A 71069-nucleotide genomic window follows, 5' to 3' on the forward strand; every position below is an offset into this window, starting at 1 on the left:
ACTAACAAAATATTTTACACTTCGAGTTGATTCAACCATGTAATTAAAGCAGTTAATATAAACAAATACGAAGTAACAGTTACAAGTAAATCGCCAAACATGGCCTAAATAATTAGGTGTTGTTAATTGTTACCTATTTTATGCAAGAGTAGATCCAGTCATGGATAAAATAAAATAAAATAAACACTATATGGCCACCTTGCAAGTTGCAAATTAGGCACAACTCATGTTAACATCGCTCTTTGTCCTGACTCTAATTGTGTGGTGCAAAGTCTTCTTTTCCTATCAAAATAATCCACTATACAATACAATACAATACAATACTAGTACGTCTCTATTACAACCAATTCAAAAAACAACTCAAAACAGTCTAAAAACTATGGTAGCAACTTCAGACATTTGTGATGCAAACTCAAGCCTCCTCTCAACAGGAGAACTAAAAGTGTTACTCCCTCTGTTCAAACCTTACGGCCGACGACAGGCCTTTAGCGGGCCTGTCGTTACGGTGAAGGTTTTCGAGGACAACGTTTTGGTCCGGGCTTTATTGGAGTCCAAAGACCACCAAGGAAAGGTCTTGGTGGTGGATGGTGGAGGAAGCATAAGGTGTGCTCTTTTGGGTGGGAATTTGGGCCAGATAGCCCATGATAATGGTTGGGCTGGAATAGTTGTGAATGGATGTGTAAGAGATGTGGATGAGATTAATGGTTGTGATATTGGAGTTTGGGCTTTAGGGACTAATCCAGTTAAGTCTAAAAAGAAGGGTTTAGGAGATAAACATGTTTCTGTTAATTTTGCTGGATCTTTGATTAATGATGGTGATTGGTTGTGGGCTGATAATGATGGTATTTTGATCTCCAAGCATCAACTCTCTGCCACTTCTTAAGCGTTTTTTAGTTACTTCTGATAACTTAGTGCAACTGTTGTATAAGAAATCTATCTCGCCGGAGTTGTTTTGTGTTGCTTTTGCAATAAATTCCTATTTTCCGAATTTGTTATTTTAAATGGTTCTTCTGCGGCCCTTAGCTAATTTTTAGTCATTAGTGTCAAGTTACTAAACAGTTAACACATTGTAATTGACAATGTGACAGAAACAACTAATAAAATAGATGCCAAATTAGACCATCATATATTTCTGAAAATATATAAGTTTTAAGTTCTTGACAATATAGGAAATTTTGGTAATATTAATTCAACCTTTAGCCGATTTTCTTTTATTAAGCCCACCTACGACATATTTTTTAATAATCTCACTTTTACTACCAAACGACTTTTATGGGGCCCAATAGATCATAAACCTGTTGTAGGTGGTAATATGTCCTTACGTGGCAGTACTCTCTCTCGATATATTCACTCATCATCTCGTTGACTTTAATTTCATCATCATCTCGTTGACTTTTTAACCTGTTACCGGTCACTTAAGCCCAATAAAAGTTGTCGGTAGTAAAGGTGGAATTATTAAAAAATATGTTGTAGGTGGGATCAATAAAAGAAAATCGACCAAAGGTTGGATTAATATTACCAAATGCTCCGACAATATATGATCGTTGGGGGAGTCGAACCAACGCCCTAGTAGGCTACAGCACGGTGAAGTAGCTAGGGATAGCAATACTAAATGGAACCGATCCACCTAAAATTATTAAATGGATGAAAAATTATGGAGGATTTGTTTTAGCTTATTTGTAGTATTACTATTTATGTTGTTAAAAAAAAAAAAAAATTGGAGATAGCATTTCAAATGTTCTGCAAATGATCTGGAACAAGGACGAAACCAGTGACCCTGAAAATGATATAAGAAGCTAATACACTAGTACTTGTGTCAAAAATTGATCAATTTTTCATCTTGTTCTTGATTCCTGTACAAAAATTTAAGCCACTAATAGACAGATATAAGAAATCCACCCTTTCTGCTTCAGCCATCGTGGTATCCATGATTGCAGTCTGCAGCACGCGTCTTCAAAATCCATCATCAGAATGGTAAAATCTTCATAACTGATAAATTGGAGATCCATCAAAAAGCAATCTTGCTATGGGAAATGCTTGATTCACGAGTTCACCACTTCCCCCAAATTAGATAATATTTTATCCATTTTAGTATAGTATGGCCAACTTTTCTGGCTCTTCTCATCACTTTTGCTTTCCTGCAACAGGAAAATCAGTAACCACAATCATTCAGTGATAACATACATTATAACATCTGATAAGTAAAGAAAGGGTCCTTAATTCCTTGTTTTCACATTAACAAACTCATGGTAATGTTTATCATTTACTTAATGACAAAGTCTTGATGGATAGATGTGGAAGAAGTAAGAAGTAACCTCGTATTTTTGGACCAGAGAAGCCCACAAGGATTTGCATTGTCCAGGTGTCCGATTGAAGCCATCAGCCACAAGACTTGATGATATCTCTTCCCAAAGTGCCATACGTCCTTTTACAACCTGGAATCTTTCATGCAAATCTCCGCGCAGCATTATCAACTTTTTAACCTCTTCAGGCTTCCATTTATTCCGTATTGTTGCCTTTGAACGCTTTGAGGATCGATTTACTGTCTCATCAGGTTCCTCTTCGTTAATTTCCACAGGTCCGCTTCTGTCTATAGATTCCTCCACCAAACTAGAAACTTCACCATTTTTTTCTAGCAAACCATCGGAATCTTCAGATTCGGTAGTAGAGCCTGCTTCTACATTAGAACTAGAAGTAGAAGTAGCATCATCAACCTTGCTAAGGAGTCTATCGAATTCACTACCATCTGCATCCAATAAGATTAAAAAGGGTAAGGAAATCGATAGAGCTTTTGACAAAGGCCTTAATCCATGTCATTTCAGTTCAGAAATTTAGAAAGCTTGAATTCTGCTAACAGCTTAAAACTTGCATGTCCCTCTACCTCAAATTAATGGACCACGTTAACTTTTACGATAAAAGCTAGTCAACTTTAACTATTATGTCTATTGCATTAAGTAAGCAGTAATTTAACAACATACTTCTGTGAAAGTACAGTTAAACAGAGAGGTAGAAAGAAAATTTCACATTGCAACTCAATATATCTTGACAAATCAGTTGTCAAAGTTGGTAATGTTTGACCACCGAGACTAAATGTAGCCTAATGTCCAGCATAATTTTCTGTCAAGTTCATGCAAGTATTAGTCCTTAACATACAGGTGCAGACAAAACTGAGATTTCTGTTATGCAGAGGACACATCATAGAAACTTTAGAAACGACGGGGAACACAGAAAACCAGCTCAACTAAGTCCAGGAGTTTACAACATCAGAACAACTGTTAAGGTATGCATGTGTGACAGAGATACAAAAGGGAAGAGGACAAACCTTCAGACTCCAGATGTGAGGTGCTACTGCTAGCTACAGAGACAGGACGTTCGTCTTCCACGTCTTGTACTCTTCCAGAATTTTTCTTTTGCTGCTGTCCATCAAATGCCTTTTGCAATCCCGATAGACTGAAGCCAGTCTTTGACTTTCCAGATAGCCGTTCATTGACTTCATCAGAAAGAACTGCTACTGGATTTTCTGTGGCAACTGCAATTACTTCAGGTCTTTTTCCACTGTACTTTCTCACCACTTTTCTTAACACCTCAGAAACTGTCCGCTCTATATGTGACAGAGGACACTTTACAGGACAGCTAGACAATGCAGCATGTGCAGCTTTGTACAGTGCATCTAAAAGCTTTCCTTTATCTAGCCATAAGCACCGTGTTGTTATTCTTATTTTCCCTTTCAAACAATTCTCTGTAGAACCCTCTGCAGCATGAGGACGTAAAACTTCCATACTTCACCATATAGATAAATGAATATAGTTAGGTGGTGTTATTGTATAAACTTATAAAAGCACGATAAAGTAGTACTAGTCTCTTTTATCTTGTTTCCATCCTACCTGATCACTATTATGCCATCTGTAGCAATTTTAATTCTTTCATCAACACAAAGTTCAGCAGATGTGCCAAATGCTTTGTCACCATCATTATACATCAACTGTGATTACAAAACACCCTGTAAGTTTCAAAAAACAAAAACTAGCAATGGCAAGCTGGTTACACAGGCGAACCTAATCAACATTCTCCCTCTGGACCCTCACTAACACATGACAGCTGGCACAAGAAATCAAACCTTAATACCTAAAACTGGACACTTCACCAGACTACACATGAAGTTGATGAGAGAATACAATAAGTCGATCCTCCAACTGGACCTAAGAACAATCCCTACAGGCTACAGAATCGGTTACCTGTAAATTTTCTTTGCCAAGAGAAACAAACCCATTTGATAAAACTCTCCTATTCCTCAGATGAGACACTCCAAGCATCTCTCCGTTCTTTATCACCTGCAAAATATGTCGGGTAAAATCTAGGATATTGACAAATGATGAATTGACTGTCTGACACAAGTCATTAAAGCTAATGCACTGTAGTATGGTATAATGATAATCATGTCAGAGAGATCCAAAACTTACAGTAGTGTGTTGAACGCCAGTTGATCTTCCAAGCAGTTCGTGTTCTTTAAGGAACAACAGCTCTCCATGAATCGGAAGAAAATGTTGTGGCTTGACAATCTTCAGTGCTTCCTCCTAGAAAAGCAGTATTTAACTTCTTTAAACATAGTAGGCGCTAAATCGGAATATGACAAAAACAGGGAAAACAGTATCTTATAGCAAAATAGCTTTTTCTGGAACTAGATCGCGCAATGCATTCACTGACGTCGTTAAATTTTGACAAACCAAAAAATAAGCCACCTAAATACCATCTCTAAGCTTTCTAATCCGATTAAACTTACAACAGTACTCAGAAGTTGGGATTTCAATAGTTCACGCATAGATAAATGCAATTTTGCAATATACTCCTACCACCCCCTTCAGTTTGTCCCCAAAAGATTGCCCATACTAAAAATGACCACGGGGAACCAACACTTGATCTCAAACTCACTACATTTGGTCCCACGCTTTCATCAATTCCACCAAACCAAAATTTAAAAAATGTAACCGAACTCCAATCAGAGAAACAAACGGGGACAAAGGGAGTAGAATCGATTAGCCAAAAGATCAAATTACTACCATTCATGTTTCCCAATTATAAAGTGCCAAAATCTCAAGTTATTTGTAAAGGCATTGAGATTCTTACGGAAGTTGAAAACAAAATATGGAGATCCATAGAATATTACCAATTCCTCACGATATGCATGACCAGAAGTGTGTAGCATCTCGTTTTTACCCATGACTAAATTCGATCCAAGTTCTGAAATGCGATTGAACATTTTCATCACCCGACTTTCATTTCCAGGTATGACCTGTATGTCATAGGAATAGAGTAAGCTGACTTACACATAATACTAAAACCTCAATTATTTTCTAATCAATTTATTAGTGTTCTTTAAGAAAAATGCTTCAAATTAGAAATAATGAAGACGAACACACGATTATATGGATAGCTTTTACAAGATAACCTGAAATGCATTGTCATCCTCACCAAATATTTTCCCAATAATTACCTTGGCAGAGTATAATATAACATCTTCTTTATTCAACTTGAGGGAATGACTGCTCCCAAACGATGCAAGATTAAGGGCAGCACGTGGCTCTGCCTGACACAACAATATACTTTGTCATAAGCTAGAAGAATGAATGATGAACTACAATGGAACTGCCAAGATGCATAATGGCAGAAGCTGGAAAAAATGTATAACTTACTTGAGAGCCTGTTGTTACAATCAACAAATCTTTTGGAGCATAGCCATCAATATCTTCCACCTTAACCTGATAAGAATTAGAGCACAAGGCATAAACAACTTGGTAGGCATTATCTCTAAAAGATTCAGTGACAGATAAAAGAGCCTATCAAGAGAAAAAGTATATTTGCATATGACAACACTACATTAGCTATAAAGCAATAGTATTTAACCACCACTATGGAAAAGTTCCAATCCTAATTCAATGGAATGATGGATCCAGTGCAAGCTACCAGCTATACTTAGGTCATGCAGCATAATTAACATTCATTTCCTATGTGTGCGTGTCTGGTACTGTGGTGGTGGATAGGGTTTAAACTTTGAAGAGCACTGAGCTTCTCAGTTATTGTTAAATTTAGTTAAAAACATTAATAAAATCATATAATAAAATAACTTTTATGCATTTTACCAGAGTAGAGGGATCAATAGGTGCCTTCCCATCCTTCCAAGCAGCGTCCAAATATGTTCTCAAGGACATCCCGACAAAAACCTAGCAGGACATCAAATAATGTTATAGGCCCGTTACATGTATGACTTGAAAGTTTTTTAGGTTGCTAACTATACAAAAGAGACCATCAAGTGTACCATAAGAACTATGAAAGATGCATACCAACTTTCGACCTGTGGCATCTGCTGCTGCTTTAACACTTCCAAGGCGATGTATATTAGATGCAAATTGAGTAGTAATAACTCTTCCTTTCGCAGTTGAGATATGCCTTAGCAGTGAGTCTGCCACAACACTTTCACTTATAGTCCTCCCAGGTGACATAATGTTGGTTGAATCGCTCATCATCTACAATGGAAAATTGATTTGTTGATACTTCCAGTTTGAACAAACTATATTGATAAACACAAATATAAAGAGAGATCCCATAACTGATCATATACATAAACATAAATAAGAAAAACTCCCAGTGTTCCCCCTCCAAAACATTTGGAACAACTGCTATTATGTTAACACATTATATACAACAAAATTCTGCAAACAGCTGATGAGCAGACTACCAGTCTACCACAACATCAGTATGACAAACAGTAGCCAAAAAGTTACTTCGTATAACAATTCAATCAAATCACTGCCAGCCTTTCACTGTCTAGGACCTAGATCACTACATCAACTTACTCCACATATAAACAGCGGAAAATTACATCACAACTACGTCACGACCAATACTTTCATCTTGCATTGGACATGCTAAGTCATAATACACAAACCATGACAGTGCACACACAATAAGGTGGTTAAAACAGATCTTATAATGGGATTATTAATCTGCTTGAGTGGAGTCTTAAGATCTGCGTATTAGAAGCTTTCGGTTAGGAAAGAGAAATGCCTATAGAAATACAAAAATTTATTTGCCCGGCCTTTGGAGGAGCATAATTGTTACAAATTATTTTCTTCCAGCACTTCTATGCTCATCACTAAGCACTGGACCATTCTCCCTTTGGGCCAGAAAAATAACAGACAAAGCGGTCCATAAAATCAAAGGCAAAAAGGACAAGTACAATTAGTGCCCACATCTCCTGTTGTCCGTGTAGACTCCACCTTTAAGAGGACCTCTTATTACGTTGGTAATGGTAGAAAACTTTGCTAGAGCTAAAGGAACATAGTCGAAGAAGCCAAGCTACCTAGGAACTCGCTTATTATAAGATTTTGGAAGTTGACTCACTAAAGCTCTTGGAGCTTTTGGAACGAGAAAAAAGCTCTGGCAAATGAAGAGGAAATCGGGCAAGCAAGCTACAGACCCTATTCAGCCTTAGTAGTTAGTACACATCAGATCCTTATTTAAACAGAACTGAAGACTTGACAGTTGCAACTTGCAATTTGCAAGTAGCAATGTGCAATCTCTGTAACAAAGCTAGAATGCCGACCTCATTATCCAAAATCAAAGAAACGTGTCACATGGATGCACATTAAATCCCACATAAGAAGCCGCATATAGCCATTATCTTTGTTGGCTCACTCTCTGAAATTAAATCTTATTCAGCCAACTGGAACAAAGTAACTAACAAGCAATAAATTGGAAGGCTAGTCATGTATTGTAGAAACTTACTAATGTAACTCCTTCCTTTGCAAGCTCCTCCAATGCAACACGATCAAAAACTTTACCATCCACGGGTTTCTCATCAATCTGCACAGTAAACCGTTCTTATGAAGCTTAGAGTACATATCATTACCCTTTGAAACAATTAGTACAGCTGACATATCCATTAGAGCACGATACCTTCCAATCACCAGTGTGGAAAATTGTACCATCACTACAGCGCATAACTAATCCACAGCAATCAGGTATTGAATGAGTAACCCTGATGGGTTCTATTTCAAATGGCCCTGCTGTAAACCTCCTTTTGGTTTTAAACATCTTTAGTCTAGATGGGACAAAGATTCCAAACTCTTTCAGACGCTTCTTTATGAGCTGCTCAAGAATAGATAAGGAAGTGAGTTTGTAGAATTCTTTAAATTATATAGTCTGCACAAATTCAATATCTAAATGTAAAGCTGTCTTCACAGTACAAATCTTCATCGTTGACAGGAAAACTCTGAAACAAATAGAAAATGTAGACTAGAAGGAGCTTCAGAAAAATATAGACTAAAATAAGGGGAAAGGCACTTTAAGCAATACTTCTTAAGGTAGAAATTTGTAACATCAAATACCTCCATGGTGAAAGAGGATGCAAATATTGGTGTGTTTGGATCCAGGGCAGGGATGACCTGTGAACAAGAAATTATCTGGTCAGTATACAACAAAATAATACTCCGTCCTAGAATTGTAGAGTTTGACCTTATTTTACCGACTTTGACTAAAACTTGTAAAAATATATACACTCCCTCTTTTTTTTTAAGGTACCCATTTACTGTAGACTCTTGTTTCTAGGAGAAGTGGGTGGGTGTAAGAAAAATGTGGATAAAGAAAGAGAAAGATAGTAATATGGTGGGTGGGTGTAAGAAAAAAGTGGATAAAGTAGGAAACTGATAATGGAAAGGTATAAATATTGTGGGTAAAAGGAGTATGATGGTAAAATGTGTTTGCCAAAGGTGGAATTAAGTAGAAGCGGGTAGAACAAAAATAAAAACACCCCTTTTTGGAAAGTGGGTACATAAAAAATAAAAATAAAAAACAGAGGGAGTATTACCATAGGTTCATACTGATTATTTTAATTATTTTAATTATCAACTTTCCTTGTGTATAGAATAAATTTCTCAACTTAGGCTTTGTTCTCTTCACCTTGTTTTAGGAATTATTTACTTATTCTTGTCAGAATTGACCAGATCACCATACCACAAAAATACAGACCAAATCAGAACTTATTACAGAGTACCATTTACTGATTACCAAATACTTTTAGTTTCGATAATTAGATATTGGAAAATTACATCGAGACGAATCTAACAACATCCCACGTGATAGAAGATCCTTCTTTTTCTCTGTGAATGTAGGATGTGCATTGCATGTCAAGTGCGAAACAAAATTGGAACACTATATTATAAAATCTTTCAAAATATCTCTCATAGCCTTCCAATATACATAACTATAAAATCACACTCAAAGTTAATCAGAAAGACTCAAACTTGCAAATTTCAGCGTGAACTAGCATTTCACGAATAAAAAAAGCCAAATAACTGCATAAATGAAAGTATGAAACTGCATAGCACTAAGAGGAGCAGAAGCCAGTGTAATAACAACTCTTTGGTATGCGACTTGATGGTCCAAGCTTCCAGGCCATTACTTAATTTGACAGCAAAATATAAGTATAATCAACTTCAAGCAACAGAAAGAAAGAAAATTTACCCAAGGCAACGCACCAATGTGATCTTCATGCCCATGTGTAATAATTACAGCTTCAATTTTGTGGCTCCATCTTTTTATGAAAGTGGTATCCGGTATAATCTTTTGAACACCAAACTCATCAAAGCTGCATTAAGAAAATAAGGTCAGGGACACTAAATTATCCCTTTAATTAGTTCCCTTATTTACAAGGGCAGAAGGAATTGGTCTGTAAAAGTGGTGCATAGAGACTTACTCTGGAAACATAATTCCTGCATCAATCAGAATATAACGATCATAATTGCCGACAAGCATGCAGTTCATCCCAATTTCACCCAAACCACCAATTGGCAGAACACGTAGAGGTGGACCAGTGGGACCTTCAAAGAATTGCTCCATTTTTCGCTTTACGGAATCTTCCATACTTTTTCTAGGACCTTCAAGTCTTACATGTCTTTTACGCGGTACTGTTGTCGCATTTGAACCTGAAATTAGAGCAACAAAAATAAATACTTTGGCGGAAATGATGTTGGCAAATGGCCAATGTCTAACGTAGAAACTAAAATTTCAAGAACCTGACAGGTGCAACAAGAAACTCAGTAGGTGACAGATCAAACATGGATTTACATACTCCTCCGGGATTTTTAGTTGCAACATTTTGACCTTTGCACTATTCACATACTCTACTTTGACCATCTTTGGCGATTTATACTTAAGGAAAAATATAGTCATGTGGGATCATGTTATATTCGTCTCAATGTGTACTTTCAAGATATCAACTTCTTATAACTTTTACTTATTGACGATTAAAGATATTAATGATTGAAATTATGCATTGGCAATCGTGAAAAGAGAAACGTTGCAACTAAAAAGATGGAGGGTACTATGCTTCTTGTAACGGTAGAGGCGTAGAGCAACATGGCTATTTACTGAAAACAGTAGATCAACTAATAAATGCACACTCATGGTAACAACTAAATGGCATGAATCAAATCCAATACATTTAACAGATTAACACCAGAAAGTCGAATATGCAGTATAATGTGAAGAAGCCCAACTGCATAAAATAAAAGATAGCTGAAACATGGAAAGCCTGTCATCTTCATAAGTCACATAAATTCCCTGTCGCTCAAACAAATGTGTACATGTTTGTAGAACCTCTTTTATCAAGATGTTCCGATATAAGTGAAATGCTTGACACTCCATTGTGTTGGCAGCTTAATAGTTAGTTATTGTATCTATGTTTAATGCAGCAGTGCCACAGATTCTTGACAAATGTATATTAGGTAGAAAAAAAACTTATTTTTCTTTAAACTACAACTAATAGGTGCAAGGTAATAGTTCCACTGGAAATTCGAGGGTAACCTAACATAGCAGAAATTGAGTATCTCTATACATTAATATCTTCTATTCTTGTGATAGAATCCTTTTCTACTACCTCCAGTTTTAGAAGTTAGAAAATCCTTGAGGCAAATGTTGACCAACTTCATTTTTGTCCCACATATGCATATAAATCCCTCGGGGCCTTTTGAAATTATACAATACATGCAGCACAAGAACAAAACACATCCCTAGAGTCTCACACTCAGAAGGTCCTGAGGCAAAGCCTCAGTGGTGGCTGATCTTGGTCTCTTGAATTGTCTGCCAGTTGCCCTTAACATACCACTCAAGCAACCCAAGTCACTACAGTAGTTTGGTTATATTCCTTTCTTCATCTTCACAGAGCAAACGACTTATAGGCTTGGACACAGCTAGCACCAACTTATATGACACGAAAATACAAGATGATTGCAGTTTCATGCCTATAAAGCCCCATTATCACAAGCAGCCAAGCTCACAAGTGCCTCCACTTATGAAATAATAAGTGGATTCACTTTTTGTAGAAGCCAGGGACTGCACGGATCCACTCATCCTTGAGGAAAGCGTAGTGTATGCGGGGAATGGAATTAAAGGATGCAGTCCTTTAGCTTTTGTACTCAATATCATTCTGCTAAATACTTGGGACCAACCCAAGTCCTATCTTCTATGTGGAATAGTTAAATGGGTACAACACTAGCCATAAGATAACACCTACGCTTTTGTATACAGCTCTAAAAATCAGACACTTAACCTGCACCCTGGAAGCAAGTACCTGCAAAGTTCCCAAACTTTTCTGCTTGTGCTTTATTTTAATATCTTTGAGAATCAAGCATTTAGTCTCAACTAGGAAAAGCAATCTAAAATGCAAGGGAATATGCCTGCTGTAAGTTTATAGACCACTCCATAAATCTTGAGGGTAAGTGAAGTTCCCTCTGTTCATCATTCTAGCCTACAAGTTCCCATCCAAACTTCCAAAAAACACGTTTCAACTTAGTGTACACCAACATTATTCGAATACTGCATCGATGACAGGGTTCAGCAACAATCTCCAAGGAAACTTCTGACCTCAACAATCACCTCTTAGGACACCCTCTATCTTACATCCTCGCTATACCAACCTCCTCTAAAGAATTTTGCATATCACTGAAAGCCCATTTGGGAGATGGTAATAAACAAGTGGTAGTGGTAATGGTAATGAGTTTATATGCACTTTGTAACAAAAAATCACACACAGTTGTCCATTGTAAAGCAATAACACCCAAAACTTGTGTTCTCTTCATAAATTTTCATTACCGTATATTACCACTCTAAAGTATGTATGTTATGTGGTAACAAAAAATCATGAATATAAATAGATATTTGAGGGTGGACAAACATTACCATGTTCATCAACATGGGAATAACCTTAATAAACTACATATAAACTCACAACCACTAGCAGCCTGTCTATTACCATCTACCAAACGAGCCGTGAAGTTGTTAGCAACCTAAACTTAACACTCTATATAGAAATTAAGTTTAAATGAGCACTCCACATACAAATCCAAAATCCCTAACATACGACACCAGTTCCTCAGTTACACAACAAGCAAATGCAACACAAATTGCCCCAAAATATACAAGAAGAGCTAACAAAAGAAACCAAATTCAACCCATTTGCACAAATTCCCAAACAAGAATACCCAAATCCCAAATAGTTAAATTGAATTCGAAACAAAATGAGCATTATGAAAGCAACCAACACCAAACAAAGCATTATAAATTAATAATTTGATAATATAGTAAAGAAAACATACTTAAATTACGAGGGGGGACAACAGAGCAGGAAACGTAGCGGTTTTTCAAATGGTTAGGACGATAAGAGGGACTACAAGGACAAATAGACACGGCAGTAAAAGCCGCCATTGTTAATAAACTAAGCTCTGGGATTAGAGGTTTATCTTCAATGGAAGACCATGGAAGACCTTAAAAATGGAAGTTATGTAGTGAGAATGAGGGCTTGGAGGAGAGAGAAAAAGGAGTTGAAGAATGAAGGAAGGAGGCGTTTGGGAAAGGATGATATTTCAAAGAGGGGTGAAAATATCTCTCTTATCGTTTAAGGCTTCAAGCTATTGTTTCATTTTGAAGTTGAGTTTAGACAGAGATGGTGGACAAAGGCCAAGAGTTTAGAGTATGAGTTAGCTAATACTTCTCCGTTCAATAATGTTTAATCATGTTTCTCAATTTTTTTCTGTCATATGCGCGGTCTCTAATACACTAACCAGTTTCAATTTTACATTAGTAAATTTACAAAAAAAAATTGATATTTAGGTAACACAATTTTTTGTTTAGAGTTATTGTATAATAAATATTGTAAAAATAAAAGTTAATTCAAAATGTGTAAAAGTTAAACCGATATATGTAAAATTTATCTAAAATTTAACTCAAAATGCTTAAAAGTTTAGAGTATGTATAGTGATAAAAAATAATCATTTTTTGCTTCAAAATTTCTTGCACATATCCGGTTGTACAAACAACATGAATATAAAAAAAATTCCGCCGCAAACCTTTTTCTTAAAAAAAATCTCTACTATATTTTAATACTTTATTTTTATCCTTTTTTATATATTGTTTATATATTGAAAAAATATGTGTTTATAGATTATGAGAAAATATATGCTGCATAATAATAACTAGTTTTAAGCCCGTGCGATACAAGATTTTGTACTAATATATTGTATCTCTATTATATAAGCCAACAGCTGAGGGGCTTTTTCGTAACATAACTTTTCGTGTCCCTCATGTAAAATACAAAAATACCCTCAAACCATTTACTTTCAACCCTTCGGGTAAAACACTGGATTCCCTAAAATCCTTACCTCCGCCGCTTCACTCTCACACAATCACACACAGGCACACAGCTCTCTTTCTCTCTCCTAGGTAAATCACTCTCATCTTTCTCTCTCCTCCCTTCCCTCAAAGATCTCAAATATTCAATTCTCTCTCATCTTCGATCTAATTTTCTGGTAATTTATACAATCAATTCTTCTTTTCTAATTTCTTTTGCAGCAATTTTGTTACATGTCGACGGCGTAAACGGAACAAAGGGCGGCGATTATGGCGACGAGGTGTCGGCGGCTTAGGAGAGAGTGAAAGAGGAGGACCTCTGTAACACATCCTGTCATCTGGGTACCATTCAAATTATTCTTTCCAATTTTTTCTTATTGCGATTTTTGCTATCTGGGGTTTTTGTTTTGTTTTTATTGTTTATTGTTTAGCTGTGTTATTTCTTCCATATGATTTTCCCAGCAATTGTTTTTGATGGGTATTTCGCATTTGGCTCCATTTCGAATCTGATTAGGGAAAGGTGCGACAGAATTTGTATAAATAGCAATTATGTTGGTTCCATTTCAACATTTGTACGAAATAACAATGTTTTCGTTCCCTTTTGAATTTGAATTTGATTGGGAATTCGTTCCCTTTTTAAATCAATCTCAATAATATTTTTATTGGGAATTAATTTTTGATATTTTCCCAACAAGAGATATATAAGTCAATCTCAATAATATATGACGTTTCAATCATTAATTCCCTACTAATGCAATCTCAATAATAATATATGACGTTTCAATTTTTTTCAAGGTCTTTGGCTTATCCTTAATTTGACTAGTCTTATATGCACGCGATGCGTGCGAGATAATATCAGAACTTTATTTTATTGTAACTAATCACCAAAAATAATATGCCACAAAATTTGTTAACAAAATAAAAAAAAAAATTATACATAATTCCTATTTTTTTGGGTAAAATATATATCATTCCTATTATTACGTTGTACAAAGTAGAGAAAGAAAGCCTTTCAGAAAAGAAAAAAAAAGTAGAGAAAGAAAGCACTAATAACATGTTGGTCCATTTGAAGGTAAGCATCCTCCAAAGTCTTGTCTGATGGAATTAATATACATTGCTTCCTCTCATTGAAGTAGTCCCATACTTGGAACTGTTCACATTAAAAATATGAGAAATCAGACAATAGAAGAAAAACTTCTATGTTTAGAAAAGGCAAACAATCCCATAAAGCAATCCACACCTTCTCTTGTGGCAGCCCTTTAAGTGCACGCACTTTCTCATAAAGCTCAAGTATAGAAGCCTGAACACAAAGATAAATTCTTAAAATCAGAAGTAGATAATAGTTGCAAAATAAAAACAAAAAAGATATATTATGTTTTAACTGGTTAATACTTGATAGATCCAAAGAAAAGTAGAACTTATCAGAATGCAAGCAAGCAAACAGGACAAAGACATAAAGTTGCATGAAGCAGTCAAAGAAGTCCAAGATAACATCAAATGAAACATGGCAATTTAAATTTGTGAAACTGAAATTTAAGCAACATAGTCAAGTAATAACTTCCAATTACCAAATACTCCATAAGGGCCATCAATCATGTAACCGATAATTGGGGTAAATCAATACTGAAAAGCATACCAACATTCTGAGACCACTGCAAAATGGAAATATACACCAAAATAATTATCAGTGCCAAATCCAGTTACTCCCCAAAAAGAATCAAATTCTTTTACCAATTTAAGCTACTCCTGCAGTTCTACTTCTTTGCATTTTCATCAAAGGCCATTACTCAAAACTCAAAAGATTTCCAATTATAGCATCCAGATCAGTAAAAATAATGAAAATAATAACCATAATCAGCACTACATCAAACCCCGGTTTATTGCAATGTTAAACTTGCATCCCTCGCATGTATTCACCAGCATATGAATATATTAATAAAATTAGCATGATAACACCCAAAAAATTGCAAAAATAAAACAGCACAATCAATACATATATATAGTTAATGATTTAGTACCTTCTTATTGACACTTCAGATTGACGATTGTCCCTGGAATCTGTTAGCTTTAGGGATAGAGGATAAACTTCAACGTTGAACTTTTTGTTAATAGCAACCCTAAGAAATCAGCTTCCTAGGCAGTGGAGGTCCTCCATTGTACCTAAGAAAATTTATCGTTAATCAAAGGTATTGTAGACGATGTTTCCTATTTATTTTTGGTATGAGGAAGGGAGAAAAATTTATCGTTAATCAAAGGTATTATAGACAATTAATTAACCCACAACAACCAAAATGTGGTTAAGTCATGTCAATTTCATCAATATTTAGTAACAAAATAACATTAAAAAAAATTCAGAAAAGACCTTGAACACACATAAAAAGAAAGTAGTAAACCATATTTATAAAAACCCAAAAATTCAAAAACAAATTATTTGAAAAACCCAGGAAAAAAACACCCAGAACATCCCTTAAAAATACTGGGAAAAACCCTTTTCTATGCTGGTTCAAATAGATTGGGAATTAATGATTGAAGTCATATATTATATAAATTGAAACGTTATAATTTGATTGATTTAGCATCAATATAATGATTGAATATATAAATCAATCTATATTATTTTATCACTCTGGAAAGCAAACAATATATTGAGATTTAACATATATGACTTATTAGGGATTAAAGCCCCACAATCAAATTAAGGATAAGCCGGCCAAAGACCTTGAAAAAAAATTGAAACGTCATATATTATTATTGAGATTGCATTAGTAGGGAATTAATGATTGAAACGTCATATATTATTGAGATTGACTTATATATCTCTTGTTGGGAAAATATCAAAAATTAATTCCCAATAAAAATATTATTGAGATTGATTTAAAAAGGGAACGAATTCCCAATCAAATTCAAATTCAAAAGGGAACGAAAACATTGTTATTTCGTACAAATGTTGAAATGGAACCAACATAATTGCTATTTATACAAATTCTGTCGCACCTTTCCCTAATCAAATTCGAAATGGAGCCAAATGCGAAATACCCATCAAAAACAATTGCTGGGAAAATCATATTGAAGAAATAACACAGCTAAACAATAAACAATAAAAACAAAACAAAAACCCCAGATAGCAAAAATCGCAATAAGAAAAAATTGGAAAGAATAATTTGAATGGTACCCAGATGACAGGATGTGTTACAGAGGTCCTCCTCTTTCACTCTCTCCTAAGCCGCCGACACCTCGTCGCCATAATCGCCGCCCTTTGTTCCGTTTACGCCGTCGACATGTAACAAAATTGCTGCAAAAGAAATTAGAAAAGAAGAATTGATTGTATAAATTACCAGAAAATTAGATCGAAGATGAGAGAGAATTGAATATTTGAGATCTTTGAGGGAAGGGAGGAGAGAGAAAGATGAGAGTGATTTACCTAGGAGAGAGAAAGAGAGCTGTGTGCCTGTGTGTGATTGTGTGAGAGTGAAGCGGCGGAGGTAAGGATTTTAGGGAATCCAGTGTTTTACCCGAAGGGTTGAAAGTAAATGGTTTGAGGGTATTTTTGTATTTTACATGAGGGACACGAAAAGTTATGTTACGAAAAAGCCCCTCAGCTGTTGGCTTATATAATAGAGATTGTGGGGCTTTAATCCCTAATAAGTCATATATGTTAAATCTCAATATATTGTTTGCTTTCCAGAGTGATAAAATAATATAGATTGATTTATATATTCAATCATTATATTGATGCTAAATCAATCAAATTATAACGTTTCAATTTATATAATATATGACTTCAATCATTAATTCCCAATCTATTTGAACCAGCATAGAAAAGGGTTTTTCCCAGTATTTTTAAGGGATGTTCTGGGTGTTTTTTTCCTGGGTTTTTCAAATAATTTATTTTTGAATTTTTGGGTTTTTATAAATATGGTTTACTACTTTCTTTTTATGTGTGTTCAAGGTCTTTTCTGAATTTTTTTTAATGTTATTTTGTTACTAAATATTGATGAAATTGACATGACTTAACCACATTTTGGTTGTTGTGGGTTAATTAATTGTCTATAATACCTTTGATTAACGATAAATTTTTCTCCCTTCCTCATACCAAAAATAAATAGGAAACATTGTCTACAATACCTTTGATTAACGATAAATTTTCTTAGGTACAATGGAGGACCTCCACTGCCTAGGAAGCTGATTTCTTAGGGTTGCTATTAACAAAAAGTTCAACGTTGAAGTTTATCCTCTATCCCTAAAGCTAACAGATTCCAGGGACAATCGTCAATCTGAAGTGTCAATAAGAAGGTACTAAATCATTAACTATATATATGTATTGATTGTGCTGTTTTATTTTTGCAATTTTTTGGGTGTTATCATGCTAATTTTATTAATATATTCATATGCTGGTGAATACATGCGAGGGATGCAAGTTTAACATTGCAATAAACCGGGGTTTGATGTAGTGCTGATTATGGTTATTATTTTCATTATTTTTACTGATCTGGATGCTATAATTGGAAATCTTTTGAGTTTTGAGTAATGGCCTTTGATGAAAATGCAAAGAAGTAGAACTGCAGGAGTAGCTTAAATTGGTAAAAGAATTTGATTCTTTTTGGGGAGTAACTGGATTTGGCACTGATAATTATTTTGGTGTATATTTCCATTTTGCAGTGGTCTCAGAATGTTGGTATGCTTTTCAGTATTGATTTACCCCAATTATCGGTTACATGATTGATGGCCCTTATGGAGTATTTGGTAATTGGAAGTTATTACTTGACTATGTTGCTTAAATTTCAGTTTCACAAATTTAAACTGCCATGTTTCATTTGATGTTATCTTGGACTTCTTTGACTGCTTCATGCAACTTTATGTCTTTGTCCTGTTTGCTTGCTTGCATTCTGATAAGTTCTACTTTTCTTTGGATCTATCAAGTATTAACCAGTTAAAACATAATATATCTTTTTTGTTTTTATTTTGCAACTATTATCTACTTCTGATTTTAAGAATTTATCTTTGTGTTCAGGCTTCTATACTTGAGCTTTATGAGAAAGTGCGTGCACTTAAAGGGCTGCCACAAGAGAAGGTGTGGATTGCTTTATGGGATTGTTTGCCTTTTCTAAACATAGAAGTTTTTCTTCTATTGTCTGATTTCTCATATTTTTAATGTGAACAGTTCCAAGTATGGGACTACTTCAATGAGAGGAAGCAATGTATATTAATTCCATCAGACAAGACTTTGGAGGATGCTTACCTTCAAATGGACCAACATGTTATTAGTGCTTTCTTTCTCTACTTTTTTTTTTTTCTGAAAGGCTTTCTTTCTCTACTTTGTACAACGTAATAATAGGAATGATATATATTTTACCCAAAAAAATAGGAATTATGTATAATTTTTTTTTATTATTTTGTTAACAAATTTTGTGGCATATTATTTTTGGTGATTAGTTACAATAAAATAAAGTTCTGATATTATCTCGCACGCATCGCGTGCATATAAGACTAGTAACTTATACTCCAGCATAAATATATTCTAAACTGTTGATGAACATATTTCTATTTTTTTTATTTTTGAAACTGAAATCAATTCATTAATAAAAAATCATACGACATCTACAAGAGAGATCTGAATCTATCAATTACATAACATATCGAATCAATTAAATAAAACTCGTTTTCTTCAAACTACGATCATCGCACGTCGAACATCTTGTATACCTTCTAACACATCGTTGTTTGATACAGCCTTCAACGAGGGGGTCTTTTGATCTGTTATAGTTTTGATAATGAATTAAATCAGATTCAATTGATGGTAGACGTAGAACTGGCCTATGTTTTGACACCGCACAAATCTTCATCGCTAAATCAATTTCTCCTGCGAAATTAAATAATATTCTTCCCTCGTACACCAGAAGTTTAAGATCCTCTAACCAAACAAAAATTCTCTCTAAAAGGAGAAGAAAAACTCTGCCTTTCGAGGGAGAACAGTTACTCGCATAAGGAGGAGGTATTATTAAAACCCTAAAAAACAAACAAAATTAAAGAAAAGAACAACAAAATAAACAGATTGGGGCTTTCCACCGATAAAAATCGATGGAATTGAAGCCCCTTCAAAATTCACTAATGGAGGCTAGTGTTTGAGAGAGAAAAATGAACATATTTCTATTAATCTTATGCTAATTGCAGACTTGCAGTATCCTAATGGTAAAAAAAAACATCTGTAAAATAAGTTTGTTTTTAACAAACAAATACATTCTATTAGTATAGTTTGTGCTTTTCTATTACCACAATTATTACTTTTATTTAAATTTTAGGATTGTTAGGAACTTTATTCGACGAAATTGAGTAGTACTCGACTAATACTTTATACAAGGTACCATTCTTTGGGGTGGTAACTCACTTTTCAAATATTGTGGATATTTTTCTTCAATTTATATCAAAACTTCGCAATTAAATTGGCAAATATAGAGATGATGGGTTATAATAAATTGGAAACAATGGAACATAATAAATTGTATAGTATAAAAAAATTCTCTTGTACTTTTTCTAAAGTTAAGACACGAGATCGGAGCTATAAGGAGGAAAAAAATTCGCATTTCAGGTCAGTTTAGTTCAGTTAATTCAGCTCTAAAGAACAGAGTCTTAGTTTCTGCCATAGGGATCTTTCGCCTATTTTCTTGATGCTTCCAAAAAGTACATCATCCTTCCAATTGGCTTGTAAGGGAAACAAAAGTGACAAAGGGTTGCTACAAGAAATAGTTTTTACAAGATGGCTAATTTGGTACAGAAGTTCTGAAACCTATCCTGCTTGTACAACTTATCTTCTGCTGGATCGACACCAGGAGTTGTCCATGATAATAATCTCAAGCTGAGATTACATGCTCTGCAAACCAAGGCAACCCAGGTTGAGCACACTGTTTTTCCTCAGGAAGTGGAACTATTGGTCCCAAGAAAATGCGCCACAAATCTAGTATTATCGTTACAAGCATTGCAGCACCCAGTGCATCAACAGCAACCCTTGCTAAGTCCCATTTATCGCTTGGTTTTTCATCGATTCTGAAATAGTAAATTGGCACAGTAAGAATGTATATATTTTTCAGCATACAGGTAGATAAGATAATTTTACTTCAGAAGGTCAAATATTCAGAGCCGAACTTGGACCACACTCACCTCAGAAACATCGGAAAGCTTACAATGAAGTAAATTGCATAAAACAAGCATCCAACTTTGTACATGGCCTCTCGGTCTACGAATTCATAATATGGAAACTGCACACGTTAAAAAACATTTAGAGATCAGTCAGTAAATCACACATACATCATGTGTTATCAACATGTACACAATTCAGAAAATATATGTGGCTATCCCAGGAAATTATGATGATTAATAAGTATGATTTGGAGATAAATCAGATATACTTAGAGCAGAAGGCAGTCTTTAAGATCGTGATGCTGGTAATCTCACCAAGCAATCACTAACCAGTCATCTAATAAGAAACAATCTAAGGAATGGCGGGTGTCCTTGCAAAACCCCCATTAAAATTTGAAGAAATTTGGGCTTACTGCTAAGTGTTACGTTACGCCCACCAGACCTCACAAAACACAAAAATGGGAACACTCTAGCAGCCCTTGTATTGGTATTGATGAAAAGAAAACTGACAGTTTCAGAGAAATGAACCACCACCACCTCCCGGCAAATGTCCCGTTGTTAAACAAGGTTTAGAGAGGTCAAATTACTGTCTTACGCCTAACTACATCAAAGGGGTATAAGTATGCATGTTGGCTTAATAGATCACCTAAACAATATAAAGAGATCACATAAGATAGATGACTAAAATCAAACATGTAAAAATGATGATGGTGTCAAAAGGGATAGTTGGTTCAGAAAGTGTCAACATACATTTGCAATTGCTATAGTCTCCAAGTATGCAATAAAATATGAGAGTGCCAGTATCCATGCACCCTCAAACAACCATCGGATTTTCTCAGGAAAATCAGCAAGAGCATAGCGTAACCTTCGAAGTGTCATATTTGAAGCAACGTGGTAGAACAGAAAACAAACATGAGTCAGCAGGAACGTTGTGTGTGGTACCTACAACAAGCAACAAAGAATTAGCCACTAAACAAAATTCAATACCAAGAACAAAGTGACTCTATCAAGTCACCATGGCTCACATCATTCATCTTCCATGATGGAAAGGTATATGAAGCTCCCAGCACTCTGAAGAAATAGTGGGTCCAAAAGTAATTACCCACATAACTGAAGCATACAATCCAGAGACTGGCCTGTCAACAAAAGAATTACAGCATCAAATATGTTAATTGCTGGAATGCTCAATTTGATATAGAGAAATGACATTCAAGTCATGATGATTAACAATAAGAATAATTCAGATGGAACTGAGAACCCGATGTGGCATAGATAGAAAAAAGTACAGCATTTACAGGTTCACTGAGAATAATTCATAGTATGTAAAAATTGTTATGCAATATCCAGATGCTTCAAAGACTTCGATATCAAAAAGCTTCAACTCTGCCTGAACAAAAAAAATTCTTACTCTACATGAACAACTAATGCACCAGAAGCTCTAATATATGACTCCTAGTTTGATGATCACTAACAATCCAACTGTTCATCTTATTGATCCCCGCTCTATTAAGTGAACTAATCATCAGGTCAAATAAGGAACAACTTTAACATTTTCAGCATGACAAAAACCTACCTTAACCCAATAACGATCCTTCAAGGGAGTGCCTTCATCAGCCTGAAATTTATCATTTCAAAACACTCAAATCCAGACATACATTATAAGAATTCAGGTAATCTGTTATAAAAGCACGTAGTTAAAGATATTACCTTTCCAACAAAAAACATCGGTATGGCAAATGATGGTACAGCTGAAATCAAAGCCAAAAGCAAGTACTCCAGCTCTTTAAAATTCTGTTCATCACCACATCGCATTACATCAAATTTAATCATTCCACTATCACAAGTTGTGGAGTAACTCAAAAGTTTGTTATCAACTTTGACAATTACTTCACCCACAACATCATACACTTGTATTGAATACCGCTTCATGTCAGAAAATCTTATTCCAACAACCCGGAACGAATCCCATCAGCATCACTACCATTTGTGTCTCATTATAGTATTATACACCCAAAAGTTAAAAAACAATCCATGAAAATCTAATTGTACCATCAACCTGAATGATGCCACAGCTGAAATAATACCCGAAGCAAGTTCTCAAGCTCTTTGAAATATGTCCATCATCACATTATATAACATCAAATTTAATAATTCCAATATCCCAAGTTATTAACACTACACAGTAGCATGTTATCAACTTTGACTGTCACTTTAATCTGTAATATGATGATATCCTGAATTTAATCTTAAAATTAGTGACCACAGACCGAATCCCCTCTACATCATTACCCTCAATAGTCAAAACTCCTTAAAAAAAATCCAATCCATATGAATGTAAGGTAAGGTAAATTCAAAAGGTTAAAGTTACCCTTTAATCAAAATCAATTTGAAAATGCTAATTGCTATCTACAACTGAAAAATCAAAGAAAACCAGGAAAAAAATAATTAAAGCCAGAAATATTGAAATGAAAAAGAAGCAAAACCTCGTATAATTTGAAGGGGACAACAATCCCGAGGCAAAGAGTAAGCCAAAAGGGAGTGTAGAGAAGGAAGAACATTTCCGCCCATCTTTTGCTCGGATTTTGAGCCAACCACATGCTCGGTTTAGACCGATTTGGAGTCGAACCCCGTTTCCCTGCCAAAAAAACAATTCCAAAAGTTATGGAGCATCATCTTTTAGCTAAATTTTCTCTAAAAAAATTGAAGTGAAAATAAAAAGAAGAGCAAATTGAGGAAGATGAAGCGGGCAAATGTATTTGAATTACCGCCCATAATGCGGATCTTGAGGTGAGAGACTGATTATGTTCTTGAATCTAGATTCGATAAGTTTGGTGACTGACTGCAACTGTGATAAAATTTGGGTGATTGACTGTTTTTCTTGAGTTATACGACGTGAGTCGTGACTGCGACTCACTTGTTTATTTTTAATTTTTTTATCATTTCGTTGTTGGATTTCTTTTTTGAGGGGTGTTTTCATAAATGAACATATGGGTCCGGGTAGAGTCGTCAATTTGGGTCATTGGGTGGGGTTGGGTTGACACGGGTAGGGTCAAACTAATGGTGTCAATTCGGATTTTCGTATTGATTTCAAATTGATCCATGAGGTGTCAGGATTTATCGGGTCATATTGAAGCGGGTAAATTTGTCTCTGGGGTCATGTTAGGTTGGATCAAGATGCTTATTTTCTTCCTTGGATTTAGTTTGACGCTGAGTTGTATCTGGTTTGAGTCAATTTAGTTCAGGTTTTGGACGTTAGATTGGATAGTTCGTCATAAAGGTTGTCTTGGGTCGGGCCGTTTTTCTATTTCGGTTGAATTATGGTCGGGCCTTACCAAGCTTGGGTTATGTCAAACCAAGTTATAATTATATACTTTTTCGTTGTTTTTTGTTGTTGTACCCATTTACTGTAAACTCTTGTGTTCGAGGAGTGGTGAATGCATGTATGAAAAAGATGAAAAAGTAGGAGAGATGAAATAAATTAATTGGTAAAGCACGAAAGACATGACAAAAATGTGTAATTGTTATGGGGAAAAGGGTAAAACATGAAAGAGATAACCGATATGTCCAGCTCATATCCAAATCAGAACTAATTTGTACAAATCATGTCCAGATTAGAACTCATACGTGCAGATCAAAACGGACATAAAGCCACGGCGGGTATATTCTCCAATATATTGTGACGAACAGATCCGAATCAAGCCGAAATAAAGCAAAATTTTAGCATTGACGATTTGACGTGGCTCCTAAATATCTTTCCCACTCGCTTCACCCTTCCTTTGCCAGCCTCAAAAAACACACTCATCTGCCTGATGTCCTGATCAACCCCCTCACTCTTGATCTCATGGCTGTCCTCAGCCGCATCTCCGTCACTTCCCCCTCCCTCCGCCATCTCCTCCACCTCTCTCCGCCTCTCTTCCAACTTGCCACAATTCGAACCTACCGCATCACCGCCGCAGCAACAGCAGCTCAGCTGCAATTCGACTACGACGACGATTTCGGAAGAACTCCTCCGTCTCCGACACCTGCAACGGCAGTGGATACGGATGTTTCTAGGCCTTTCAGAGGTGTACATTGGGTTTTCATTGGGAATCCTCACGCTAAGAAGCATATCTATGCCGATATGATTGCGAAGCTTCTTCAAGTTCCTCGTATCTCCATTTCTACTCTTCTTCGTCAAGATCTTAACCCTCATTCTCCTCTCTACAAGCAGGTTACACTGTTCTTCTACAATTACGCTTTTTGCGATTACGCAATTTGAAATTTGTCATTAATACTACTACAAATTATTATTGATTGTCTGTAGGATTAATTGCGGTTCTATGCGTTGTTGCAGAATTGTTAATCGTTAATTATATTTAGTTAATCAATTTAATGATTAAGAAAAATGCCAAATGAATTAATACAGCTTTTTTGAGGATGAGTATTGATGAATGGGTTAATTAAGGTTATACAAGTGTAAAATCGAAAACCGGTCGAGTTATCGCATTCGAAATGTAAAGTGATGCTTAATTGATTTGACAATTGAATTGAACTCTCGGATTGAACTTATTTTTTTAGTGGAGAGGCCGGGTGTGCTTTTTTTTTGTGATTGTGGCAATGCTGCTTTTTTGTGCATGATATTTTCTTCGGAATGAAATATTGGTAAAACAACTTGGCACTGGCTTGGTTATTTGTAGGTGTGATAATGTCGTATGAAACTCGTCCTTGATGTAAAAGAATGAAATTGGCTGATGTAGTGATTTTGCGAAAATACTAGGCAGTACAGATTTCATTACGAGAGAAATTGATCTTTGAAATGATAATTGTATGTAGACTATGCACTACGGAGTAATATCATAAGTACTAATTGATTTTTTCTACTGGAAGCTTCAAAAAGGTATTTTCAGACTCTATGGATGTAGTTCCTTAAGGCCCTATTTGGTTCAATATTAGTAAAGGAAGGGAAGAGAAGAGAAAGGAAGGGAAGAGAAAGGAAGAGAAAGGAAAGGAAATAAAATATATTTTCCCATGTTTGGTACGATGAAAGAAAATGATAGGAATCCCATGTTTGGTACAACATTAGTAAAGGAAGGGAAGGAAAGGAAAGAAAAAACGTGTGTTTAAGCTTTAATATTTTGTTAGACAGATTTAATTTTTTCTTTCCTTCCAAATTCCTCCAATTTTGGGAGGAAAGGAAAGTGAAACTTTTATACAGTGAGCTTTCCTTCCAATTCCCTTCATTTCCTTTCACTTCCCATATAATTTTTTGAACCAAATATAAGAAATGTTATTTTTCCTTCCCTTTCTTTTCTTTTCCTTCCAATTCCTCCCAACCAAGTCATAACAGCAATGGAATGCCAAAATTGACCAGACTTGTAAAGTCTTGATTTCTTCGTAACTGAAACCCAAAGATCTAAGCAGTAGCTAGTTTAGAAGAGAATATTAGCAGTAAAATTCATTTTAAAAATTAATAAATGATACTTGCAAAGAGAATTCTTTTTCCTTGGAAAGAATAGAAAGTAGAATACTTCGTATATTACGGAGTAACTTGCAAAGAGAATGATACTTTTTCAGTAATGTTTCTTTGATGAAATGAAGGGAAATGAAGAAGGAAAAGATTATGCTGAAAAATTAAGACACTGAAGGTTCTGTTTGTCTATTTCGTTGAATATTCGTACATACTCCCTTCGTCGTTAAACAATAGGCAATATTTATAATCCCAAAAATATAATCTACTCTCTAAATTTAGTTTGTTAAGCTTACTACTTAATGAAAACCTCAAGTCCTCAACGACGCCTTTTAGCATGTTTAAATGTTAAACTTACAGTCACAAGGAAAACCATTGTGTTACAACCCAATTTCTTATCAATAACCTTCAATCAAATGTGGCCTATTTTTTACGGACCAAAGGAGTATTTAAGAGAGAATCTTTAGCTGGATACCATATGTCTCTTCCAGATGACATTGCGTGCTTAGTGGAATTCTCTCCTTGCGCAATCATAATAGTGCAAATGATAATGTATAAAAATGTAGAATTTCTCTCAGCTATAATGCATATTTTCTATGATTTATTTTTAGGGATTTCTCAGTTTTTGTATTTGTTGTCTGTTACGATAGATTGCTGAGGCAGTTAACTGTGGGAAGCTTGTTCCTGAGAGCGTAATTTTTGGCTTGCTGTTAAAAAGACTCGAAGATGGACATGACAGAGGTGAAGATGGGTTTATTTTGGATTGTGTTCCTCGAACACGCCTTCAGGCTGTAAGTTTTTTGCTATCTGCTAACTTCAGCTTATTTTTGTCTAATTTTGGACTGGTAATAATGGTATAATCCATTCAAATCCATTTGGAATCATGTGCTTATCGTAATGTTTTCTTTTGAGGAAACATAATGTGAGATTTTATTATCTTTTTTAAATGGTAGTATGTGAGTCTTTGTTTTTATTTGTTATTGCCAAGTCCACCCCCGTTCCCCTTAGGACATGATTAAGTTATTTTCAGAAAACCCTAGTTAGTAGTTTGGTATGGTACTGTTAATTTTCAAAGTTGGCCGAAGTAATTACCACCCATTTGGTTTTTGATAAAATGTGGTCCATGTTTTGTAGGAGATCCTCGACCAGCTGGTTGACATTGACCTAGTTGTGAATTTTAGATGCTCTGAAAACCATTTCCAGGCAACTGGTTCTCCTGCTACATCTCTTGACAGAACCAAATCCAGTTTTTCAAAGCTTAACAAGACTGCTGAAGATTCTCAGACAAAGGTCTCTGCATTTTACAGAGAGCAGGTGATTTTCAAGTTTACATGTCTGGAAATTAGCCTTCAATTTGTTGCTGTAGTTTTGAATGGACTGCTGGAGAGTGTACTTTGCCCATTATCCAGTATAGTTTATTTAGACTTACCTACAAAATCTAGACGAGCATGATTTGGCTGAAGCAGTGAGGATACTGGTTTATGGAGACACATACTAACAAATATATTTTCCTACCTCAGATGCAATATCTGGAGGACTACTACCAGAGCCAGAAGAAGCTTATAGACTTTCAAGTGGGAAATGCATCAGGAGAAACGTGGAAAGGACTCCTAGCTGCACTGCATCTCCAGCATACCAATGCTGTTCATTCTTCTCGGACACTAACAATGGGTTTCAGGGTACCTTAAGTAATTGAGACTTTTAGTTATGCTGCAACTTTTGTAAATGATGAGTATATACTATATAGCCTGTCTGTAGCTTCTATTTCAAAGCTAAGAAGCGTCGCAGATCTAATCATGAATCATCTAACTGATATTTCCCTTTTTGGCTAGATACTGGCAGCGAATAGTCATCAATTTGGATTGAGGGATAGATAGTGTTAAATCTAACCGGACAAAGAAGAACGTGCCTAAATGGCTAAATATACATGTTTTGAGCAGTTCCAATTGCTCTCCTATATTACATACTTCCTCCTGATCATATAACATGTGAATAGTAAAGTGGTAAAGGAAGAGTCTGTAGTACTATTGCAGGTTTACATTCGATACACATTTACAGATTATAAATAATGTGTTATTTTCTGCTCTAGTTCTAAACATTGAACATTCAAGTTTTCTCCAGCAGCCATACTAGAAGAAACTCAGGAGTGTGTCGGGGAGGCAAATCTTTGGTCACCATCTGCTGTTGCTTGAACCTGAGCTGCATACTGTAAATTCCAAAGCACATCCTCGAATGAAGGACGTGTTGATGTTTCGGATGAAACACATTTGTTGGTTATCGAGATGACCGTTGCCAATGATTCTTTTGTGGAAGTTGACAATACAATGGGGTCTACGACTCTTCTCTGCCCTTCCTCGCTGCTAAGTGCTGCCTGTGAAGTTTAAAGAATCGGCTTTATAAGTATCACACGGGAAGACTCGGTCTTTTTTACAAGTATCACACGGGAAGACTCGGTCTTTTTTACAAGTATCACACGGGAAGACTCAGTTTCAAAAAAAACTACCGTGGTTAGCTTTAAAAAATAAGCATACTAATAGTAATCAGGTTGATTTCAGAAACTGCAACAAAGAAATGGAAACTATTTTATGTAGTTTTCATATTTTGGTTTTTAGTTTTGTAAAAAACAGAAAACAGAAAACTGGAAACTAAAAACGATACCAAACGGGCTAGTTATTTCAACAAATGAAAACTATCTGTTACAGGATTAAGGGTTTACCATTTCAGACAGCAGAACTGCCTTCTTCTTGGCGGCCACGGAGGGACCAATGAGGGATTCTAGTAGTATGAATCCGAAGCAGTAAATGTCATCTTCGAGAATTTTCATTTGCCTGCAATACAAAGAGAAGAAACAACTACAGACTTGTACACATGCAGAATTGAGCTGGCTCAAGGTAGGGACTAGGGACTATTTGTCATTGTCAAATTGAGGTACTTCTTTCTTACCATGACTTAGCAGTAACTCCTTTTCCCTGAAATGTAAGGACATAACAGCATTATAGTCATCCATCCACTAAAAGTTGAATAATTTGTTTTGTGTGAAAATCACATGCATAATCAAAATAATCTCACCCCAAATTCTTCATCATCATAGATGATTGACAGTCCGTAATCACTTAGCTTTGCTCTTCGGTACTCATCAATCAAGATATTATTTGTTCTCAATCGGTTGTTGAAGAAACCAGGAATGATTCCCGTGTGGAGGAACTGCACAGCCTTGGCAATATCAGTCAGAATCACCAATCTCTCTGGCCATTTGAGAGCTCTTACTCTACCAAGATCTGAAATTATGCATTTGCTAAAATGGTTAGAATCAAAGCTATTTGACATGAATGAAGTTGGTTTTGCTTCGACACTAACCAGATAGATGGGAGCGTAAATTCCCATTAGGCACATATTCATAAACAAGGTAGACCTTGTTACCATCAGAATCAGCCTTTGCTCCGGTTTCAATGCAGTGACCCATAAGGCAAACCAAATGTGGGTGGCGAAGCTTTGCTAAAAGGTCCAGCCGAAGCTTCAGATTACGAGTGGTGAATTTATTCGATAGAGATAGGCACCTTATCGCTACTAAGGTTTTATTCGGCAATGTTCCCTGATACATCTGTGAAAACCAGAGTAGGTTATGACAGTTGACTCGAAATATGTGATGCCAAATAAGAATTTCGTGCTACATTTAAAGAAAACTTTGGTTCTACATTGAAGTGATGGGATCTAAGTCCATGAAAAGAGCATAAAATTGTGAAATTACACAATACCTTGCCCCTAGCACCTTCCCCCATCAGGGCAGATGTATCGAAGTTCTTGGTAGCATCTTTCAGCTCTTCCATGGAAAATGCCCGGCACGCAGGGATTCCTTGTGTGCCAGATTTTGCAGCTTCAGATATATATCCTGAACAAAGAGGGGCCAAAAGATAAACACCAGGAAATCTAAAAACTAGAAAAAAGAGAATGAGACTTAAATAAGAACAAGAACATACTTGCATTTGCTAGTATCTCAGAAGTGACCCCAGTCACACTGTTTTCTACAACTTGCTTCTGCAACAAACTCTGCTCTTGACAACCGCTTGGACAGTATCTTCTATAAATCAACAGAAATCCAACTGCGAGAATTCCCATTACTACTAGTACTCCTCCAATCACACAGACTAAAGTTAGTGTACTTATGGCCGAGGAACTGCTGGTATTTTCCTGTATCTTGGCGCAGTATGACTCAGGATGCTGGTTTATTCCGCCATAGTTCAAACAATTCCCATAAAATTGGGAAGTAATTTTGGTTAAGCACCTGGGAACCTTGCCAGTTAATCTGTTATTCGATAAGTCAGCAAATTCAAGCTTCCTGCCACATACCAAATGAAGGGGGAGTGATCCACTCAACTCATTTGCTGCTAAATTCAGGTAACTAATATTGGGTAGGGAAAAAAGAATGGTGGGTAATCTTCCTTGAAGATGGTTTAGTGACAAATCAAGATGCTGCAAGTGGTTCAGTTTCTTGAATCCACGCGGTATCTCACCATTGAAGGAGTTATTATTCAGCAATGCCATGAATAAAGCTCCAGGGAAATTGGGTAGTTTCGAGTCCAATTCATTCCAACTCAAATCCAACATTCTCAACCCCCTTAAACTACTTAAATCAGGCACTTCCCCAGAAATCTTGTTATTTGACAATGCAAGAGTACTAAGAGTCCTAATTTTCCCAATTGAAGCAGGAAATGGACCCTTCAAGTGATTATCTGACAAGCTCAGGACTGAAAGGTTAGACAATGAGTCTAACCAATCCGGCACGCTTTCGTTGAAGAAGTTACCATCAAGTCTAAGTGTTTGAAGCTTCACCATTGTAGCAATCCTTGGTGGAACAGAACCATACAAAAAATTTGAACTAAGATCAAGAAACTCCAAAGAAGATAGCCTGTTAATTTTATCAGGAAGTGGGCCCCAAATGCCCAAAGAAACCAAACTAAGAGCTCTTAAACTAGTTAGCCTTGCCAAAGTGGCAACAAATGAATCCATTGAAAATTTATCTGATAAGGTTAGATTTGGAATTGCATACCCAACAAATTTGCCAACTTTGGAAGGTTTAGGCTTGCCCCCCATAATCCTAAGCTCAGTGACAACATCAACTTCACAAGTAACATTGATTTTGGAATTGGAGCAGATGTTTTGTTCATCATTATTCCACACTTCCAATTCATTTGGGTATTCCAAATGCTTCCTTAATTGAAGAAGCACTTGAATTTGTGAGGATTGCAATTGAGAAGTACCCACTATGCAAATACTCCATGTGATTGAGAAAATCAAATACAAGCTCCAATAACTCATACCCATTTCTTAAATTAAAAAAAAAAACCACTAAATTAACCAAATTCTTGTTGTGTTAACAAGCAATTTATCAAACACCTGTCCATAAAAACAAATAGAACCAGAATAAGAATTTGAGAAGAAAATGCTTACTTATTTCCAAAATATTAATAACGGCCAACGGCCGACGGGAGAAGAGTAAATTGGCAAATCAAGGGGGAAAGTAAAGCAAATGAGAAGGAACAGATATTGGGTTACCTCAAACCATGGAAATGATAGTAAAGCTTGAGCATGGAAGTTTCCTTGAGCAGATTAAAGGACTGCAAAAGTCTAGCTGAATTAATGAGTGGGGTTCTGTCACTCTGAATGAACAAGTTGAAGCACAATATAGTGACATAGATAGAGCCAAGAGTTATAGAGAGAGACAGAGAATGACAGAACAGTATATTACAAGTATAGCCCAATATGGTGGTGAAAACTGAAAAAAAAAAACTCACAATAAAACGACGCACAAATTCTTATTTACAAATAGTGTACAATAAATATTGTACATCGAATTTTAAATACTTAAAAGTTACTCCCTCCGTCTCTTTTTGTTTTTTACGTTTTCCTTTTGGGTATTTCAAAATGTTCTTTACATTTCTTTTTATATTATCACATAAATAACTTAGTATTCTATCAAAATTGGTGTACACTCATTATTTTAACCAATCAAATTCATTGGGTCATTTAATCTCACACTTTTCCATTGGGACATTAAATTTTTCTCATTTTCCAATACTCCCTACGTCCCGAAATACTCGACCCGGTTTAACCGGCACAGAGTTTAAGGGACTTGAATTGACTTATTTAATTTAATAGGTAGTAGTTGATAGTGGGGTATTATTTTAATGTAGTTAGTGGAAAATGTGTAAAGGGGTGGGGTTGGGGGAGAGTATGGGTTGAATTTTTAATTATTTTTTGTATGGAGTAGGGGGTAGGTGGGTTAATAGGGGTTGGGTGAGAAATAATATAATATTGTTAGAATATTTCCATTTTTAGAAACATGTCAAGTATTAAGGGACGACCCGATAAGGAAAACAGGTAAAGTATTCCGGGACGGAGGGAGTATCATAATTTTGATAAAAGTGAAACATTATAAATAAACGTGATTTATCTCGTTTAAATAAAAAAATTGAGGGATTTCAATGCAAATTAATTATTCGTTAAAACGCGTGAAAAATACCAAACGTAAAAAACAAAAAGAGACGGAGGAAGTACCTTTATATATGTAAAAGTTATAAAAAAAATTAGTTAATATTTTTCATTTTAATAAAAAATATTTCTTCAAAATCACACCGTGTAAAATATTTATCAATTATTCTTTTTTGTTATAATATAAAAGTTAATCAAAACATAGCAAAAGTTATAAAAAAAAAACTATATAAAAATTATACCTTGTGCGCACAAGATCTTTTGAAAACAAAAATGGAGTATGTTGTATTCTTGTTGTCATTATCCGTTGTTCGGTTTTTATTAACGAGTGTCCATGTGCCATGATTAAAGAAAAAACGATACGAGAGTTAAAATTGTGGAAGTGTGAACCCAAAGAGAAAGCTATTTATTTCATTTCTTGACTTTTGAAATGTTTATACTACGGACTTACGGAGTACTCCTTTGGTAATTTTCGTATGGAAATGATTTTAACTTATTTCTTACATTAGTTCCTTAAATATAAATACAACTTGTTTAATAAGTGATCATAGACACTCGATCGTTAGAAAAAACTGAAACTGTGTTGTTTTCTGGTATTTGTTGGGCGTTTGAGTGATTGGTTTCCCTTAGAAAGTATGACTAGTGTTTAATTTGGATTTAAAGAAGATTGCTAAAGATGTGATTCCAAAAGATAGATTGAATTTACTTTTGATAATTTGTCTGATTTGGTTTAGTGGGTTTAATCCTCTTGGAAATTGTAAATAAATTAATATAATCAGATACTACAGCCTGTCTTTAAATACAAAAATAAGCCCTCTTGCTCTTGCTCTTGCTGTTAATAAAATGTTAGGAAATGACCAGCCCTTGATTTACTGTCGTTGCTTTGCTCCATCTTTTGCTTTTTTTGTTTCCCCAACTTTTGGGGTTCGTATATACGGATTAGTAATTGGTAAAAACTGTCGGTTGTAATACACACTTATCTTGTTGATTAAGGATCGATTGAACAATTGTTATGTTGTGGATTCCCACTTTATTAAATGACGGCTACCTTCCGATACAATAGAACAAAAGTGATTTAACATATAGAATCACTATTAGTGTCATTCTTACTCGTACCCATTCCTACGTGGACGGTACCATGAAAAATAGTTTTTAAATCAATGTAAATTGAGAATTAGTTTTCATTTTAATTATTTCTAGGGAAATCGTTCCTTTAAAATCAAACAAGGAAAAATGATGGATTTCTACCCATATGGGACAATTCTCACTGTACATTGTTTCACTCTTTTCTTGATTTATCTCAACTAGAATTTTCAACAAACTATAAACTAATGAGTTCTTAACAATTTATTTGCTACCTTAACTAATTCTCGCAATTATATACTTCTATGTGATTACATCAATGATGGTTTAAATAATATGGTGTATTATTTTTATATTATGTCATCAAATTATTATCAATTTAGAGAGGTTCAATATGACTTCATTTCACATGCACAAAATTTAACGAAGATACTCCTTAAGAAAGTTGATAATCTTTGAGAGTGCGTAACGTGCCACATACCTTGAAAAGAAAATGTGCAATAATAGTTCTTTCTCTCTAACTATATTCAAGTCTCTTACTAGTTACCACCCACAAATCGACAATACATACTTTAATGTGAAGTACGTATCTATTGCCTTGTATTTGATATCTTATTTATTTATGTACCTTGAGGAGGGAGGATACATCGCAGTTCATCAGCGGCTTTTTTGCCCCTACCCAGGGGCAAAATCGTTTTTTCACTTAATTAGTTGAAAAGTCAAACAAAGTACTAAGTATCGAAAATAAATGACAGTATTCAATACAACAATGACAGTATTCAATACAACAATGACAACATTTATACAAACAATGACAGAGTATATGTAACACGTTTATCCAGTCATTTAAGTGGCGCCTTTACTATTTTTGTTTCATTTCGTTTTCTTCTTTTTGGATGATTATGACAGAGAGTATATGTAACACGTTTATCCAGTCATTTAAGTGGTCCCTTTACTATTTTGTTTCATTTCGTTTTCTTCTTTTTGGATGATTATGACAAATTTTAATACAACAATGACAATATATACACAATAATGACAGTATTTATCTAACATGTGACAGTATATAGCAAGTTGGCAACATTTTTACCATTTATTTAAGGGGTGGGCCATCATTGCAATTTATTTTCTTTTCACTTTTTCTTTTGTGGGTATGGGGCAGATACATCGCTGGTGAACTGCGATGCATCCTCCCTCGTACCTTGAGTAGGAGTTTTTCAATAGTAAAGTTTCTAATTTTAATAGCGATTTTAATTTAAAGTTTTTTTAAGAAAAAAGTTACTGATCTATCTTATGTGGACTCATGAATAAAATGGCAAAATGGCAAAATCAGCAATTTAAATACGAAGTATGAAATGATCGACAAGTTAGTCAAAGTGTTACAAAAATCATTCGCATCCATAAATGTTACTCGTACACTTTAGGATGACCTTTCTTCAAAAATTTACGTAGGAGTACAAGTGCATGTGGAACAATCCGCAACAGATCGATTAGCATTTAGCAAGACCCCATTTCCTGACTTCATTCTGCTTCAATTTATCATCAGACATAACCATCCAACTACCTCCAACCAAGCTTCATTAAATGACTATTTGGGGAATTGAGAAATATTTTAATATGTGTACATCTAGTGTATAAGGCATCTTGTACACCATGTTTTTCTATTGGTTGAAATGATATATTTATTGTCTTTCATTCTCATTTTTTAGTGAGTTTGATGATGTGTCAACAAATTAATGGTGGTGTACAAGAGAATATTGTACACTATGTGTACATGTAGCATTTTCCCACATTTTGTTTGCTTCGCACTTTTATATCAAATGGAATTTTTCGAGGGATATTAATTTTTTATTCACATAAAAGTAAATTACAAAACAAAAACTACTCCCTCTATCCCACATTATAGTTTTTACATTTATCGAGTCACATAATTTTAGGAGATACGGAGAAATTTGTTGTTTGATTATTAAGTACTTCCTCCATTTCTATATAGTTGCAACACTTCTCTAAAATGGAAATATCACCATAGTTGCAACACACCTAAATGGAAACATTTTTACTCAAAGTTACAATTTTACACCTAAGATGAAGGAGGGCGGCGTGCCCAATATCAGATATTTTTACAAAAACAGGTGCCATTTCTCAAAAACCGATGCCATTTTTAAAAAACGGATGCAAATTAAAATTCCCAAATTAATTGATTTTGTCTTTAGCCTATTTTGTCGTTTAGTGGGGATGGATTTATACTTGCTCAAGATGAAGTAATTAAGTAATGTGACTAAAGTGGTTGTGTCCTCACTCAAATACCATTTTCTTAAATACCGTGTAGAGGGGTATGTTGCAAAAATAAAAAATCGGAGAAAGTATTATTTTATAAGAAAAGTTAATGAGAATGTAGATAGTGGATATTACTTTATTGAAAAATACACTCTCCGTCACTTTTTATTCTTTACGTTTGATATCATGCACGCGATTTAACAACTAATTAATACTGATAAAGAATACTTTAAAAAAAATGCAAATTACGTTTATTGATAATATTTTCACTTTTATCCAAAATATGACATTGGCCCTGTTTGGTAACTAGAGGTTAGAGGTTAGTTGTTTACTGTTTGCATTAGCAGTTAGCTGATTACCTTTTTGTTTAGCAGATTTGACTGCTGATTTGACTAACCGTTTGTATGAATGTGTTAGGTAACACTTAGCATAATTGTTAAAAGCTATTAGCTATTTGATTGTACAAAATGATATTTATGGACATTGCTCTTATAATTATGTCATTTATTTTATTTTCTCAATAATTAAGTTATAAATGATGAGTTGCTAATTAGCAGATATAATTTTGTAAGGATAAAAAGTTTATGTTTTTTTAATACTCTAAAGACAGATTTACGAAGTATTTAACACTGACTTTTTTATTTATTTTAATAATACTCTAAACACTGATTTATACTCGTAACACCACTTGGTTATTTTACTCTGCTAATTGAGTAATTGGTATGGAAACTCTATCTTGTCAGAGACCACCATTGTAGTAAATACTTCCTCCGTTCTACAATAGATGCATCGTTTCTCATTTGCGCACTATTCATTAATCAACTTTGACAATCATTTTTTCACTGTTGTGTAAGAAAAAACATAATCAAGTGAGATCTTGTCAAATTCGTATTAATACAAGGATTCCAAATATCAACTTTTTATAATTTTTACTTATACGCATTTAGAGATATTAATGTTCAAAGAAACGTATTGGCATACCTGCAAATAGAAATGTGCATCCTTTACGGAACGGAAGAAGTATGTTTAACGTCTGATCTTTGCCGCTTTTCTCAACCAATTAATGCAATCACACTCAAAAGCAATATATTTTTAAATTCTAAATACAACCAATTTCTACAAAATCAATAAAGTTTCTTCCTTTATCACCAATTTTGATATGGACATTTGCATTTTCCTTAATTTTCATCATAAAAATCGAAGAGAACTTATGGGTTGAGTTGAACATATTGAATCAGGAACTGCGTAGTTCTTAAATTATTGATTATGGGAAGTAATTATAAGAAAGAAATTGAGGAGCAATTGATACATTACTATGCTGAAAATACTGTTTTAGTTGTTGTGGCAAAGAATTTGAACGAGAGTTGATGTTCATAAATTTTCTGGGAAGAAGAGGATTTGCATCCTTCATTGTTCACCAAACTCACTTAGGGCAAAGTTGTCATTTACAATATTGTACTTTTAAACCTCTGAGGGAAACGTTGGTGTGAGCAACGTCTTATAAAAGGGAAATGATAAATCCAAGGAATAATTCACTTCTTCCAAGGAAATCATCTTTGAAAAAATGTGGATTTATCACTTCCCCTTATAAAACGGAGGATTTGGCCCAAAACTCCTTTTCAAACCTATATCTACCAAACACCCTTATTAGCGTATTTGACTAGTCAAACCTCCAATAGTGCTTAAAACCTCTATTTTTGTCTCAAAACTCTATCTACCAAACAGGGCCATTGAGAAAGTGTAAGAGATTTAATGTCTCGATGGGAAAGAGTAAAAGGTTTAGTGTCCCAGTGATTTTAATTAATTAAAATAACCACTTGCACAATTTTTGACAGAATATTAAAGACATTTATGATACAATATAAAAGAAAAGATTCAAAATGTAAACATTGAAATGGGACACTGGAAACGGAAAGCGTAAAAATAAATAGGGACAGAGGGATTAGATAGTAGTGGAGTGTTTATTTTAATGCAATTAGGTTAGGTCACGTGCAACGCACAGATGAGACTCAATAATTTTTTTCTCTATTCTGACTAATTTATTTAAAATATTTTTTTAATAAAATAACATCATATAAATTTTATTATAGGTTGCTGGAAAATTAGAGAAAATTATTATTTATTCGAATTATAAAGTGATTAGTGCAATCTTAGGTGTTTAGCTAGGGTTTCGACCAAAATACTTAAGTTGGGCAAAAAAAAAACTTATCATACCTTTATTAGGTAACTGTTTCTTTTAAAATTGAATGATCTCTACAACTGTAACCATACTCGTACGCGCTACATAAAATGGAGGAAAATAATAATAATAAATGCTTGTTTGGGTATGGACAATAACACGTTAGTTTTTTTAAAAAAAAACTATTGCATGTAGACTAAGAGTATAATTACTTTTTTTGAAAAAGGTTTATAAAATCAAAATATTTATAAAATCAAAATACTATCTTGCTATAACGGAGTAGTAACTTACTACGTATATTATAAAAACAATAATATCATAAAAATTGTAATTTTTCCATTCCTGACATATATTTTTCAAATTAATATTATTATATTAAGTTAGATTCTCGTCCTAATACACATGAAATCGCAATTTTAAAAAAATAAGAAAAAAAAATCAGGAAATTAGATATTTTAAAAGATTCTTTAATTAAACTTTTATTTAAAAAATAAAAATCTAAGGACACAACAGGAGATGGCATGTGAGAGAGAGACCCTATCTTTTGGTAGTTGAAAGAGATATGTGTGAAAATTGTGGGGTATTTTTCAAAATAAAGTGTAAAAATAAATCAGGTATTGATGAAAATAAAAAGTCTAAAAACTATTCTGGGACGTACAGAGTATTAGTGAGTGGAATATGTTGTTTGAGTGATTTAGTGCATCATTTTTCAGAATTTCTATTCCCTTGAAAAATGGGAAAATTTGTTTACCTAGTTCTTGATTTTTATTTTATTTTTGTTGGATAAGGAGGGTAAAAAATAGCAAACGAAAGCAATTAACCAGACAAACCATAAAGTAAAATAAACAAAACTAAAACAAAACAAACACCAACACCTACTACTACTCAAGCACTCACACTACAAGAAAAAGGCAAATTTTCGACCGCCATAAATAGTCGCGAAAAGAGCGTTTTTGGTCGGAAAAAAGTTTACCGACTAAAAGTAGTTGGAAAAGGGTTGTCGGTGATGTCCTGGTCGGAGTTTGGCAAATAGAGATCTGAGCAGTTCTTGAAGTAATTCCAGCCTTCCAATCGGGGTACAGAGTTGGAAGGTAGCTGTGTTAAGTGTTACCCTTGGGGAGCAATTGTCACTGAGAACCTTATACCGGTGGTGGCGAAATACGCTTCTAGGGCAGGCGTAAAACCCGTCACAGCTTTTGAGATCAATTATTGAGTATTGTGTTCTTCCCTATTATTTTATTGTTAATTTTCATGGTTACAACACATTATTTCCAACAATCTAGAAGCGTAATTTGGTTGTTACCATAATTAACGATCGATTTTGTGACTTTTGTCTCGTATATTTATGTGATTTCGGTTACGGCATAAATATTTATTCTTTTGATCTGTTTCCCATACTTTGGACTTGCCTCTAGCTATTGAGTTTTGATTTTGGTGGAATCTCTATGCTTGAATCTTATTGAAACCCAAACGGTTATTATAGCCAAGTCATGTTCGTCTTGCAAAAGTGTGGAAACTGAATCTACAAGATACGAATTGGACGGAGGTAATGGCCGAGCTTTTTCACTCAATGATGATAATACTGTCTGGTGTTGGGGTACTATGACAAAATTAAGTGGAGATATTGAGAGGGGTTGTCTATATTTTTTGATGGTTATTCCTTATATCTCTGTCAATAATACAATTGAGATGGTCTGGTGGGATCTTCATCAAATTTGAAGGAAAGTCAGTGAACTTCATGCATGTCCTGATCCTATTAATCGGGAAATACGAATTTATATTATCTGTCGAAAATCTCACATTACATATTTATTTGATTATTGTAAATTAACAAATCAAGGTGCTTTCGTTGGGAGTTGAGGATAGATTTGGAGGGACTATTGTATTAAGGTAAAAGGGTTTGCAAGGTATTCAAGTGGATACAACCACAACCTACTTCACGGCTTGGGTGTGGCCAAATCCTCTTGCCGCGGGTAGGTTGTGGCTAGTCTTATTGTGCCGCGAGTAGGTTGTGGAGTAGGCTGCCCCATGACATATTTGCATGACAATACAAGCAAAACCCGCTTTACAAACATGAGATAAAGTCATTGGTTGAGGAGGGTCAAGTTCGTATATCCGCCTTTGCATTCCAACAAGTTTGTGCGGTAAAAGGGAAGTTCCTTCCTTTAATTTATCTTTGTAAAACTTTAACTTATTCGCATAATTTGATTTATGTACCCTCTAATGCAAAAGTGGGCAATTTGAGGGTTAAAGCTAAAGTTCAAAGACTAACAAGTGTGTTAGTTGTGATTTTGTGCGTTGGACACTAACAAGGTTGTGCAGGTTCATTATACTTGGACGCGTAGCTGATGTGAATACCTGTTTGCAAAGCTAGCAATAAAAATGAGGATGCTCGTCTACTACTTTGGAGAGCACCATCATTAATGATAGTGTATCCATGATGCTTGATGTCAGGGAAGTTTCTTATCTAAATTTATGTTGGCAAACTCTAACTTATTTACATAATATGTAGATATGTCCCCTCCTTTGATGTGTGGTACATTATTATCTGATACTTTGTTGGTCAATGTGGGGGTGTGAGTTAATGTTTGAGGCCAATGGGCTAGTTCACTAGCTAGAAATGAGGAGTATGTTGGAAAACGAACACTTAAGCATTGATATGAGTAGTTTTATTAAAATAATTTCATGCTATTGGTTTTATTATGAGCACACTTGATGCATATGTGTGTTTTCCTATATGTGGTTGGCTTTGATAGTGTTCATATATACCTTGTGTGAATCATATGTTGTTGCATGGTACACACGTTAATTAGTGCTTCAAATGAAACTAAAGTTTATATTTACTCAATTTAAGATAAAAGACAAACTGAGACAAGTGAATCGGTAAAGGTACGTCCTAACTACATTTGAGTTTGTAGATGCTTTTTGTTAAGTACCAATTCTTAATTGAGTGGCAATTATACTATTGTATAATCCTAGCATATTGTGGAAATTTATCTAGAAATAGTTTTTCATAAATTGAATATGCTAACATGATTGAAGTTCTAATATTGTGTGATTAATTCATGACTTGATGATGCTTGTGTTGTAAGACCTTGTAGATAATTCTATATTGCATAGGTGTAGAACGTGAAAGTGATCTTCATTATTCACCGAAAGGTACAATGGGAAGAAGATCAAATAAAACGAGTAGGTTTGAGATGCCCATTGAGTCAATATGAATTTATATCAATATCATTGGATCCTACAAGTCAAGATTCATACAATTAGAAAAGGCTATTGGATGATGACTCATTGTGGGGGTAAGTAATTTTATCGCATCTCTTTATACTGTCATTCACTAGTTACTGTATGTGTGAGTTGCCATGTACAATGAGTTAATTAATTGACAAAGTGAGACTCATTCGTGAAATTTAGACACGTGAAGATACAGTTATTTGTGAATGAGATACGTACCTTCCTTAAGTATGTGAGATTAAAGAGAAAATATTCTTTAAGTAAGGTTTTGGCACGAGTTGGTGTCAAACTAGTTAAGCGGAAGGGTTTTTAAAATCTATGTACATTGTGTTCAATTTCTACGGAAAACACTTGTAAGGATGAGCTTATGCTCTTAATGAATCTATATCCCGAATTTGGGTGGTTCTATGAGAGAACTTGATGGATTCACCGTTTTGTGTGATGTTGAGTATATTACTCTTAATGTATCTAGCCTTATGGTCCCCTAGAATGGGTGGTACTATAAGAAGTCTTGATAAATACACCGCTTTATGATTGGGAAGGTTAATCCTTATTTCTCTTATGAGTCCATAGTCCTATTGTGTGGATGGTTCTTATTATTGAACTTGATGGATTTAAGATTAAAGTATCTAGCCTCATTGACTTCACTTACTAAGTGATTTCATGAGAAGACGTGATAGATACATTGTGCAATTTATGAGGTTGAACAATATGTACTTAATATATCCATAGCTCCAGTGGTCCTAACAAAACGGACTTGATGGATATACCGATGGGTAAGGTTGGACGTTTAAAGTTCTTAATGTCTTCATATCTCTTTTGGGTGGTTTATGTGGTAAAATAGACTTGATGAGACACCTATGTGAGTAAGAGGGGATGACATCCTTCTATGAAAAACATGTTTGTTGTTTTTCTAATAATACTCACTAGAATCCAAGGGAATGTTGGCCTCGTATGACAGTTCATGCGGTCGCGGAATTTTTCAAGCTTCTAAAGGTGAAGCGTGTGGTGTTGGGTTTCTTCAATGGTCGTAGAGTTCAATCTTCGGATACTTTATTGGTTGTAGAATACCTCGCTCCACTAATATGTTAGTTCAAGTCTTTAGACACTAACATTTATGCGCTAAACCTTTCATTTACTGCTCAGGTTTCAAGATCTCTTGTCCGTATGCATTAGTGGGGGATTGTTGGTAATTATAATGCAATACGGACCCCTTTAACATGATAATGTTTGTGGGCCCGTTTAAGTGTTTGTCGAGGGTATTGGTTTTGGAGTATTTTTTCGGAGTTGCGGTTTACACTAGATTCCTTATAAATACTCCCTCCGTCCCGGAATACTTGACCTGTTTTCCTTATCGGGCCGTCCCTTAATACTTGACCTGTTTCTAAAAATGGAAATATTCTAACAATATTATATTATTTCTCACTTCACCCCTATTAACCCACCTACCCCCTACTCCATACAAAAAATAATTAAAAATGCAACCCATACTCTCCCCCAACCCCACCTCTTAACACATTTCCCACTAACTACATTAAAATAATATCCCACTATCAACTACTATACCTATTAAATTAAATAAGTCAATTCAAGTTCCTTAAACTCTGTGCCGGTCAAACCGGGTCGAGTATTCCGGGACGGAGGGAGTACTCCTTTATTTATTCCAGGAAATATACCCAGAGACAAAAAAACGAAAAAACCCTAAAAAATATTATCTCTGTCATTAATGTCAAATAGAGATCTGAGCAGTTCTTGAAGTAATTCCAGCCTTCCAATCGGGGTACAGAGTTAGAAGGTAGCTATGTTACCCTTGGGGAGCAATCATCACTGAGAACCTTGTACCGGTGGTGGCGAAATACGCTTCTAGGGCAGGCGTAAAACCCGTCACAGCTTTTAAGATCAATTATTGAGTATTGTGTTCTTCCCTATTATTTTATTGTTAATTTTCATGGTTACAACACATTATTTCCAACAGATTTTAGTTGAACCATAATCAAATTCTCATTAACTTTTAATTAAAGTCATGTTGTTTTTGTTTTAATTTCGGTTTCAGGGCTTATTTTTCAGTTCACTTTAGTTCAGTTCAGGAGCATTCAATCCAGTTTAGTTCAGGAGCATTCAGTTCAGTTAAGTGAAGTTAAATTAAGTTAAGTTAATTTTAGTTTAGTTTAGTTAAGTTAAGTTAAGTTATGTTCAGTTTTATTCAATTCAACTTCTTCTTCTTCTTCTTCTTCTTCTTATTATTATTATTATTATTATTATTATTATTATTATTATTATTATTAATAATAATAATAATAATAATATATTATTTATTATTATTTATATGTAACTTATTATTTACTATTATTTGTTATTAATTTTTTAATAATTAATTACTACTATGTATAATTTATTATTATAATTTTAGTAATTAATTATTAATTATTTAGTACTCCCTCCATTCCTTTTTGTTGTTCCCATTTCCTTTTTTGGCATTTCTTTTTGTTGTACCCATACTGAATCTTTACTATTTTTAGCTATGATTTTTTTACCAATTTACCCTAAGATTCCCCATTATTTACCAAAAAACCCTAAGATTCTACCCTTTTTCCACCCTCTTTTTCCCCACCACCCTTATTTAATTATTTTCCCACCCCCCATAACCCCACCCCACTACCCGTCTCTTTCACTCCTCTCACCTCTTTCGGATGTCTCTCTCTCTCTTCATTTTCTTACTCTCTCTCTTCACTCTCTCTTCATTTTCTTATCTCTCAGTCTCTCTCTTCATTCTCTCTTCATCCGTTTCTCTCCTCCTCTCAACTTTTCACTCTCTCTCCTCCAAAACAACTCTCCATTCTTCAGATCTAAAAACGAGATCACCGCCACCACTGCAACCAAACCTCCGCCGCATGTATTATGACTTTAGATCGTGAAATTCGACCATAAAAACTCTAGATCTAGAGTTTTCATGGCCGAATTTGACCTCTAAATCCTCAAAATCGTGAGTGATACTAAGGATCAAGTGAGTATTAATTTATTTTTGTGCGTGTTTTTGTCGAATTTTTGGGTGATTTTTGTCGAAAATCTGGGTTGATTTTGGTCGTTATTTTGGCTGATTTTTTGGGTTAAATTTGGTTAAATTTGGTGGTTGATTTTGGGTATAATTTTCTCGAATTTCAAGGTTTAATTTTCTGTTTTTTAGTCGAACTAGTTGTTGGACCGCGCGCTAGCGCGCGCGGTCCCCCAAGATATCGAAATCAAATGGCAAAACGAACTAAACAAATAGATAGAACAATTAATATAACAATAAGCTATTAGTTGAGTTTCAAGAGTCCTATTTGCAAAAGGCATTAGTAAAGAACATATATGTAGCATATAGCTACTTATTCTTATAGAAATTCTCAAAACTAAAGAAAGTTTATACACAACAATTAGTTCGTGGTATACTAAACAAATGGAAAGGTTTACTGACGTTCCAAAATGCTCTTCTGCTTCTTCATGAACAAATGTCTTGAGGCGCAATTGCAGAACAATGTTCCTAGAAAGAGTCGTCGCTAGGTTAATTTTGATTAGGAAGTAGAACGTGCCTAGTGTTTCGAGCACATCTTTGAAGTCGTTTTGATCAACCTGACAATAGACATGCTTCACCAGTTGGTAAGTATATCACAAAATTAAATTTTAGAAGTAAATTGAAAGTATAAGTTCGAGAATAGGTTAGAGGGCAGATCTTGTATATTCTAAATATTTTTTTAGAATTTTTAGAGAACGTGTTAAAAAGGCATTGTGTCGGTATGTCAGTTCCATCACAGAATCGAAGTTCAAAGTATCTTCCCTTTCTTATGTCTTGTGTGGGTTGACAAGTTTTAAAGGTTCTTTTTAATTGCTTGAGAAATAATTGTTTTTGGATAAATAATAGCATACTAAAAGCTCTTATCCTAACTTAAACTGGTATCCCTATACCCCCCCCGGCCCCCCCCCTAATTTTTAGATCATATCACAGTGAGATGAGATTATACACTTCCTTAATTTGTTCCCAAAGGAGTTTCAATATATCTGTTTTCAGGGATTCCAACGAATATATACCAAACTATAATTTCATTCCTTTCCATCTCTCCCTCTCCTTCCCAATCCCCTTATCTTCTTCTCTATTTGTGTTTTATGGTTTGTGAATTCTGAAAGGTTTCTTCAGAATTGCCTATGCGTTTTGGTTATGTATGCATTGAGGTTGCGAGGAGTGATTCAGGATTATTTTTGTGTCAACGGAAGTATACTCTTGATATTATTTCGGAAGCAGGTTTTGCGGCTTTACCATTGAACAAAATCATCGTCTTGGCCTAGCTGATGGGTCGTTAATGAAGGAGCCTGAGGCTTACCGCCGGCTTGTAGGCCGCCTGGTCTATTAAGTTGTGACTCTTCCGGACCTTGCTTATTCGGTCTATATCTTATCACAATTCATGCAGGAGCCTCGAGTTGACCATTGGGATGCAACATTGAGAGTTGTTCGGTACTTGAAGGGTACACCAGGGCAGGGTATCCTATTACGTGCTGATAGTAATTTAACTTTGCAAGGATGGTGCGACTCAGATTGGGCAGTGTGTCCCATCACTCGTCGTTCTTTAACAGGTTGGTTTGTGTTTTTAGGTCATTCGCCTATTTCATGGAAGACAAAAAAAACCAACACACTGTTTCTCGCTCTTCCGCAGAGGCAGAATATCGCTCCATGGCCGCGATTACATGTGAATATGGTTAAAGGGATTGTTGTTGAGTTTAGGAGTTCATCATCCTAAAGTTATTCCATTATTTTGTGACAGTTAGTCCGCTTTGCACATGGCTAAGAATCCGATTTTTCATGAGCGCACAAAGCACATTGAGGTTGATTGTCATTTTGTTCGTGATGCTATAGTAGATGGTGTAATTGAACCATCTTATGTATCCACTTCCTCACAGCTCGCTGACATGTTTACTAAAGCTCTTGGGAAGCAACAATTTGATTTTCTTTTTTCCAAGTTGGGCATTTTTAATCCCCACACATGCTCCAACTTGAGGGAGGGTGTTACGAAAATTAAATGTTATACCTAATTAATTAAGAAAGTAATAATGTTCTAGCTGTTATGTAAGTTACAAAGTATTAAAAGTATTAATGTTGTAGTTGTTACGTAAGTTAGAAAGTATTAGGAAGGTTAGTGGGTTTAGAAAACTCTTTGATTTTCTTATCCTAGTTGTTTCGTACGCCCTGCTTGGAAATTGTGGGTGTATAAATACTCTTGTTCATCAATAATATTGGGGGAAAGCTTTTCCCTTATATAATATTTATCACTTATGAATCAGAAAACAGAAAAGAGAGAAAGTGAAAAAAAATGTGGAAATTTGTTGCTTACAAGGTTTGAACCTTGGTTGATTGAAGAAGTATGATAGAGCTTGCAAAGGGAAGGAATGCAAAACATTTCCTTAGGAATAGTGAATTTCATGAATTTGTGACTCAAAACACTATTGATAAGCATAGTGTTGCAAATGTGAGTATTTTAAAGGTTAGAGATGTCTGGGTTTAATTTTCTCGAATTAATTTTGAGATGGCTGATTTCGATATTTTGACGAATTTCTTGGTTAATTTTTATTGAATTTTTGGGTTGATTTTGGTCGGGTTTTTTGGTTGATTTATGTCGAATTTTTTTGGTTGATTTTGGTCGAATTTTGTTGATTTTTTGGGTTGATTGTGGTCGGATTTTTGTCAAATTTTTTTGGTTGATTTTGGTCGAATTGTGTGGGTTGATTGTGGTTGGATTTTTGGGTTGATTTTGGTCGAATTTTTGGGCTGGTTGTTGTCGAATTTCTGGGTTAATTTTGGTTGAATTGCTTGTCGAATTTCTAGGTTGATTAATTCGAATTTTTGGGTTGATTTGGGCGAAATTTTGGGTTGATTTTCTCGAATTTTTGGGTTGTTTTGGTCAAATTTCTGGGTTTAATTTTGGGTTGAATAAATCTAGAATTTCTGGGTTGAATTTTGGGATGAATTTTGGGTGTAATTTTCATCTGGGTTTATTTATGTCGAACTTCTGGGTTCATTGTACCGAAATTTTGGGTTTATTTATGTCAAATTTTCTTGATTGTTTGTTTTGTTTGTTGATTTGTTGATTTCAAATCTGGTTTTTTTGTTCGAATTTAATTTTGGTTTTTTGTTCAAATTTAATCTTGGTTTTTTTGTTCGAAATCTTGATTGTTGATTTGGTCGAATTATTGATTGTTTGTTGAATGTTTTGGTTTGATTTTTCTTGATTTTTTTGGTTTGAATTAAACTGGTTTTTTTGTTGTTGTTAATAATAAAATATCTCCTATTTATCTTATTTCTTTAATATTTTCTCTCTCCTTCCTTTATTTTAAATATATAATCTCTTACACATAATCATTAATCTTTACACCCAATCATTACTCATATCCCAATACAAATAAAGATTCAGTTTTCTTAAAAACCCCCAACATTCCTTATGGGAACAACATAAAGGAATAGAGGGAGTAGTATTTATTATTTTATTATTTATCACTCCACATTCAATTTTTATTTTTATTTATTTCAATTCAGTAATATTCAATTATTTATTATTTATTTCAATTCAGTAATATTCAGTTAAGTCCAGTTCAGTTAAGTTCGATTAAGTGTAGTTCAGTTCAGTTCAATTAATTTCAGTTCAGCTCAGCTCAAAACAACAGAGCCTACTTTACGTTCCGATACAAAGCGAAAATAACAAAGCCTCTAATTTTCTTTTTAGTGCGAATGAGCCATAAGGGCTATACAAATTACAAGAGGGGGCGACAAGATTCAACCTAAGACATATCATACACATGCCATCAATCTTAATTAATAGGCCAAAATCTTATCGATACAAACCCTTTAAGGGGACGTTTGGTTCGCAAACTGATATGGGGTTGGAATTAGGAATGATATCAAGGTGCTATGAGTTTGGAACTTGATTATTAATACCTGTGTTTGTTCGATTTGGGGATGAGTTTTTTCCTTTTATTTGATAACTGGAGTAAAGGTATTAGCTATACCCACCTCCTCTTAGCTTTCTAAACCTCATACCTTGGGGATTTAAGGTATGAGTTTAAAATCTTAAAAACTACAACCAAACACATGATATAAGTTCAGACCATTCTAAACCCATACCTCATACCTATAAACCGCGAACCAAACACACCGTAACGATGATTAGGTGAATGCCATTGCCACCCTTTGCATTTTGTCTAGGAAGCCCATTTTCCTTTTAAGGGCTAAAAAAACAAGGCAGTCTTCAAAGTAGCATTGCATAATTTGCATTAGTGACACAAAAGCCCAGAGTAACAAAAATAATAATAATAAAAAATAAAATAAAACCCTAAATTTCCTCATCAGTTAATCCTAGCCGTCAGATCAAATAGAACTTATAAATAATAAAAAAATACCAAGTTCCCAAATTCCAGTTCAGTCCTCAATCGAAAACCCTAAACCCTAAAATCAAACCCCCCACCTCCGTTCTCCCTATTTCTTCTTCTCTTCTGCAAAAGAGAGGCGAAGTTTGAGGAGAGAGAAAGCAGCAATGAAGACGTATTTGCTTTACGAATCCTCAAGTGGGTATGCGTTGCTTCACGCTGAAGGGTTGGATGAAATTGGGCAGAACACAGAGGCTGTTCGTAACTCGGTTTCTGACATAACTCGCTTTGGTAAAGTTGTCAAGCTGACTGCTTTTCAACCTTTTGATTCTGCTCTTGATGCTCTTAATCAATGCAATGCTGTTTCTGAAGGTGGGTTTTCTTTCATGTATATTTTTTGTTAATTTTTTTGGCGGTGTTGTTGATTTGAGGTTGTTTCTCTGCCATTTTTGTTGATGTATTGTGTTTTTGTTATTGTGGTATTGTATGGAAATATGAAATGTTTGTAGTTTATGCTACTCTAGTACTTGTATTATAAACGAAGTTTTGGGGAGTCCAGGATTCGACATGGGTACTTTTGGTGAAATGCAATTTTTTAAGTGACAGTTAACATTACTAAATGTCATAAATTGCTGTTGTGCTAAACCCAGGTTTGCAAATGATACGTTCTCCTGTGATTTCTGTCTGTTGAAAGCAATAATTGATTGTCTGATAAAGGTTTATTGCTTATTTTTAGTGATGTTATTTCCTGCCTGAGGGTTATATTTTATACTCCGTAGTCATTTATAGAATCTAGAAATTTTAAGTGATGAGTTTGTTATAGTTTGAGTTTTTGACCCTTGTTAAAATTTGCAATGATAATTTATAAAATGTGTTAGGCCAGAGTTATTATTCAATCCGAATTGCCATATTAATACGAGTTAGGCCACAGTTCATTGTTCAATCCGAAATGACAAATTAATATGAGTTAGGCCACGGTTTATTGTTCAATCTGAATTGACAAATTAAAACGAGTTTGGCCACAGTTTCTATGATTGATGTTAACATTGTTAGAGATCTATTACCTTGTTTGTGAGGTAAATTGGCTGGTTAGCTCTGTTTTTTTAAGTGATTGAAGGTTAATTTATCTGTACATTTACACCTGAATAGGTATTATGACTGATGAATTGAGAAGTTTCTTGGAGGGAAGTTTCCAGAACTCTAAGGCCAAGGAATTTATTGTTGGTTTAGCTGACTCTAAACTTGGAGCAAGTATTTCAGAAGGGACTAAGTTTTCATGCAAAAGTAATGAGTTTATGCTAGAGCTTCTCCGTGGAGTGCGTTTACACTTTGATCAGTTCATCAAGAACCTTAAGGTTTTGAAATTCTCTCTTTCTCAATATATTATGCGGGGCTTTGTCTTGCGCATTTGCACCCAGTTTCTGATAAAGCTTATCTTTTAATTTGCTGGTTATGGATATATTTGTCTAAAGGATGTTTTTGCGCTTCCTTTTTTATTTGTAGCCTGGGGATTTAGAGAAATCCCAATTGGGTTTAGCTCACAGCTACAGCAGGGCTAAGGTCAAGTTCAATGTTAATCGGGTTGACAACATGGTTATACAAGCAATCTTTCTCCTTGACACTCTTGACAAAGATGTTAACTCATTTTCAATGAGAGTCAGGTTAGCCCCATGCTGCTTACACCTGTGAATTAGTGCCCCTTTTCTCCCTTGTGAATTATGTGTTTTAGCACATTTATTATCGTCGTGGTGTATTGCATGTCAGAAGTGGCTTTATTTGTATAATACCTGAGCTAATTTGAAAATCTCCTATCCCTTCAACGCAGGGAGTGGTATTCATGGCATTTCCCCGAGCTAGTTAAGATAGTCAATGACAATTATCTCTATGCTAAATTGGCCAAGTATATCGAGAACAAGTCAGATTTATCTGATGAGACACTTCCTGCCTTGACTGAAGTTGTTGGCGATGAGGATAAAGCAAAGGAGATTGTAGAAGCTGCTAAAGCATCCATGGGTAAATATTCTTATTGTTTGTCAAAGTGCATTTCACATGTCCACTTGAAAATGAGAGGGTGCAGAAAATTCAACCTATTTACGCTGATTTTCCTGCAGGACAAGAATTATCTCCCATTGACTTGATTAATGTCCAGCAGTTTGCTCAAAGAGTAATGGATCTTTCTGAGTATAGGAAGAAGCTTTATGATTACTTGGTCACAAAAATGAACGACATTGCGCCAAACTTGACCTCTTTGATTGGTGAGATGGTCGGAGCTAGATTGATCTCCCATGCCGGCAGTCTTACCAATTTGGCCAAGTGCCCTTCGTCCACCCTTCAAATTCTTGGTGCTGAGAAAGCTCTCTTTAGGTGATTTTCCATTATGTTGTTTGCCTAGTAAGAAAATTGTTGTGCAGCAAGTCTCATTGTTGATCACTTTCTTTTTTTCAATAATCAGGGCCTTGAAAACACGAGGAAACACACCAAAGTATGGTCTAATATTCCACTCGTCTTTCATCGGCCGGGCATCTTCTCGAAACAAGGGTCGGATGGCACGTTACCTTGCAAACAAGTGTTCCATTGCCTCTCGTATCGACTGTTTCTCAGGTATGTTCTTATTGCAACTTATTACCTCCTTGCTTGCAGGTTGATTTTCTTTTGGGGTTGTTGAATTTGATACATGATTGATTTTACTTTTACAGAGAAAAGCTCTACCGTTTTTGGTGATAAGCTACGTGAACAAGTAGAGGAGAGACTTGACTTCTATGACAAGGGTGTTGCACCTCGGAAAAATATTGATGTCATGAAAGCAGCAATTGAAGTTACCCAAAAGGATGGTGAGTATTGGACAGTTGTCCTCCATAATATTGAATTTGGGATTTTAGATACTTTGAAGAAGATTTGTGAGGTTAAGCATAGTGTCCTGTGATATTATTTTACCACAGTTAGGACCTCTTGATCATTTTAGAGTATGTTCTTTCAGTTCAAGCTACTAACCTTTTAGTGTATATATAACTCGCACAGATGTTGATGATATGGACTTGGATGATAAACCCGACTCTTCAGTGAAAAAGAGTAAGAAAAAGAAATCTAAGGATGAAGTTGATGTTGCTGCTACAAATGGTAGTGTATTGGAAGACGTGAAGTCTGAGAAGAAGAAAAAGAAAGAAAAGAAAGGAGATGAAGAGGTTGAAGAAGTTCATGTAGACGCCAAGTCTGAGAAGAAAAAGAAGAAAGAGAAGCGCAGATTAGAACAAGAAGAAGCTGTTGCAGAAGAGAACGGTGAGAAGGAAGATGGAACAACCAAGAAGAAGAAAAAGAGCAAAGATAATGGTGAGGATGTATCGGCCATTAGTGAGAGCAAGAAGAAGAAGAAGAAGTCAAAAGCATGAAGATGATTAAAATCCGTGGTTGTTGTGGCATGTGTTTGCCAGATTTTGATCTGCTGCTTCGTTATTAATGGTTGCAGCTGCGTGAAATTGCTTATATCTATCTATGGTTGATCAATTTTGGGGTGTAGCTACCCCTTGCTTGTTTTAATTTGTAATGTAGGAAGACTAGGAACTGTTAAGGTGTTTATTATTACTATAAGTTCTGATAATCGTAATGGGTTACTGTGAACTGCTTTTTTGGTGCTATGTGTTACTGTCAAATGCAATGTTTGAAAATCCACCAGGTGTGTATAAAGCATGTGAATGTTCGTGTTCTTTTTAACTGTTTTTTCAACAGATTGTCATTATTCTGGGTCATATGACTGAAGTGAAAGTGCTGGAAGTTTGAACGAGCCATTTGCGGTCGCGGCTTGTGAGCTGCAATTGAGAGCGGGTAATAGCAGTAGCTGCAGGTGTATGCCTCCCCTTCTACACATTTCAAACTGAGCTCATATGTAGCTCTTTTCCCAGATGGTAAATACATGAATGTGTGAATATATTAGACCTGATGAAATGGCGGGCTGGGTTCAGGCTGGGCTGAGCGAAAAAAATCTGCCCATTATGTTGGGCCGGACCAGACTAAACTTTTGCCCAATTTTTTGTGCCCAAAATCCGCTATTTTGGGCTAAAATTAGCGGGCTTTCGGGCCATGTCATATTTATAACTACAATTGTTGTTTTACGTTGTCCAAAGTCTGCAAATTTTTTTAAGAGTTCGGACCGGGCCCGAAACGCGGGCCGAAATATGCTGCCCAAAGCCTGCAAATTTTCGGGTCGTGCCAGCGGGGCAGGCCCATGATGATCAGCTCTAGAATATATAAACCTTATAACTTGGTGTTAGAAGTTGAAAGGTAGAAGAAAATAACGTAAGAAATGCTTCAACAAACTTCAGAAACAAGGGTTTTTCGAGCAAGCAGACGATATAACTCATATAAGTGACCATTAGAAGGGTTTGAAATTATACGAATGATATTTAAACCTAGTGGTTAAGATTGAGAACATGTGTACGACAAGTCTCATGTTTGAATTATTATAACATGTCCTTAACACCAGTTCAATGTATCCTCCATGCTTCGTTTGACATCATTATTACAAATTCTCAAGCCGATGATTAAGTATGACCAAGGAACCCTAATACTTTTCCTAAACCTACAACCAATTTTCTCCCATTTGATCTTATCATATATTTACTACGACTTATATACTGGTCTTAACTTAAGACCGACTTCTTAGTGTGTGGATCTATGTGACATATCACATACGTAACGTAATTATTTGACACAAATACATCACTATTTAATACGAAGTATAATTTCATAACTATTTAATATACTCCCTCCGTCCCGGAATACTCGACCCGGTTTGACCGGCACAGAGTTTAAGGGACTTGAATTGACTTATTTAATTTAATAGGTAGTAGTTGATAGTGGGTATTATTTTAATGTAGTTAGTGGGAGGTGGGTTAAGAGGTGGGGTTGGGGGAGAGTAGGGGTTGAATTTTTAATTATTTTTTGTATGGAGTAGGGATAGGTGGGTTAATAGGGGTGGAGTGAGAAATAATATAATATTGTTAGAATATTTCCATTTTTAGAAACAGGTCAAGTATTAAGGGACGACCCGATAAGGAAAACAGGTCAAGTATTCCGGGACGGAGGGAGTAATACACTAACTTATGTCATTGCAACATAACCATAATTATTCGATACAAATACATAAATCCAATAGTCACATATTGTGATCGAACAGTTATATGTTCGGTTAGTAGTTCATTTTGCGATCAAATAAGTTTATGCTCAATTAGTTATCAAATCTAATCAAATATAAGTAGCTATACTTTCTATTAAATTAGCTATACTTTGTCAGTATATAATTGTTTTTTATTTAATGTTGACATCAACGGTCTATATATATGACAGTTTCATAAAAGGTTTGCCTTGTCATATTTTACAAATGCATTTATATAAGTGTTTATTTTATGGAAAAAAATAATCCAAGTCATAAAAATAATTTATTTTATTTTTTATATTTAAAAATATTACCATTGCAAAATTAAATAAAAGTAAAGTAAATCTAACTGTTGGACCAAAATGTAAAATATTGTTGCGTTAATGGATCACAAATGCATGCATGTCTTCATTATATCAACATTTTAATATGATTTTATAATATCTATTCATAGAAAATCAAAGATAACAAATAGTCAAATGATACATTAATAAGCTAGCCGTTTTAAGTGATGAATTTAAAAAGAAATATAGGGAGTACCTGTAAGCAACTTTGAACATTTATTTAAAATTTAACTAGTTTTTGGGCCCGGGCGATGCCCCGAGTTACTACATTAATAACATTCATATATATGTTTTGCAATGATAACATGAAACATGTAATAACTTAGTGGTAAAAGCTCTAATGTTTAATTTCAAGGTATGGGGTTCAAACCTTATGCAAACTATAGTTGATATTTTTTTTTAAATGTATAAGAAGATTACATGGAGCGAACGACCCATAAGCAGAGTGTTACGTGTCACATATACTTTTTTATAGACGCCTTTTAATATATAGTATAGATAGATAGTATTAACATCTTATGCATTTTTTTTTAATCTATACTACTACTCCCTCCGTATTAATTTAAGAGATACACTTGGTCGGGCACGGGTACTAAGAAGAAGAATTGAATCAAATAAAATAATAAAGCAAGTGGGGTTGGATAGATATTTTAATAATTAAACAAGTGGGGACCATGTCATTTTGGTGCGTGGGAAGTGGGGTGGGTTTATGAAATTATTTGTTTAATAGGATGGTGGGTCATAGGGTAAATTAGATGCATTATTTAATTAGATGGTGGGGTTGATAAGTTACTAAAAATGGCAAGTGTATCTCTTAAATAAATACGGTCGGAAAAGACAAGTGTATCCCTTAAATAAATACGGAGGGAGTACTATATATTAAAAGACGTTTATAATCAAGTTCATCCGCCACATTATATCTCCCTCTTCCCTCTTTTAGAGGGTCTTATTCCAAGCATTTACATACAATTCAAAAAAAATCAGAAATCTGTACTAATATTTTAAAATAGAAAATTTTGAATACAATGATGCCAGCCTATTATTTTATTTTACTTTTTGTAAAACCATATTTTATTTTCCTCTTTACCTATCATTTCGTCTTCTTCTCCTTAATGTCTTTTCTCATACAAATAATTTTATTTGTTTCAGATTCCAATATCATATATTAGAGCCCCGTACGATGCCCCAGATAGTAGAAAAATGGATCAATTAGATTATTATATAACTCGTTTTGAACCTAATTTAATTTGTTGCATTACAATATATATCTTACTTTGAGTATGGTTTAATAAATTTTATCATGTAATGATTAGTAACTTTTTTTTTTGATAAAATGTAATGATTAGTAACTCGTAAAAATAATGACTAATTAGTAATAGAGACTATTAAGAAATTATTCAGATCATTTTCAAATTATATTGGGTTAATATAATTTTAAATATTGAATAAACAATAAAATGTGTTGTGGCATAGTGGTCATCATATGTGAATAACAAATGAGACTCACATGTTTGAAACCTATAAACTAACAAAAATTTCAGGATTTTTTTTATAAAACCACATTTCAAAGTTGCCACTTTTAAAACAACCACCTTATAATTTTTTTTTTTTTTTTTTTTTAAAATAATTACCTTAAACTTACCTCCACTAAGAAATCACCACCTAATTTGAACTTCTGTTTGTGGGGCCCACATTCAACGACTAAATGAGACTTCCCTTCTTTCTTCCTTCATTCTTCCTCCATTAAACCCGTTCCTCCATTAACATACCTTGGTCAATTTTCTTCCCAATTCCCCCAATTTAATCATCATCCCTTCACATCAAAGATCCCCTCTTTTCCTTAACCTTAAGTTGCTAATCTTGTCATGTTGTTGCATACTTGCATGATCATCTGCAAAAATATTGAGTATTACTCATGGAATTCGTCTGCCCCAACAAACTTCTTAGAGATCGAGCTTTGACAACACCAAGTTTTACCCTCTTATTGCCAAACAAGTTCGTTCGTTCAAGCTTCTTCTCCCTTACATCTATTGTATGATCACTTTCTTCATCCCGGAATAATGCGAACTTAGGGCACGCTTGGATTGCGTGTAATGGATTATGGGGGTAATAAAAGTCAAACAACCATAATAAAAGGACAATGAAGGTGAATTGAGGTGGTTGCAAGGGGGTGGTGTGGTGGTATTGTGATGAGAAGTTGCGGTAGTGGTGGTGTTGTGAGGAGAAGGGAGGAAGGGGATGTAATTACCCCCCTAAATGAGGGTAATAATCACCCTAGTGGGATGGTGGGTAACTATTCCCCCCATGATGAGGGTATTTGTTTGCCCTTCTATTTTATTTTCTTCTTGCCAACACTAGCTTGTTCCCTTTGCCACCACTTCATCCCTTCATCATCACCTTCAATTACCTTAGTTGAATACATTACCCTCAATCCAAGCATGCCCTTAGTAGCAGAATTGCTCTTCTTCTTATAGGACCATGATTTTGCACTAGCACTCGTGCCTCGTAATCTTCCCTTCCCTAAGTGATGCTCGCAAAGGGAGTAACCCATGAGTGTCGGTTGACAACATCAACCTGCAACAATAAATTGAGTTTAAAACCCCAAATAGAACCCCCCCCCCAATTCTACAAACGAAGAACCCTAATTTTAATTTAGCACAGATTACCTGTTTAATTACGTGCACCATGCTGATAACTGGGGGAAATTGCCGAAATTATTTGTTAGATGAAATTTATTTGGAAAATTGGAAGAGAAATTGATTTAATTTGGGGAATTTGGAGATTTTTTTGGACCAATGTATGTTAATGGAGGAACGAGTTTAATGGAGGAAAAAAGAAATGAGGAAAATCTCATTTAGCCGTTGGATGTGGGCCCCACAAACGGAATTTTAACGGAAGTTCAAATTAGGTGGTGATTTCTAAACGAAGGTAAGTTTAAGGTGGTTATTGCAAAAGTGGCAACTTTAAAAGGTGATTTTATCCAAAAAATTCTTTTTTTTTCATGATAAAAAAACTTATATATGAGATGACATGTCAACAATGACGATCGACATATGGCGAGATGCATGGCATTCCTTGCCTTGGAGTTTCAATAATAGTATAGATTTTATCACACTCTAAAAGCATCATCTTCTATTATTTCAAAGTTCGTATTATTTCATGTACCATACTCTAGATAATAAATTAAAATTTTAAATTAAGAAACCAATTGTGCATCGCACAAGTTAAAAAATAATATTGTTTATATAAGACTCGAACCCTTGATCTCAAGTTTCAAACAAAAATGAATTATCCACCAAGCTATATGTCATTTTTGATTTCTCTCTTTCCAAACAAAAATATAATACTCCGTAAATGACAAAATAGTAAAGAAAGTAAAATAATAGAAGCATTTTATCACGTTTTTTGTATGTAATGAAATCAATATATTGTTTCATGTAATGACCCAGGGCATCACCCTTAATCAAAAACTAGTTATACATTTACATCTAGTAACCAATAAATAAAACTATTAATAAAAAGTATACATTCTAGATCAAGATAAATCTCATCATGATTATTTTTTCTCATGTGATTTTGGCCAAACTAAGGGTATGTTCGGTATAGTTTTCAATGTTTTTTTTAAAAAAATACTGGAAGTTGATTTCAGTTTGATTTTATTATTTTCAAAACTAAGTACATAATACAAAAACTACCGCATCAAACTCTTTGTATTATACTCCCCTAAAAAAAGTGTATGGTATTCTTGGATTTTAGAATCTTCCAGCGTATTATGGCGAGATCTTAAAATGTAGGATTGCTAGTACATAGAGAAGGGTTCGGCAGAACAACGAGCTAAGGATGAACAAAACTGCTCTAAACATCACGAAAGACACATTCAGTTGTAGCGGCAGACACGTTTATGATATATTGTATGTTATTGTTGAAATTTAATGTAAATGAGTGTTAACAATAAGTACATTACAAGAAATTCTTATAACTATTACTCCTCGGGTATGCGCTTGTTGAGTTCGGGACTACGAAAAGTCATTACTAGTTTGCTGCTCATCTGACGCGGAAATTTGAGCTAGCCAGTCATGGAAAACAGGCTGGTGCAGCTGGACTGAAAAAAATGGCCATATTTGTGGCTAGCTAAACAAGGAGACCTAGATTTGTATAGGGGGGCTCATGTTGATATCGTTACTGTTGACCGTGAATAATGTTACCGAATGATGGATGCATTCTACAATGGCAGAGAACACTCTTATGAAATGGTCGAGGCCGCTATACAAATACTGACATATGATGAAAATTTAAAGTTTAGTGTCCTTTTGTTTCCATGTGTGTGTTTAAACTTTAAAGGGTGCTTCTGAACCCATGATTTTAAAATAATAAATGCAAGGGTGCTTCTGAACCAAATTCCGTTCACCGTCCCATAACGTCCAAACGAATCATTCATCCTAATTATTGGAATGGACATTTTACATTTGAGGCAAAATGTCCTCTCATAGTTATCACATTCACATGCCAAAACAAAAAGTTAACCAATGAGATTAACCTAATTGAATTATACTAGCTTGTACTCCCTCCGTCCGGAAATACTTATAACGGTTTCACTTTTTGCACTATTCAAATAATTCACTTTGACCCTATTTTATTTATAGTATATGAAAATAAGTGTTAGCATATAATATATTGTTTACTTCATCTTCATATATGTTTTCTAAATATTAATATTTTTTAAGGTTTTATAATATATAATTGATGGTCAAAGTTGTGCATTGACAAGCGTGTCCAGTCAAACCGGTGCGAATTTTCCGGGATGGAGGGAGTATAATATATAATACATAATATAATATATAATATATAATATATTATTACAATACTATTGAGTTTGATTTACGAGTTATGGTTTAACCGTAAACCATATAAATAATAGATTGTGGTTCTAAATATGCATGTTTGACATTTTGTAATATGTGTAATAGTTGAATAGTATATGTGCAATTTGTGTTTAATATATAATATATGTTCGAACCTTACACTTCAATACAAGGTGTTAACTAATAAAAATTCTCCCAAAACATAGATTGATTCCCATTAACAGCAATGACAAAGAATAATTAATTTAAGATTTTCTTATTGAAAGCACCAACCAAAAACTTTAACAATGATACATAATAAAAGTGTGCATGGCCTAAGAAAATGTTCATGCATGTTACTTTTATTTTGAAAATATCAATACCTTAATATTTAGTTTAGACAAGCCCCAAAATAGTTAAGCCGACCTGATCCAATTAACCTAAATTCTCATAAAACCTTAACCATCATCACAAATTATCAAGAATTTTGATCATATTTTAAAGCCTTAAATTTTCTCGATTTTCATCAAAAATTTATAAAATTTACCAAGAAAAATCCAAAATAAATTTTATATAAAATAAAATAAAGGCAATAAAAATATGTAAAATAATTACCCGGTTATTTTCTAAATTTTTCCTCCTTGCAGATTAATGGGGGTACCTAAATCAGAAGAAAGGTGGTGATTCTCAGTAGTAGCATGGTTCATCTGCTCAAGGTGACCCTTAACAACTTTAGTCCTCTAAAGCACAGTAATACCATCAACTCATTTGACTTGAAGCGCCTTCAGTGCTTCTCATTTAAACAACGATCTGCTCTTCTCATTAGCTATGTGGATTGAAGTTATTATATCCTTAATTACCAACATCTCTTCCTTTATCTTTTATGCTTCTTCCAAAAACAAGTCCATGAGTTTCAGCTGTCTTTTGCTCTGTTGTATAGTCTTTTTTCCAGGCCGAGATGCTTTATTACGAAAGGACTGAGTGTATATATGATGGGTTGTGTGAGGTGAAAAGTTGTAAGAAGAAGCAAGGGTTGCTAAAGAACTGGATCGTTGAGTCTAAGTTGTTTAGGTGTCTGGACAACCTGCTATTTGTTTAAGAAGTTGTAAGAGATAATAAAGTTTCAGGTTAATTAATGTTGTTTAGGAAGGTGTTACGTACCTATTCCTAACAACTAGTTTTTTGGCCCGTGCAAGGCAAGGACTATCTATACTAATATATTAAAAACCGTTGTAAAAACGTATATGTGTCACGTAGTACTCTTCCCTTTACGCCACATCATTCACTCTCACAAAGTGTAATGTCATGGTACAGACAACCAAAAATAATACAATAAGGGGCAAACACATGACCTCAAGTGTAGATGATAACTCTCATTACCATCTTAACAAACCACCAATTGTGGTTCATCTATTCACGTTAATTTATAAGTAAATATGAAGTCTAAAACAACTAATTTTTTACGTGACTTTTTATTTTCTATGGACTATTTTGGAAAAAAAATAATAATAATCATAATAATAATAATAATAAATAATAATAATAATAATAATTATTAATAATGAAAATAATGATAATAATAATAATAATAGTAATAATAATAATAATAATAATAATAATAATAATAATAATAATAATAATAATAATAATAATAATAATAATAAGGATAGGCTTTGCTATAGCCAGAGGAGTGGGGGCCCAGATTGTATCTCGGCTTCCCACTAATTATTTGTAAAATGATTGACTTTGTTAGCATTTGAATTATTATTATAATAATAATAATAATAAATAATAATAATAATAATAATAATAATAATAATAATAATAATAATAATAATAATAACTAAAACATTGGGACAACCATGAAGAAACATGATATCATAATCATATTTAGAAACGCTCTGAATAGCTACATATATATATATACCTAATGTGGTGTTTATTAATTTGAAGCACTTAATTCCACTAAAAAAAATATATTATACAAATTATAAGATGATCTAATTGAAAAATTGATGTGTAGTTGACGAACTTAATAGATGTTTTTTCACTTTTTGGGGTACATATATATATATATATATATATATATATATATATATATATATATATATATATAAGGCTCCCGTAAGAACACTTCTTACGGTGAGAACACTCTCTTACGGTAAGAACACTTTCTATAATGGTATTTTCGTAATTTTTATAAACAAATTAACCAATTTAATTGTTTTTTCACGTTTTTTTTTCATTATTTCTGATTTTCTGGCACTCTTTCTCTCTCTTCAGTTCCTCCCTCTCTCTCCAATTCTCTCTCCGGCCGGTCGTGGCCACCACCAACTTCCGCCGGTCGCTGCTCGCCAGTCATCACTTCTCGCCGCTCGCTGCTCGCCGGTCGTTGCTTGATTGTGGCGGCGATCACGGTGGTTCCTCTGACGTTTTCGAAATCGATTTCGCTGCTCGCCGGCCACTCCTTCACGCGGTGGTTCCTTCTCGCGGTGGTCACGTCTTGCAACTCGCCGCTCGCCGCAATTTGAAATCCTTGGTCGCCGCTCGCAGCAATCGAGTAAGTTAATGAATAGGTTTTTTCAATCCATTTGAATCAGTAAATTTCAATCTACGAGCATCTAGTGTTGAATTGAGAAATCGAGTTCGAAATCGATTGAAATCGATTTTAATTTTGTGAGTTGAGCAATCGATTTCAATTCAAAACTCGAACAAAAAATTTGCGATCACCGGTGTTCTTCCTAGCGGTGGCGGCAGAAGCGGTGGCGGCAGAAGCGGTGGCAGCAGAAGTGGTGGCGGCAGCGGCGGAGTTGGAAGCGAGGGATCGGAGGCTGCAAAATTGAACAAAAAAGCCGGCGAAATCCAACCAGAGATCTAGTTCCAGCAGCAGTTCGCGGTGGTGGAAATCGCCGGTTATTATCTGCTTCTTCATGAAATTTTATTAGCCAAGTATGCTCAATGCCAAGGCCAGAAATAGTGAAATTGGCAATAAGGAAGAGTGGCAGCATAAATAGAATATACTGTAAATTTAGAACATGCTATAATAAATTTTAGAACATGCTATAATAAATTTTAGAACATGATTGAATACATTTAGAACATGCTATAATAAATTTAGAACACTGGTAAACAAAGTTAGAACACGCTTGAATAATTTTAGAATATGCTTGAATAATTTTAGAATATGTTTGAATAAAATGTAGGACATGGTTGAATAAATTTATAATACGTTTGAATCAATTTAGAACATGTTTACATGTATTGAATATGTTCTCATGTTCTAAATTTTGAAAATGGGGTTGAATAAATTTTGAACATTGTTGAATAATTTAGAACATGATTGAAAAAAGTTAGAACGTCCTTGAATAAATTTAGAACATGGTTGAACAAATTTAGAACATCGTTGAATAAATTTAGAACATGAGCTTGAAACTTTAGAACATGAATTTGAAAATTTAGAACGTCGTTGAATAAATAGAACATGGTTGAACAAATTTAGTGTAACACCCCGACAATTCCCATTTTCTAAAATAACCCTTTTTAAATATAACTGTAGGGAATTATCAAAATATTATCGCCCGTTTGAAAACGCAACAGCTTATTCAGAATTTTGCAGCGGAAAACATAAAACTAACTTTTAGGTTCATAAATAATCTTATTACATATTAGGTCCAAAACCAATTAACTAAAATAAGGAAATACGAATACTACGACAAATTTCAAATTCAAGTTAACAAACCAAATCACTTAATAAAGCAAATATAACTACAAGCTCTCTAATCCCGATCCCAATGATGCATCATCTTCAAACCTGTAGATGGGCAACGCTTATTGATCCTTAGAGACTGCTCACCAAAGTTGGGTCATCACAGGATCAATAAGGCATAGCCATGATCAACACACACAAACAAAGCACGTAATCAACAAAGCTGAGTACTACATACTAAAACAATAATAATCCTAACATGATACTATTAACGAACAACCCTAACATGATACTAATGAACATAAACAAGAGCAGACAGAACATGATAATTTGACGACCATACTTGACTAGACTAGGCTAAACCTACAACAATAATATTATTTTAGTTGAAATATACAATGGACCGAGTTGACCGTCCGACAGCCTTCACTAAGGAAGACGAGGTACGGGCGCGACTCCGTAACCTCAGAGACCTGCGATATCGAGGAACATTTGAATAAAAATAGGACACGGTGATCAATCCGGTCCGAGATAAAGGCCATGGGCTACCACCATGAACCCCAACTCCTGTTTGTCCGTCACTTTAGACGTGCACAGTCTAAAGCTATTGCTACTCAGTTTCACTTTACATGATTTACAAATTGAGACTCTGTTATGACTCAACAATCAAATAAGGCATATAATCCACATTCGTTCACGACTGTTTTTATCTTGGGATTAAGTACGTGATCATAAAGGCATCAATCAAGACTCATTCCAATTTACCCAACCTTTCCTTTAACCATGATCAACCCTGTATATGGGTATAAAGTTTCAACTTACTAAACAAGGTCCTCGGCCCTCATAAAGTAGTGAAAAGCTAAAAAGGGAACAACAGTCAATCGATCCAAACCAATCATATAGAATAATCTAGTGTTCCCAACCAACATGTTTGTATCAATCATCCATACTAACATGTTACAGTTCTCTTAGTGCAAAATAAGTTCAATAAGTTTGTCCAACAGTATTAAACATGCACATTCCATATAACCAAGTTCGTCCATAATATCAACATCACCAAGTTCAACAATAATATCAACATAACCAAGTTCAACAACAAATTCAACATGGTTTCAACAATTAGCACACATTCCAAGCACGCAGGTATGTACGTACCTTGTGTAAACAAACTGATAGGCCACTTTAACACTTTCAAAAGTCGCCTAAAGAGAATTCTCCGCCTAAAACAACCAACAAATATTCTCAATCAATTCCTAATCATTGACAACCATAAGAGGGCATTCTAAATGCATCCTAAACATATTTAGAACTCTCCCTAATATCAAAACTTAAACATTTGATTTCCTAGAATCATAATTATTGAATTAGTGATTGAAATTCGTTGAAAACTTTTGCAAACATCGTACTTTAAATTTTCAGCAATATAAATTCATTTAAAAGCTTCACCATGGTCAATCTATGTTCCTAGTATCTCAACACAACCAATTCAATGATCCATACTCAACCTATCATGATTAATAATCATAAAAACCTTGAATTTCATATTTTAAACAATCAAAAACCAATATTTCAATGTAATTAGATGATCTGAAAATTAATAACTTTATTATAAAATTCATATAATCCCAAATTTATAATTTAAATCACAAAACCCATAGATTCAATTCAAGAAAACATAATTCAAACTAATAAATCATGATTAAGCCCTAACTTAATTTTAATTAGTCAAAACTGAAAATTAATTCGTTTTTAATCTCAACCCAAATCTGAAAATCATGTTCAAACCATAAAAATCATAAATTTAATATCAAGAACGTAATCCAAATTAATAAACTTTAATTTAAAATAATTAGTTACTTAGGGTTTAAGAAAGTAACCAATTCAAGAAGGAGAAAAGAGAGAGAGCTGGCGGACGGAGGTGGCTCGCGGCAGGGGCTGGGCACGGCGGCGCGACTTGGCGGCGGCTGTGCGACTCGAGTTGCTGCGACACACAAAGGGGTTAAGGTAGCTCGAAAAACAGAGGGTAAGGAAAGAGAGAAGACGAAGAAGAAGGATGAAGAGGAGGGTGTTACCGTACTGGGCGCCGGCTGAGGCGTGCTGGACGGCGGCGGCTCGGCGACGGCGTGGAGAGAGAGAGGACGGCTGAGGGTGTGCGTGAGATTGGAGGAAGGATGGAGGGTTTCCTCTTTTTTTTTGGTTTCACGTGAGTATGGAGGGGAGAGAGGAGGGCTTGGTTTGTTTTACGTGAAATAGTTTGGGTGAGGGTTTGAGGTTTGGGTTTTGATGTTGGGCTTTCCCAAGTAGGCTAGGATTAGGATTTAGCTTTTATGATTCGAATCCAAAACTGAATATGATCGTTTCCTAAATTCAATCAACTTTGGTAATTCAAATTCTTTTCAACTTAAAATTCTAAAATCATTTTCGATTTCGTAAATCGTTGAAAATATTAAAATGTAATAAGTAAATGTACGTTAATTATATATTTATTTCCAAAATTCATAAATTCTTATTTAAATATATTAAATATACGCCAAAATATATAAATGAATTGTATAAGATTACGGGGGATTACAATCTACCCCTCTTAAAAGAAGTTTCGTCCCGAAACTTGACACGAAAATCACATATCTTTCCAAACTTTTCAACTTATTCTTATTGTAGAAGTACTTTGTGCCACTCTTGTGCACTCTTTTGCCAACTAAGAGCTACTTGTAATACTCAAGAACACATTTTCTTATGCGGAGAGTCTATTTACTTGCATCAACATGTAAAAAAAACAAGCTTGAAATGCATAAAAATACCATAAAAATAGGTAAAAAGCGCGAATTTCTATCGCATTCTACCCCTCTTAAAGAAAACGAGTTACGCCCTCGTAACTCACCTCAGAAAATAATTCTGGATACTTGATCTTCATTTCAGCTTCGGCTTCCCACGTTGCCTCTTCGTACTCGTGGTTCGACCAAAGTACTTTCACTATGCTGACGTCCTTATTGCGTGTACTACGCACTTTCCTATCAAGGATTTTCACAGGCCTTTCTTCGTATGTGAGGCTACTATCAATCTGGATTCTCTCAGGATCTAAGATATGACGCTCATCAGGGATATAGCGCTTTAGTTGGGAAATGTGAAACACGTCGTGCATCTTTTCGAACTCCATTGGCAAGGCTAACTTGTATGCTACTTTCCCTATTCGTTGCAGAATCTCATATGGGCCTACATACTTGGCACTTAGCTTGCTCTTTTTCCCAAATCTCATCACACCCTTGGTTGGTGATACTTTCAAGAACACTTTATCAACTACTGCAAATTCATCATCTCTTCTTTTCAAATCCGCATAGCTCTTTTGCCTATCCTGGGCAGCTTGAATTCTAGCCTGAATCATTTTTACATTCATGACAGTCTCCTCAATGAATTCTGTTCCCAAAACTATATTTTCACTGAAATCATTCCAGCAGGTGGGACTTCTACACTTTCTCCCATATAGTGCCTCAAAAGGTACCATCTTAATGCTTGCATGGTAACTATTGTTGTATGAAAATTCGATCAAGTCTAGATGGTCCTCCCAACTACCCTTAAAGTCAATCGCACAAGCCCTCAACATATCTTCCATAGTCTGGTTAGTTCTCTCAATCTGACCATCAGTTGTAGGGTGGAAAGCAGTGCTCATTTTCAAAGTTGTCCCAAGGTTCAACTGGACCTTTTGCCAAAATTCCGAGAGGAATCTTGAATCACGGTCTGAGATAATATCGGTTGGGACCCCATGTAACCTCACTACATGCTTAATGTAAGTCTTTGCAAGCTGTTTCTTTTTCCATGTCTCCTTAATCGGAATAAACACGGCTGATTTTGTTAGACGATCCACAATCACCCAAATGGTATCATTTCCGTTCTTTGATTTAGGCAAGGCAGTAACAAAATCCATAGAAATGGAATCCCACTTCCATCCAGGCACTTCTAAAGGTTGAACCTTCCCCATGGGTCTTTTGTGGTCTATTTTGACTTTCTGACAGGTTAGGCATCTAGACACAAACTTAGCAACCACCAATAGATTTGCTTCAGGTCTTTGTACAACTTGTCACCCCCAGGGTGCACAGAATATGGAGTATTATGCCCCTCATCCATAAGACGTCCCTTGAGTTCTTCACACTTCTGCGGTACACACCATCTCCCTTTGAATCTCAAACTACCATCCTCATGAATCTTGAAATCCACTTCCTTCCCTTGACTCATCTTTTCTTTGATCTTTCCTAAGTACTCATCCCCAGCTTGACTTTCTCTAATCTCCTCGAATATGGACAACCCCAATGATAATGCACTCAGTTTTGCTTTGGTTTCCCCGGGACTTACTATTTCCAGGCTAAGTCTCTGCATGTCTCGACACAACTCTTCAGGCACTACCAAGACATTCATACTATGGCTAGATTTCCTACTCAATGCATCGGCAACTACATTTGCTTTCCCCTCATGGTACTGAATGTTCAAATCATAGTCCTTGATCAATTCTAACCATCTTCTTTGTCTCATGTTGAGGTCTTTTTGGGTGAAAATGTATTTTAGGCTTTTGTGGTCTGTGAAGATCTTACACGTTACCCCATAGAGGTAATGTCTCCAAATTTTCAAAGTGAAAACAATCGCAGCTAGCTCTAGATCGTGGGTAGGGTAATTAGCCTCATATGGTTTCAATTGACGCGACGCATACGCAATCACCTTCCCATTTTGTTGTAACACACACCCCAACCCATTCTTCGACGCATCACTATATACCTCAAACCCTTCATTCCCATCAGGCAAGGTCAAAACAGGTGCTGAGGTTAAACGCTCTTTGAGAATTTGGAAGGCTTCCTCGCATTTTTCGCTCAACTCAAACTTTGATTCTTTCTTCATCAAGTTGGTCATGGGTCTTGCTATCTTTGAGAAATCTCTCACAAATCTCCTATAATAACCAGCTAGACCTAAGAAACTCTGAATATCAGACACATTCTTTGGAGTAGGCCACTCACTCACAGCTTGAATCTTGGCGGGATCCACGGAGACTCCTTCCTTTGACACATAATGTCCCAAAAATGATACCTTTTCCAGACGGAACTCACACTTAGAGAACTTTGCATACAACTGGTTCTTCCTAAGCGTCTCCAAGATAACCCTCAAATGCTCATCATGTTCCTTTTCATTCCTCGAATAGATCAGAATATCATCAATGAATACCACCACAAACTTATCTAGGAATTCATGGAAAATCCTATTCATCAAATCCATAAATATGGCGGGTGCATTGGTTAACCCAAAAGGCATTACTGTAAACTCATAATGGCCATAACGAGTCCTAAATGTAGTCTTAGGAATGTCTTTTTCAGCTACCCTCAATTGGTGATATCTCGAACGCAAATCAATCTTTGAGAATACACTTGCCCCGTTCAACTGGTCAAACAGGTCATCTATCCTAGGCAAAGGATATTTATTTTTGATTGTTACGTTGTTCAACTCCCTATAATCAATACATAGCCGCATACTCCCATCTTTCTTTTTGACAAACAATACTGGAGCTCCCCACGGTGATGCACTAGGCCTAATGTACCCCTTGTCGAACAAGTCCTGCAATTGGGTCTTTAACTCACTCATTTCTGGGGGTGCCATCCTATAAGGTGCTTTGGATATAGGTGCGGTTCCGGGATTTAACTCTATGGTAAACTCAAGGGCTCTAGCCGGTGGCATACCCGGAATCTCGTCCGGAAATACATCTACGAATTCTCTTACGATTGGGACATCCTCTATCTTCACCCCAACTTCTTTACTTACATCTTGGACACTACAGAAAAATAGTTCACACCCTTTATTTACCAATTTCCTCACTTGCATTGCAGAGATCACCCCAAAGTTCCTAGACTTCCCAAAACGTCTATATGATATTGATTTCCCAGTAGGGTTCTTTAGGCTTACTTCTGAATCTCGCAATCTATCCTGGCCTTGTATAAGCTTAGCCAATCCATCCCCAGAATCACATCTACGTCCCCCAAACTAAATTCTATCAAATTAGATGGAAAAGTGCAATCTTTTATCTTCAAAGGCAAGTTCTTAAATAATTTCGTACACCTTATTGTTGCACCATTAGGCATACTAACAGGTAAATCAATTGCCTCAAAATCTACTAACTTCAAATTTTTAACAATAGAGGTCGAAATAAAAGAATATGTTGCCCCTGAATCAAAAAATGTTTTAACAGGTAAGGAGTTGATAGAGAAAGTACCCGAAACTACATCTGCAGAACGTTCAGCTTCACTTCTACTCATTACGAACAGCTTTCCGGGAGCCTTGTTGTTATTCTTGTTCCCATTGGCAGGTTTGTTTTGGTTTCCCTGGTTATTTGGTGCCCCAGACGGCTTCGAACCTTGGTTCCCTGAATGGTTAAACCCTGGTTTCCCTTGGTTACTACTCCCACTACCATTCAGCTCTTTCTTCTGCTTTCTGAAGCACTCAAACTCTCTATGTCCCTTCTTATAACAATAGTTGCAAATTACCAATTCCCCTTTACAATCCTTCCCATGGTGGTTGTTTTTGCACCTCCTGCAGTGGTATACTCTGTCGGTTTGGTTTCTGTTGTTATAGCTATTCCCCTGGTTGTTTCTTCCTTGGAAATTACCATTACCATTACCATTACCATTACCATTACCATTACCATTACCATTACCATTCCCATTTCCATTTCTATTCCTTTTGAAGTTCCCCTGACTTCCCCCAGCACTAAACTCTTTCCTTTTATCCCCAACAACAACATTCTTCTTGTCTCTCCTGGTCTGCAGGCCATAAATATGAGCAGCTCTCCCATACACAATGTCTAAGGACGTGAAGGTTTCCCCGCCTAATCCCAGTTGGATCTCATCGGTCAACCCCTGCTCAAACCTCTGAGCCTTTAGCTCTTCAGTAGCTACCACCTCAGGTGCAAACCTCGACAAAGTTATAAACTTACTGTAGTATTCAGCAATGGTCATATTCCCCATCTTAAGGTTGATAAACTCCTGTGCTTTCTGCTTCCTCATAAAAGGAGGATAAAACTTCCCCCTCAAGGCAACAATGAATGAGTACCAATTGAACCCCTCAACAACACTCAGTCTAGTCCCATTCTCCCTCCACCAAAGGTCGGCCTCATCTTTCAGGTAGAAGACAGCTTGGCCTACTTTCATATGCTCAGGACAGTTTACCGCCCCAAATAGTTTCTCAAACTCCCTGACCCAGTTTTCAAGGAAGGTGGGGTCTGCCTGCCCCTTAAAGTATGGTGGCTTGACTTTCGCAAGCCTTTCAAACATGTCCCCTGCAGAATCGGGGCGCTCAGTTCTTTCCTGGGTTAGTTTTTCCGCCAAGAGGCGAATAGCAGCAGCTAGGTCACTATTATTGGCCATCCTAGAGCGCGACCTGAAATTAATATACTCTAATTCAGGTTCAAAACTTTACTTATATTATCCTCTAGCAATGCAATATCACATCAACATTCAAAATGCACACGAAATGAACAATCATGCAAAACATTCAACTGAGAGACAAGGAATAACTTCAATCATCACGAATAATTAGGTAGAATAAAAGAAGAAAACATTCCCCTTGCGTGCCCGTAATAAACTTTGATCCTTTAGATAGTCAATAATCTAACTTTTATTCCTCAGAAGAATGTCAATAACAATCCTAAATATTAACACACACCTGTTCTCAAAATAAAGTAAAAAGGTTCTACGATATAAACATAAACTATGGTTGGGCGAATTGTCCAACATTTTTCTCACACACAACTAAATATGTAAGCAAAGCTAAAGGGAAACATCATCAGACTTGTCCTTTGATTCGCTATAACCTTCTAGGGTGAATAACTCATATTTAAGTTCATCATCATCATCCATATCAAAATAATAAGCTTCTTTTCTTGGTCTTGAGGATCTTCGCAGACCTTGAAGTTGATGATTATCTTCTTCTGGCTCAGACTCGGGCTCAGGTTCAGGCTCAGGCTCGAATTCAAACTCAAACTCAGGCTCAAACTCAAATTCAGGCTCAAACTCAAAATCAAATTCAGGCTCAAACTCAGGCTCCGAATCGCTTTCAGGTCTCAAAACGGCTTGATAAATATCGACCCTA

At 35.1% G+C, this 71069-nt stretch overlaps 6 protein-coding genes and 2 long non-coding RNA genes across 14 annotated transcripts; 4 read left to right on the forward strand and 4 right to left on the reverse strand.

The window, feature by feature from the left end:
• The first annotated feature begins 303 nt into the window (after window positions 1–303).
• On the forward strand, window positions 304–988 carry LOC110787270 (putative 4-hydroxy-4-methyl-2-oxoglutarate aldolase 3). The gene has a single exon (XM_021991860.2). The coding sequence runs from the start codon at window positions 380–382 to the stop codon at window positions 881–883; it is 504 nt and encodes a 167-aa protein (XP_021847552.1). The 5' UTR covers window positions 304–379; the 3' UTR covers window positions 884–988.
• A 796-nt stretch (window positions 989–1784) lies between these two features.
• Window positions 1785–13003, reverse strand: LOC110787304 (ribonuclease J). 2 transcript variants are annotated; one of them, XM_021991916.2, is made up of 17 exons: window positions 12651–13003; window positions 9752–9980; window positions 9520–9643; window positions 8385–8441; window positions 7954–8145; window positions 7783–7860; window positions 6339–6521; window positions 6138–6218; window positions 5691–5756; window positions 5492–5584; window positions 5165–5290; window positions 4461–4574; window positions 4236–4331; window positions 3885–3982; window positions 3323–3780; window positions 2316–2746; window positions 1785–2138 (listed from the first exon to the last, which is right to left on the reverse strand). In XM_021991916.2, exons 1-17 carry the CDS (start codon window positions 12757–12759, stop codon window positions 2043–2045), a joined length of 2631 nt encoding a protein of 876 aa, XP_021847608.1. In that variant the 5' UTR covers window positions 12760–13003; the 3' UTR covers window positions 1785–2042. The 2 variants fall into 2 exon arrangements, with proteins under 2 accessions (XP_021847608.1, XP_021847609.1); XM_021991917.2 differs by lacking the exon at window positions 12651–13003 and having other exon boundaries at window positions 9534–9643; window positions 9752–9891.
• Window positions 13004–13670: 667 nt separating this feature from the next.
• LOC130461933 (uncharacterized) lies at window positions 13671–18980 on the forward strand. 3 transcript variants are annotated; one of them, XR_008921966.1, is made up of 6 exons: window positions 13704–13773; window positions 13903–14022; window positions 17832–17973; window positions 18340–18423; window positions 18692–18751; window positions 18842–18980. It is a non-coding gene; the product is annotated as an uncharacterized lncRNA (long non-coding RNA). The 3 variants fall into 3 exon arrangements; XR_008921964.1 differs by having other exon boundaries at window positions 13671–14022; XR_008921965.1 differs by lacking the exon at window positions 18340–18423 and having other exon boundaries at window positions 13682–14022.
• Window positions 14696–17223, reverse strand: LOC130461934 (uncharacterized). 3 transcript variants are annotated; one of them, XR_008921969.1, is made up of 6 exons: window positions 17102–17177; window positions 16853–16972; window positions 15699–15840; window positions 15249–15332; window positions 14921–14980; window positions 14696–14830 (listed from the first exon to the last, which is right to left on the reverse strand). It is a non-coding gene; the product is annotated as an uncharacterized lncRNA (long non-coding RNA). The 3 variants fall into 3 exon arrangements; XR_008921967.1 differs by having other exon boundaries at window positions 16853–17223; XR_008921968.1 differs by lacking the exon at window positions 15249–15332 and having other exon boundaries at window positions 16853–17203.
• A 1253-nt stretch (window positions 18981–20233) lies between the features above and the next one.
• LOC110787305 (cycloeucalenol cycloisomerase) lies at window positions 20234–23738 on the reverse strand. Its single transcript, XM_021991918.2, has 8 exons — window positions 23580–23738; window positions 23298–23449; window positions 22522–22605; window positions 22388–22429; window positions 21840–21950; window positions 21565–21756; window positions 20836–20933; window positions 20234–20721 (listed from the first exon to the last, which is right to left on the reverse strand). Exons 1-8 carry the CDS (start codon window positions 23584–23586, stop codon window positions 20529–20531), a joined length of 879 nt encoding a protein of 292 aa, XP_021847610.1. The 5' UTR covers window positions 23587–23738; the 3' UTR covers window positions 20234–20528.
• Window positions 23739–24538: 800 nt separating this feature from the next.
• Window positions 24539–28073, forward strand: LOC110787307 (probable adenylate kinase 7, mitochondrial). Its single transcript, XM_021991921.2, has 4 exons — window positions 24539–25024; window positions 26911–27051; window positions 27395–27574; window positions 27781–28073. Exons 1-4 carry the CDS (start codon window positions 24656–24658, stop codon window positions 27946–27948), a joined length of 858 nt encoding a protein of 285 aa, XP_021847613.1. The 5' UTR covers window positions 24539–24655; the 3' UTR covers window positions 27949–28073.
• Window positions 28074–28146: 73 nt separating this feature from the next.
• Window positions 28147–32023, reverse strand: LOC110787306 (probable inactive leucine-rich repeat receptor-like protein kinase At3g03770). 2 transcript variants are annotated; one of them, XM_021991920.2, is made up of 8 exons: window positions 31814–32023; window positions 30238–31654; window positions 30016–30149; window positions 29618–29861; window positions 29330–29538; window positions 29204–29229; window positions 28977–29088; window positions 28147–28631 (listed from the first exon to the last, which is right to left on the reverse strand). In XM_021991920.2, exons 2-8 carry the CDS (start codon window positions 31580–31582, stop codon window positions 28401–28403), a joined length of 2301 nt encoding a protein of 766 aa, XP_021847612.1. In that variant the 5' UTR covers window positions 31583–31654; window positions 31814–32023; the 3' UTR covers window positions 28147–28400. The 2 variants fall into 2 exon arrangements, with proteins under 2 accessions (XP_021847612.1, XP_056683909.1); XM_056827931.1 differs by having other exon boundaries at window positions 30238–32023.
• Window positions 32024–48955: 16932 nt separating this feature from the next.
• LOC110787308 (nucleolar protein 56) lies at window positions 48956–52526 on the forward strand. The gene is made up of 8 exons (XM_021991922.2): window positions 48956–49283; window positions 50061–50266; window positions 50415–50572; window positions 50737–50924; window positions 51023–51275; window positions 51364–51512; window positions 51608–51742; window positions 51930–52526. Exons 1-8 carry the CDS (start codon window positions 49079–49081, stop codon window positions 52295–52297), a joined length of 1662 nt encoding a protein of 553 aa, XP_021847614.1. The 5' UTR covers window positions 48956–49078; the 3' UTR covers window positions 52298–52526.
• Window positions 52527–71069: the final 18543 nt, after the last annotated feature.

Source organism: Spinacia oleracea, chromosome 5 (genome assembly GCF_020520425.1).
Source record: "Spinacia oleracea cultivar Varoflay chromosome 5, BTI_SOV_V1, whole genome shotgun sequence".
Taxonomy (NCBI): Eukaryota; Viridiplantae; Streptophyta; class Magnoliopsida; order Caryophyllales; family Amaranthaceae; genus Spinacia; species Spinacia oleracea.

Coding starts and splice junctions, on each gene's coding strand:
- LOC110787305 (XM_021991918.2), bottom strand. Junction 21,951..22,387: donor AGGATCGTTATTGGGTTAAG/GTAGGTTTTTGT, acceptor TTTTGTTGACAG/GCCAGTCTCTGGATTGTATG. Junction 21,757..21,839: donor CATCATGGAAGATGAATGAT/GTGAGCCATGGT, acceptor TGCTTGTTGTAG/GTACCACACACAACGTTCCT.
- LOC110787270 (XM_021991860.2), top strand. CDS start 380: ATGGTAGCAACTTCAGACATTTGTGATGCAAACTCAAGCCTCCTCTCA.
- LOC110787307 (XM_021991921.2), top strand. CDS start 24,656: ATGGCTGTCCTCAGCCGCATCTCCGTCACTTCCCCCTCCCTCCGCCAT. Junction 25,025..26,910: donor ATTCTCCTCTCTACAAGCAG/GTTACACTGTTC, acceptor CTGTTACGATAG/ATTGCTGAGGCAGTTAACTG. Junction 27,052..27,394: donor CTCGAACACGCCTTCAGGCT/GTAAGTTTTTTG, acceptor CATGTTTTGTAG/GAGATCCTCGACCAGCTGGT.
- LOC110787304 (XM_021991916.2), bottom strand. CDS start 12,759: ATGGCGGCTTTTACTGCCGTGTCTATTTGTCCTTGTAGTCCCTCTTAT. Junction 4,575..5,164: donor ATGCATATCGTGAGGAATTG/GTAATATTCTAT, acceptor CTGCTTTTCTAG/GAGGAAGCACTGAAGATTGT. Junction 3,781..3,884: donor GATGGCATAATAGTGATCAG/GTAGGATGGAAA, acceptor TATATGGTGAAG/TATGGAAGTTTTACGTCCTC.
- LOC110787308 (XM_021991922.2), top strand. CDS start 49,079: ATGAAGACGTATTTGCTTTACGAATCCTCAAGTGGGTATGCGTTGCTT. Junction 50,925..51,022: donor AGCTGCTAAAGCATCCATGG/GTAAATATTCTT, acceptor ATTTTCCTGCAG/GACAAGAATTATCTCCCATT. Junction 51,513..51,607: donor TCGTATCGACTGTTTCTCAG/GTATGTTCTTAT, acceptor TTACTTTTACAG/AGAAAAGCTCTACCGTTTTT.
- LOC110787306 (XM_021991920.2), bottom strand. CDS start 31,582: ATGGGTATGAGTTATTGGAGCTTGTATTTGATTTTCTCAATCACATGG. Junction 29,230..29,329: donor ATGATGATGAAGAATTTGGG/GTGAGATTATTT, acceptor CTTACATTTCAG/GGAAAAGGAGTTACTGCTAA. Junction 29,089..29,203: donor GGAGTTACTGCTAAGTCATG/GTAAGAAAGAAG, acceptor TTTGTATTGCAG/GCAAATGAAAATTCTCGAAG.